The following is a 62,642-nucleotide window of genomic DNA, read 5'->3' as shown; positions in this document are numbered from 1 at the left end:
CACGCCTAATTAATTTCTTTTTTTAAAAATTGCCAGTCTATTCAATTGATCGTTCTGTCGGATAAAGATAAATTTTATTGACGAAATTAAAGGATGGTGTATATATATATATATATATATATATATATATATATATATATATATATATATATATATATATATATATATATATATATATATTGATATTGATGATGCAGTTAAACACAAATAAAGTACTGGTTATTAACGGTGTCCTTACAATCAAGTGTGCGAGAAGCCTCGTTTATAGCTATGAAGCCACAATCAGGGATCATCTGTTTCCTGCGTTTGTACATTAAGGACAACACATGACATGATTGTTAATGACAACGTGGATTTTTAAAGGGCATTTATTACGTTTAACGGTCGCCGTAAGCTTGAATAATGCACGTCGTATATATATATATATATATATATATATTTATTTATTTATTTATTTATTTATTTGCTTATTTATTTATTTATTTATTTAGTGCACGCATTAAGCTGTAAATGGAGAACACTCGTGTTGATTTTATTAAGTTGACAGTGTATTTATTTCCCATTACGTGACGTGATATCCATTTCCATATACGTGGTATGCTACTAATTTCCTTGCACGCGAAATAGTATTAATTTCCCCCTACCTACTAAGCTAGCATCTCCTTCTCTTTACGTTACACGATGTCTTTTTCACATTACCTAAAAACGTATCTATTTCTTTTTGTTAGCTGTTCATTCTGACAAACTCTTGGGCAATCTCCACGCAGAGTTGTCGTTCCTTGCTCTCACATACAACTCTGCGTAAGGCTCAGCATGCCATTTTGTCTACCAAATAGGTAAAACCGAACAAACACATTCAATGTATATTTGAGCGGATATTTAAGATTGCATGCATTAAATTAAGAAATATGACTTTTAAATTTACGATAAATCGTGCAAAAACTTGTGAGTTTTAATGCAACTCTTTGGAACTATTTATTGCACATTTACACAGATGGAATCATTCCACGCACTTCACAAATGTAAACAAGCGTACATATTTTTTATTGAGTGACGTTAGGCATTGCTTCGACGTATTTATGTATGTTTGTTTCTTCACATAAAAAACATATCAATTTTATAATAATTAATTAAGACTGATATAAGATATCATGGTATGAGATGGTTTTCCTTTAAGCAGTGAATGCAATGTAACCTACGTGCAAGAGATTGTTTAGTATACTGTAACCTTAATGATGAACGCTTGAAATGATCATGACATGAATGAGACGCTTTCATAACAATAGTCCGTTCTGAGCCCAACACAGAGGTGAAAGTAATGTGACCGTCGTGCAAGAGATTGAGTCTTGGGATGTTGATTCAGTTGTTTGCACACTTCACTGCCGAACTAAATTCAATTCTTTATTATGCAAGGTTGGAGTGATATGTGAGATGCTGTGTTTTCATACAATATTTTATTGATTTCTTTTCGCTAACGACATTGAACACTTTTTAAGTACCGGTAATAACAATAAAAACATGATAACGTTAGACCAGCTATCTATTTATTTATTATTGTTTGCAGATGACGCTGTATTTTTTTTTTTCGAAACGCAGAAAGGACTGCAAAAATCTTTAAATAATCTATATGAATATTGTGATATATGGAAGCTGAAAGTCAATGAAGAAAAAAAGTATTCATCTGTAAAAGGGGGTGGAAATAATTCACAGAACGAGCTCATATTTAATAGTAACAAGCAAATAAAAATGGTTCAATCATTTATCTATTTCGGCATTGTACTATCAAGTGTGGGTCATTTATACAAACTACATGTACACAAAACTTATCCAATAAAGACTTAAAGGCTATGGGCTCGCTTTTTTAAATCATCAAAGATATGCATGTTCCTGTACAAATAATGTTGAATTTGCTTGATTCGTTTGCTACTTCAATACTGTGTAATGCGTGTGAAGTTTGAGGATTTTCAAATGCTGAGGATATTGCTAGTTAAGAGAATATTTTTTAAACGAATACTTGGTGTCAAAATAATTACTCCTTATTCAGTAGTTTACTGGGAACTAAGGCGATACCAGTGATATATAAATCGCTACGTACGAATAATACAATCTTGTATGAAATTGTACACTGTTGTGAGAAACGATGCAAAACATATTATACAATGCAACATTTGGATAACCAAAGTGCGGGACCTGCTTTAAAATACTGGTTTTGTAGATATATGTATGTATCCAGAGTCAGTAATTCAAATGTATTTATTCCTATACATAAAAGAAGACTTATCGATATCTACATAGCTGTGTGGAGAACTGATTTGAATGTAAAAAATCATTAACTTTATACATAAAATTGAAACGTCGATTTGAATTGAATGATTACATTATCATAATCCAAAACTTTAATTTAAAAATAGATATATCAGACTTTTGTCCCATATGTTAAAAAATGAATCTGGGAGACAAATAAATGTTCCTATAAACGAAAGTAAATGTGGTATATGTAACTTAAAGGATATCTAAGACGAGTATCATTTTGTAATTGTATTCACTCTTTCTACCGATATTATAACAAATGTTTATCGACAAATTCTATTATAACCGAACTAGAATGCATAAATTTATACTTTTGTTAACAAATACTTACACTTATGTCCAAACTCAACTCGCGATATATTGTAAAAATGCTTTTAAATGAAAACTGAGGCATTGAATGCAAATTAATGAAATTACTTTAGTGCATTTTTAACACCTTGCTATGTACCACGTTAGTCACTTTCGCATTAACATGCACGTGTTTATTTCCCATATATTGACGTTTTCGTATTTATAACGATGAACTGGGGTTGTTCAAGTTATAGTAATAAACGTTCTGTTCTGTTCTGGTCTGCACGCATTGATACTCGCCGGTATTTTTGGAAGCCTGCAGTAAGTTTTCTTCAGCAGCACGTACTTTGTGACGCCCAGCGCTTGGTATAACAGCTCCTCAGACAAAAACCAAAAGAAAAATAATAAAAAAGACTGATTTATTAGCCAATGTTCAATGTTTATGTAAGCACAAAACGATTTTCAATAGTTTCAAACTGTTGGGTCGAAAATTATGGAAGACGAGTTGCAAGATGGTTTTTAATCACATCGCATAGTACCAAAATAGAGCGATTATTTTGAATGATGATGCAAACTGGGTGATATAAAAATATAATACCCAAACTGTAAATAAAAAGTATAACGTTTATCTTTAATCAGTCAGAATTTAATGTAACTTAAAATCGGCAAAGAAATTGTTAGTGACAAAACAGTTTCTCTTTGTTAAAGCAATTTTAAGAAATAGGATATTTACTTAATAATCGATTGTTATTCCCTTACTATATTTCATTTCAACTGTTGTAAAAGAGAACACATTAACAATTTCTCTTTTCACCTCCTTAAATTTAAAGCAAATATGGTCGCCAAATAGTTGTTAAATATTTCGAGTTGCCTAAGAATGTTTGTAGGAATGGAAACAACTGACGCGTATAAGAGGCCAGCGCCAGCCGCCACATGGTGGGCTTTTAACCGTATTATAAAAATATGTTGCTTCCGGATCTATATATATATATATATATATATATATATATATATATATATATATATATATATCAGTACAATATTTTAGAAAAGTTGAATATTTAATCTTTGTTAATTATTATTAGAACACTTAAAGAGAAACTTGGATTCTGCCGTATCTCAAAAGAAGTTGCTATGATGATGAAACTCATAGAAACTCTCCTCTTACTCCTACAACATGAACGTGGTAAATACTGTTATTTTTAGGTGACAAAGCTATTTGTATATGTAGGATGGTTATTTGTAACCATCTGGTTCGCATATTATACAAATGATTGCTTCAATATATATATTTTAAATACATTTAACAGTATTATCTGGACTGCGAAAGCTCTTCATGTATAACTTGATATTGAAATATATATTTTATAGTGATTATCATTAGCCCAGTCAAAGCAAAGTATAAAATTCAGACACTAATGTAATAACAAACGAAGTGCTCGAGATTATGCAAATACAAGAAAAGATTGGGACATTGGAAGAATTATGGAATCAAACAGACTTAAAAGGCCTTTGAAAAAGGTGTGAAGACGATGATCCGAAACACCAACTTATTGAGAGAGGGTAGTTAGTTTTATGTATACCTAAAACTACACTTCAAAGTTTAAATAGTTTTGAAGAAACTCCAAATTATCTTCATTTTAAATCACCAATCTGGAAATTATATTTTGGTCGGGGATACCAGGCTGCAGGATCACGTGACTTTGTTAAAAGATGTTAACACAGGTTTTTTGGTGAAAAGGCCCCTTTAAGGAGTACAAGCTGTCTTCGAATATTCATATTCAGCCAAAATTATTAACAACAATAATTGATAAATACCTAAGTTTACTTGTATAGATCTGTTAACAATTTCGCGGTTATGTTGTGCATATACTATTATCTCCCCATGCAATCTTAAACTGTTTATATATATAAAAAGATGTCTGCATGTTGAATCATTGTTGAATATGTGACGCTATAACTCATTAACGATCAAATCCAAATAATACAATTACTCTTTGTTAATATTTCAGAATTAATTTACATTGTTTAGTGAGATGCAATAGTTGTTGATATTGCTTTCAGTGCGTTTATGCAAGGCAGTACCTAAGATACCAAAATACACCGATAATAGATTTAATCTACGTCATGGCAGCACATATTAACAGCGCTAGCATCTGCTAGTTAGTTATAACTTACGCAAGCTTATTCTTTAGTTTTCAAGACTAAATTTCTCTATTCGAGATTCTTGTTACGGTATCATTGATTGAATTATATATTTGTTTCTGCATTGCGTATAATTTTAATATCTATATCATTTGAATCAGTCAACTAAGTACGAAATCATCGTGTTTTTTTCCAGCTCATAATAGCAAAAAATGTTATATCCGGGATGGGTACCTAACTTAACAACATAAGTATGTATTATGTATTATTTGACAAAACCAATAACACAATTTACAAGCCAATTTGTCAGTCGACTGGATAAATCGCAAAACTTTGAACCATCCAACCCAACGTCTCGCTGAGTAGACTTAATCTCCCTAAATGCAGTATGAATAAAGCTGCAATACAGCATATTGCACAAATAATGCAGCTGAGTGTTGAATGAATCATTCTTTCAAGGTTGTCCTTCGTAAATTTTGACAACCAAAAATTTTCATTCGCTACACTGTAAAACAATGTCTGGTAATTGATTCGTTTGCGTTACTAAATTAAGAGTTGGTACACAAATATGATTGCAAATTTGACAAAACAAAACGTCTTATTAGGATGTACAGTACAATAGCAGCTTATTTATGGTTTATAGCGATTGTAAATTTTTATCAATTAATTTAAGAATGTGAAAAGTGAGAAGTATACCGGACAACATTGCTCTTACAAATATTTCGTCTTGTTATTGAGAATAAACAATCCACTTATAATTGTGGTTTTTGAGGCGCTGTCCCTAAATAGCACTTGCCAATTTACTGCAGTGTAACCTACAGTGTAACTCAAGCCCAAAAATGCCAGCGGAAAATACGACACTTATGGGTAATTATTTCATAAAGTGGATTAAAACAAACAATCGAATTGAAAGCTGATGTAGAGTGATGGAAATGGTTTCCGACTCGCCGACCGGACATAGAGACTAGCTGAACCCTACTGAGAACTGGTTGTTTCCGGCAGACGGTGGGGGTGGGGCGGAAATGAAACCAACTTATTAAGATTCCGCCTTTATAGTATCGATAATTATGTTTAAAACTAAATAAGGAAGGTGACATTCATGAAGTCGCTGCATGATGTAATGTTTAATTAAAAGTTAAGTTGTAGACAACGCTAAAACTAGTAAATCAGTAAATAATCTGTTTCCGTGTTCAAATATACCAGTTGTTCGAATTTAAATGGGAACACAGTTAATATATCGGTATGTTTTAAATGAACTTTTATTTAAATATTCAAATAATTATTTACACAGCGACACAATACTTTAAATATAGTTCCCAATGTACATTAAAACATATCATACTGTCCACGCAACTGACTTTGCAAACTTAGCCCTGGCGTAAAGTGATTACCTATTAATTGGCTGTTTTATATTACATCTTGATAGTATAGTGCCGTAAATGAACAATACATCTTAAGATGTAGTTTGAGATCGTTTACAGCCGCTTGTCCATGGTTGTCAACGTCTCATTAAACCTTCGCGGATTCAAACGGTTCGTACAATTCATTTTCAACGCATATGTCGTCATCAGAATCCGACTCTGAGGTCACCAAAGTTCTCTGTTGACCTTGAGAGCAAAGAAACGGATGTGTTTTTTTCACATCGTTGTCGGCGTACGGGATTTTTTCGCTCACGGGCTTTTCACCGACGTTCGATTTCTTAGATTGGTTTACTTTGTCTTTTGAGTATTTTGTGTGCGGAACAGCTTTGGAATGAGCATCTTTTGAGTGGGAGTGTGGAACATAATCTGGCTCGACGAATCGTTTGTGAGACATATCTATATACGTTTTCTCAATTTTCTCCGCCTTCTTTTGAACCTCTCCCTCGAGCTTTTCCGCCCTTTTCCGAACCTCTCCCGCGGGCTTTTCCGCCTTTGTCCGAACCTCGCCCTCGGGCTTTTCCGCCTTTTTAGGCACATCCTCACACTCGGCGTAAATGTTGCTCGCATTGGAAAGTTTCTTCTTGAACATGTAATCCACAGACGGCCCCGCCATTTACCTGATTCCGCGCGTTCTTACTCGCCACGGAACTCTTTTCCGTTTTAGCGTCCTTTACGTCAGAGTCTTCCACCTCAACGTGTATGGACTTGTAGACGTTCGGTTTGGCAGGCAGCTCTCGCTTCGAGTTGTCAACGGAGCGCTTGTTGGCGAGTGGCGGCTTCGACTTATCCTTGTTATCGCCGCTGAACTCCTCTATTTCTGCGTACGTCGAGTAGACCGGGTTTCCGCCGCCGGCGCTGCACTCGGGCGACACCTCGTCGGCTACCACGCTGTAGGACGATTGCACCGTCAGCCCGACAACCGCGTCAGCTTCTGTTGAAGATACGATTGACACTCGTTTAAGAACAAAGTTGAGCATCGCATTGGAAAAACAGGGCTTAAAGCATGTGCGTAAAGTGTCGGAAGATCAACCTGCGCCGTCCGTACAGGTAACTCAGGGGCGATACTTTCCGCCTAGACTGGATTTTCGTTTAGAAGACACTTCCTTAAAACGAAAAATCGATTAAAGCGGACATTGGCGTCCCTTATTAGCCTGTGCGGTCTGCACAGACTGACCTGGGATGACACTTTACGCACAAGCATTAAACCACGTTTTCCCAGAGCGAAGGAAATATGGGAGTCTTTTTAAATACTAGTAATTGACAATAATTCGTATTTAAGAGCGATTACCATGTAACACATCGTTTCATATATATTTATAGTTCAATAACGATCTTTATCTAAATAATACGTTAATATCAACCGACCCTCTAACTAGCATGTTAGCTGAAATCGGACGGTACAATTACAAAAAATGTTCAACTTGATTGTATATACATGCACAAGCGAAATGAAATGTAAGACGCAGTAAAAAACGTGATGCCGTCTCCATGTTTTGTGCAGATAATCATACGTGCGTAAATATACATAAGTGTTTTTAGCACCGCGCTTAATACCCATCACCGTACCGGAAGTGCTCTGTCTCTCTGGCAGCGGCCGCTTCTGGATGTCGCTGCAGTTGTTCTGAGAGGTGGAGGTGGGCAGGCCGCTCATCACGGAGTCCTTTGCGCTCACCGCCGCCGACATCCGGTATCTGAAACAAACAAGACAAATGAGCGTTATTGCACAATTTTGTATTTTCGCGTACACGCGCCGCTCTGATTAGATATTCCGCCCTCGTTATTTTTCAAGAAGGCGTCTTTATTGAACATTGTGCTTCACGTAAAACGCTTTGATAAAATAATCCGCCGCCATTGCTTTTTAAGAAGGTGTCATTAATATTTTGTTTAAGCGTTTATACGGAAAAGTAAATTTTTACAAACCTGGCGTAAATGACCGCTACGACTATCACCACCAGCAACACCAAGACCGCCACAGCCAGGCCGATGTAGGTTACTATGGAAACAGAAAGTAATAATTGTGAATTAATTATAATAATTATGTTTTTTATTACTTTTTATAATAATCATCATTATTACGTTCAAAGATCTAGTAATGATCTTTCAAACATTGATAATGTAATACTTGTTCCTTAATCAATCAATTTTGCGGTAATATGTATTAAATAAATGCAGTTTTCATTTCCACTTTTAATAAAATCTTAATGGATCTTGGTCCTGTGACATGTGTCGTTGAATTACACATAGACCACTATTTGTTTTTTAACCCTTTGCATGCTGGGAAATTTGTCGTCTGCTAAAATGTCGTCTGCTGAATTTCTAAAATAAGCATTTTCTTTGATTTTTTTCAAAGAATACTATCAGAATAGCAAACAGTTTAGATCCTGATGAGACGCCACGTTCTGTGGCTTCTCATCTGGATCCAAACTGTTTGCAAAGGCCATCAAAATTCGGTTCCAGCACTGAAAGAGTTAAACAAAAATCGGTATACGTTTACCATAGTCCGCTTGCTCGTCCTTTGCTCCGGCTGGTGACGTCACTATGACGTCATCGTATGGTGCGTCTGTTGTCGCGTCTAGATTTAAGTACAAACACTATGTTTTAAAAGAGTGTCTTGGCATATGATTGCAATTGCTGCTTATAATATGAACCCATATAACATTCTTAATATGTATATACTATATCGACAGATCTACGTTCAGTATTGTGTTTGGTATAAACAATAAAAATCCAACAATATGCACCCACATTTTCTTTACTTCTATCCTTTTAACTTAATTTGAACCTCCATATTTAAATCACCCAAACAAACATGTGTATGTATAGAATGCTAAACACAAGAATTACTGGTAAGATCGATTAATTTGATTTCTTTTGAAGTTTCCAATTATGCACGACAGTCAATCAATCCGAAATATATTGTGAATTTGTTGATGTGTTTTATCGAAAGCCTTCGGAATTGGCCCATATAGAATTTGTGGCTGCATGGTTGGTCAAAATTATGTCATAGGGCTCTAAGAGGGGTTTTATGTGACCCACGTTTTGAGAAAACTGTGCTTAAAGCATGTGCGTATAGTGTCGTCTCAGATTAGCCTTTGCAGCTCACACAGGCTAATCAGGGACGCCACTTTCCACTAAACTTGATTTTCGGTTCAAGGGGCTTCCTCAAAACGAATAATTTCGGAAAGTGTCGTCCCTGATTAGCCTGTGCGACCATGCAGAAAGCCAGATTTCCCCAAAACGAGGTTCATTTTAATTGCATACCTGTCGCATTACGTACTTCCGGCGGCCTGTACTCAAATTGGTCCAGCAGTTGCAAATTACAGATGTGGTCCCTTTTGAACATGGATACCAGCGATAGGTCTTCAACTCTTACAACTGAAAAGGGAAAAATCAACGCTAAATGTAAACCTATTAATTTTATTAAGATTGCATCGACAACGTAAGGCTTAATGAAACTCTATCGAGTTTATATTTAAAATTCTGTTCACTTTAATATTGATATAAGGAATAACAAATACTTTTATAATAAGTCTTTTTAGTAAAACTGGTTGAAATAAATACGTAATTTTATTATCCGTGAGACCGTCCGTCTCAAGTACATGAACATGTATTTAAGCTAGTAAATTGTTATAATAATACAAATGTAGTGAATAAAACAATACACAGCATACGCCGTTTTAAACAGTGCGTACCGAATACACATCTAGTACAAATATATCATTTTAATACATGTAGAACGTTTTCACTGTATCAGATGTAGAAAATACATCTTTTCAATCTGCCACACAGAACAGATCGAGAACACATGCCCCGTCAAACACAGCGTTTGTCTTAAAAACGAGACAAAGCGTTCTTTACAAGTTTTCCATCCGGCCCACGTAACGACGGTAACGTAAATAATTACGCTTCACACCGCCCTACGTATATTGACAGACACGGAGGGATTCGGCCGGTTTCAAGTACAGTAAAAACTAGACTACCAAACACGTTCATATACAGGTTCTAGGAGACCCACAATTCGGCGAACAAATACACGAACTGCAGAGACTTGCAAACAAAAATGGATGAATTAAAAAAGTTACATACCGGTGCCCACAAGATGCTGGATTAGATAATTAAAAAAGCGTAAAAGTGAATATTACAGGTAATCTATTTATGAATGCATTTTTAACATAGCCAAACTACTCAGAAGTTACATTAAACCGTTCGCCTAAAATAGTTAATGGCTGTGCCGAACAAAGCACTACAATGAAACTTTTCTATATAATCGGAAATGAATTGAAAATCGTGTGCACGAGCACTGTGTACATTTCCACGAAATGCTGCAACTTTTTTCTTTCTGTTTCTTCATTCTGGTTTTCTTAAACAGTAGTACCGGTAAACCACTATATCGTTCATTCTGCAAAAGCCATTAAGACATATATTTCCACGCCTACCTGTGAAACCCACGAAGCGAACATTTGGCGGAGCTCGGTGTTTATTTCCCGGTAACTGCATAGGAAAAGCATGCGATCATTTCGCAAACCTAGCAGTACGTTTTGAATACAGTATAAACAGATTTTGAGCGTGCGCATGGAAGCGAAGACAAAGTTTGATGTGAAGTTTGGCACTTTTTTCGAACATGAATGGCAACGTAATGCAGGAGTTCATCTATAAAGAGCAACTACGGGGTTATGTTATAAATCAATTCCACCAAGATAAATCCATACAAATGTTTTTAAATTTATTTCAAGAAGGAAACCTGAAAGTTAATATTTAAATATATAAACCGATAAGACTTTGAACTTGGTACAATGCATGAAATACCTTATTATCAAGTTGTTGAGACTAATATTTGAGTTATCATCCCACTACGAAAGATAGCATATGACATGCGTGATAAAGACGCATGTGTACATCTATAAATATAGCATAATACACAGGACGATATTTGATAAAAACAAATAAGTAATTATGACAGAAAAAAACACACACACAAAGGTGGAATCGAACTCACGACTTAGGCGTCATACGAGGAAATCAAAGTATACAGCAATTAAAATGCTTGGTAAGAACTACACCGTTAACCCTTTGCATGCTGGGAAATTTGTCTTCTGCTAAAATGTCGTCTGCTGAATGTCTAAAATTAACATTTTCTTCGAATTATTTTTAAAGAATATTATCACAATAGCAAACAGTTTGGATCCTGATGAGACGCCACGTTCTGTGGCGTCTCATCTGGATCCAAACTGTTTACAAAGGCCTTTAAAATTCGGCACCAGCGCTTAAAGGGTTAACTATGGTGAAGTCCATAAAGAGTGTTTCCTCTAAAAATCTAGAAACAAGACCGCAGGTCGGACCACCCTTTTACCTTTTTTTGTAAAACAAAATTTCCTCGATATATTTCCCATTTTAATAATGATGTTTAGAAACTGAACTCTTCCGTATTAAACATTTCTGTCTGTTGTATGTCAATCTTAATTTAAGGAATATGATCGAATGTATACGGAATACCGTTAGTGCCAACGTGGTAACACATTAAAATCCAGAGGGCTACAATGTGATAGTGCGACAGTACGATGGCGACAATGCGATAGTACATTAGCGAAAATGCGATAGTACGATGGCGACAATGCGATAGTACGATGGCGACAATGCGACAACGCGATAGCACGATGGCGACAGTGCGACAATACGATGGCGACAGTGCGATAGTACAATGGCGACAATGCGATAGTCATATCGTACTGTCGCTATCGTATCATCGCATTGTCGCCATCTTTCTGTCGCGTTATCGTACTGTCGTCATCGTATTATCGCATTGTCCCCATCGTACTATCGCACTGTCGCCATCATATTGTCGCACTGTGGTCATCGTATTATCGCATAGTCGCCATCGTACTCTCGCATTATCGCCATCGTACTATTGCACTGTCGCCATCGTATTGTCGCACTGTCGTTATCGTATTATCGCACTTTTGCACTGTCGCCATCGTACTATCGCACAGTCGCCATCGTACTATCGCACTGTCGCCATTGTATTGTCGCACTGTCGCCATCGTACTATCGCGTTATCGTACTGTCGTCATCGTATTATCGCATTGTCGCCATCGTACTATCACTCTTTCGCAATCGTATTGTCGCACTGTCGTCATCATACTATAGCATTGTCGACATCGTACTATCGCACTATTGCATTGTTGCCCTCTGGATTTTAATGTGTAACCAAGATGGCCCTAACGGTATTCCGTAGCATTAATTATCGAAAACACAGCCTCGATCACCAAAATTGTTAAGGCTTGGTAAGGAAAAATAAGGCTCAGTCGGGTTCTAGTAAAGACAAACTTTACATGGCCTTGAAGCCATTTTCATTCATTTTTCAATTTCATTCATTCACGATAAAATGGTTAACACTATTGTGTCCAAATAATCTAATTAACCTAGGTTAATGCTGTGAAACATAACCTCTAGATGTGCGCTAAAACGCACTTCAGACGCTTTTGGACTGAAATAAATTCTGTGTGATCATTATACCTCCCCCACCCATCACATCAAAAAAGAATTAACAAATAAACAATAATTCGGCCTACAAAATTATTTAAACCAGGCTGCGAAAAATTATCAGTCTATGGCCAAAATATATTGAGAAACGCATGTCAATTGAACAATTAATGCCGAATTGTTGTGTTTTGTGCTTTGGTTTTTGATGTACTCAGCTATATGAATCGAGTTAATATAAAACTTTATTGTAAACATTAACGATAATACAGAATACACGTTTCAGGTTTCGTATTTGATAAACCATATATGCTAAATAACATGTTTGTGTAAAAAATCATATTTAATATCGTATATTAACATGTTTCGTTATATAATCATATCATATTATCTCATTGAATTTGAGCATCCTATCCTTTCCTCGGCGAGCAAATGTTTTATACGGATTTAAAAATGTAAGTTCGAACTTAATTTACCAGCCTTGTGTGCATTATAATTTTCGTCATATATCTTTTTTAGAGATTGTTATTGTTAACGAGAACTTGGGGGTTCTACCACTAGACAACAAATCAGCTCGTCTTGGTTAAAAGGTATAAGTAGCATTACTTACCATGATATGAAAGCCAGAATCGAATTCCGTCGTTGTTGGTGTCGAGAAGCAAAAATATGTCGACGTCACTGCACGCGCTTATGACGCCATCCCAGTCGCGCGTGTGACAAATCGGGAACGTGGGGAAGCGCAAGTTGCACGTGGATTTCGAGGAAAAGTGGAGCCCACCCTTACACGTGATCGGATTGTCGGACTTGGTGAGCACATCGTACAGGAATATGTGCACATAGTAACCCTCGGGCACGTGTATCTTCCACCGAAACGTGCTTAAGAAGAAATCGGGAGCTTTTTTGTAGTATAATTAAGGATCTTCTATTGTAGAGTACATAGGGATCGTGGAAAATGTTAGATCTGTTTTGTGTATTTACTTTCTTTAAGAGTTCTATCAACGTTGGTTACGATATCGGTGTTATTTAGGGGCCTTTTCATATATTTTGGCATGTATTGAAAGTTGTACTGAAATGGTTAATATTGATAAATGCCAACATTGGATCTAAAAAGCTACAGTAAAAACAAGAATAAAATTAAAGAAAGAAAAAAAGTTACCCTGAACTGGGACCACTGACCCCTGGAGTTAAAGTCTATCGTTTAGACTACTCAGCCATACGTGCTCATTCAATGAGCGATGTATTTTATACTTTATAAAAGCAATCCTCGTAGTATCCCAAAAATATAAGGACAACAACAGAACTCTCCAAATTATTTAATGTTTTCGCGTTGCAACGCTTTATAATTTTCAGGTTTTTAAATCGTCAAAAGATGCATATAATGGCTATATTGGACTATGGTAAATGTTCAGTATTACTGTTTCCTCACAAATATCATAACTACAACGAAAATGCGCGATTCTGAAACATTTTTTTTTATTTTGTCAATTTACCAAAGCGTGAAAAGGCCTCTTGAAATGTCCGAGTATATGCAAAATGTATACAGAAATAAAACTATAGACATTGCTTAATTATTTACTGCCATTATAGATAACTTTATTACAATGTATGATTATTATTTCAAAAGAGCTCAAATACATTAATGTGACTATGTATTTTGTGCTTACCTGTAGCGGGTCTCCGTCGGGTAGTTGAGGCTTATTATAAATCCAGAGGGTGCCCGAAAGGTTTGAAACTCATTCTCATAGGTCTTGTTTATCATTGACTCTGGAAAGAATAATAAATTTTGTCATTCAATCAGATTGTTATTAACAATTCATAGTATAATGCAATTGAAAGCAGTATCTGGTGATAATAATAAATAATATCTAGAGCTTTGTCACAGACGTGACGAATACCCCCACATGCCGCATTGACACAGAATGTTTTGCATGTTGTATTCACAAAAATACATCAGACACCATGCTCAATATTTAAAGCGCACTAAGCGACCTAGTTTTTGACCCGGCATGGCCCAATTTTGAACTTGGCCTACACATCATCTAGATACAACTTCTGACCAAGTTTGGTGAAGATCAGATGTAAACTACTTGAATTAGAAAGCGGACACCATGCTGAATGTGTAAAATGTACTACGTGACCCCATGACCTAGTTTTTGATCTTGCATGGCCCACGTTCGAACTTGGCCTTAAGATCATCTATGTTAAACTTCTGACCAAGTTTGGTGAAGATCAGATTAAAACTACTTGAAATAGAGAGCGGACACCATGCCGAATGTTAAAAAACGCAATAAGTGACCCTGTGACCTAGTTTTTGACCCGACATGACCCATATTCGAACTTGGCCTTAAGATCATCTAGATACAATATCTGATCAAGTTTGGTGAAGATCGGATGAAAACAACTTGAATGAGGGAGCGGACACTTAATACAGACCAACAGACCGACAGACCGACAGACCGACAGACCGACCGACAAGCTCACTCCTATATACCCCTCTAAACTTCGTTTGTGGGGGTAATACAAATTTTGTCATTCAATCAGATTGTTATTAACAATACCTAGTATAATGCAATTGAAAGCAGTATCTTGAACAGGTGTCACGTAATTGTCATGTTGGTATGTCATGTTCCATTTATTTGTATACTCTCTTTGGTAACATTCGGCGCTGAAAGGCTGCCGAGAGAAAAACTAATAAACTGACGTTCCATTCACTAGCACAGTCATTCACATGTTAACAAGCATATTGATTCAACCATTCACTCGAACATCCACTCAACCATTCACGCCCACATCGCCTGACCCATTCACTTGCATATCCACTCAATCATTTACTTGCACATCCACTCAACCATTTACGTACCAATCGTCTGACCCATTCACTTGCACACCCACTCAACCATTTACTTGCACATCCACTCAACCATTTACTTGCACATCCACTCAACCATTTACTTGCACATCCCCTCAACCATTCACTTGCCCATCCATTCACATATTCACTCAAACATTCCTTATTCATCCACTCACACATTCCCTCACACATCCAATCATTAAGTCACCCTCACATCTACTCACCTATTCACTTGCAAATCCACTCACCCATTTAATCGCATGCACAGACACGCATTCACTCGCACATTCACTAATACATTCACAAGCACATCAACTCACCCATTCACTCGCACATCCACATTCCCTTAGCACAGCGTTTTTTGTCGTATTAATTCAATTCATTTTGTAATTTATAACTTTTTTATTTTCGTGCACGAACCGCATGTAATTTTATTCCAATAAGCATTCGACAAGTGTCTTCGAATACTACATTCAAAATAAAATTTAAGAATACCTACAAACAAATCGTTGATATACATGTATGCTCACATGATTTGTTTTCTATGTTAATACTTTGTTGTGATGTGTCTGATGTGATTTATTTTGAAAGATTGATTTTTGTATCATATTTTGCATATTTTGTATTATCATAATCATCATCGTCATCATTATCATCATCGTCGTCGTCTTCGTCCACGTCGTCGGAATTGATAAGGAAGTTATATTGACATTTAACTGTATACCGGTAGTTCATTTTTTCCCTTGTATGTTCGTATGCATGTTTCAAAATAAATACTTGTGTTATGTTACTGAAGACCACATTGTAAAAAAGAAAACATTTCTTAATGTGAATTCTTCATGAAATAAATTTATTATTATTATTATTATTATTATTATTATTCAGAGGAGATCTCATAATCGCTCCCACCGTGGGGATCGAACCCGTGACCTCCCGGTCGCTAGGCGGACACCATATCCTCAAGCCACGGCGACCTGTTTCATATTGGTATTCTTCACTGGCAGTGACAACTTTAGTTCGTAAAAGCAAAAAAAAAACCCACAACACATCAGACCAAAAACATGTCACAAAGAATCAATTTCGAATTGCCTTATGTATCCTTCTTTCCTATTGTTTCAGCCATTCCTATAGATTCATCCACCCCCTTTTTTTTGGTAATTATGACATATTTCTGATAAAACTTAAGTTAGTTGTGCTTATTTAAAAAATGCTATAACATAGATGTTGTATTTTGGTTAAAAACATGTGAATTTTGAAAAAAAATGGGAAAAATTAAATTTAGGTAAAAATTATGTAAAATCGGCTACTCATGCTCTGTAAATACCAATACTTCTGAAAATATTCACGTTTTAACAGTATTTTGTGTTTATTAGTCTATAAGAATATTTATTTAGTGATTTATATCCAAATTACTTAAAAGGTTTAATGTTTTCCTATAAAAATGATGACTGAACAGATTGATAGGAAAGATACCAACAAATCAGGGTTGCTAGGGTGCCCATGTAGAATTGGCCTGTTTTTAAGGAAATACCTGTGTTGTAAATTATTATGCCATACTTTTGTGGGGAAGATATAAAATGTTTAATTAAATGTCTCACTTGTGCTGAAAATCTTTTAATTCATTAGAAAAAGTCAATTTCACTCTTAAGCGGCCGAATATTCAGGAAAAGAGGCTACAAGCCACACCGCATACCTGGCACGCAGACGTAACTAACGTTGAACTGTACGCTCTGTCCCAAACTCGGTGACTTGTCGTGGTTCTTACAGAACACCTGCGGGTCGCTGGTCCTGCAACTGGACAGCCCCAGGCAGGAGCGTCGCAAGTTATCGAAGCTCAGGAGGTCGAAGCCGGCGTTTACGCCGGAAGTGACGTTGGTGATGAGTACCCGCGAGAACTTGTCGCACTCGATGTTGAGACGCGGCTGGCGGCAGATCCACGTATCGCAGTTGACCCATAGCACTGTGGTTAAAGAGAGAATGTAAGATACCGGTAATATTTTATAACGCTTAACGGTTATTTACAGTTTGCCGTCGCTGATAAGTTTCTCAGATATCCAGGAAATATGACCGCAATTTGTAAGTTTGCATGTACATCATGTATGATAATTTAGAAAGGTTATGCCAATTAAAAAAAGATTATTTTGTGGGCCCCGGATCAATGTTTTAAGTTTATTTTTAATATGCATACATGTAGTTAACCATAAATAAAGTACAACGATTGTTGTTAAATACAGATTTGAAGCACAATCTTAAGAGTTTGAGTTGTACATACCGACTTAGACTGCCAACTCAACTGGGAATACCATTTACTTAATTTAACCATTTTAATATACGCACAATAAATCAGTACTTATTAACCCTTATTTGCTAGCTTTGAAGATAAATCTCTACGTATAATTATGTCAAATATCTTGGTGTCTTGAGCTAGATCAAACAACGTAAATCGAGCTTCAGTATAAATACAATATAAATACAATGAATATATTATCTTAATTATTCAGCTACTATTGTTGCGAATAATGTACGTTAGAAGTTTAACACATTTATGCCTAGCGTCTAGAAAAAAAAGGCATTGGCCAACAGCGTAGACTCAGATGAGACGCCGCATGATGCGGCGTCTTATCTGGGTCTGCGCTGTTTGCTTAAAGGAATTTCTGTAAGAAATATTCCAAATATAGAAATAAATATACTAGACATCCCTAATTTTCGAAATAAATTCATCCAATTTAGAAGGATGGGAGAGTCCACTAGGCATAAATGGGTTAAAACAAACTCGTTTACGGGGTACGTAGTTGTAATTGGTATAAAACTAACCCCAAGTGAAGTAAGTGTGGCGTTCCTTGGTCATTTGAGTCGTGTTCTGAGAAAACTGGGCATAATGCATGTGCGTAAAGTGTCGTCCTAGATTAGCTTGCGCAGTCAACACAGGCTAATCAGGGACGACACTTTCCGGTTTTATGACATTTTTCGTTAAAATGAAGTATTTTCTTAGCAAAAATCCAATTTTGGCGGAAAGTGTCGTCCCTGATATACCTGTGCCGACTGCACAGGCTAATCTGGGACGACACTTTACGCACATGCAGTATGCCCAGTTTTGTCAAAACGCGACTTATTTATAGACCAATATACGGAGTCACGGCTTACACAGTACTAATTAACAATCCGAACAATATTTCTGGAACTGTACATTTTAGGTCGCTGTGTTATTACATAAAATGTTGTCTGGCCAAGTTTCGAATTTTGTTTGTTGAACACCATCCGAACAACGATTTATCTTAATTTATCAGTCAAAACTCAACGCCTAACAGAAACTGTAATTTCATTTTATAAAACTTGTGTCTTCGCTGTATGTTCGCTGTACTTGTTTATATTGCGAGACCTTTAATAAAACGTTTTTTATTACACTCGACCGAATTTTTTACCAGCAGATTTCTCAACAGGTGATTTAGATAATTCAACGACACATTAATGAATTACTTATCATGCTACCTGCACACATGCTAACCTTTACACTTAAATCTTTCAGTGCTGGAACCGAATTTTGAAGGCCTTTGCAAACAGTTTGGATCCAGATGAGACGCCACAGAACGTGTCGTCTAATCAGGATCCAAACTGTTTGCTATTCTTATTGTATTTTTTTTAAAAATCGAAGAAAATGCTAATTTAAGAAATTCAGCAGACGACATTTTAGCAGACGACACATTTCCCAGCATGCAAAGAGTTAAATCAAATTCATCACGCTTGAGGGTGTCGGTTTTGCCATGTGGTAAACAGAGAGCGAAAGTTATAAAAATTGAAGGTTGTATCGATTTCTCGTTTTAAGCTGTGCATATGCTGTTGTTATAGTTGATTTGTTATTGGTAGTGAATAACTGATTGCAAGGATTTTAGTGGTGGTTGTTTATGTGTTGGCGGTGTTGTTGGTATTGTTGTTGGTATTTCTGCTGTTGTTGTTGTGGTGGTGGTGGTGGTAGTGGTGGTGGTGGTGTAGGTGGTGGTGGTGGAGGTGGTGGTGGTGGTGGTGTAGGTGGTGGTGGTGGTGGTGGTGGTGGTGGTGGTGGTGGTGGTGGTGGTGGTTGTGGTGGTGGTGGTGGTGGTGGTGGTGGTGGTGGTGGTGGTGGTGGTGGTGGTGGTGGTGGTGGTGGTGGTGGTGCATGTGTTACGAAACTTTGTTTAGGGATGCTAGTGGTGGCTATGTTTGTGTTGAAGCGTTTTCGGCGTTGCGGTGGAGTTGTCGATGGAGGAGGCGGCGGTGTTGGTGATGGTGCACATATTACGAAAGTGAATGCGATTGAAGTGGTCTCTTTGTATATGTTGGTGTTAATCGTATGTAATTGTGGGCGTAATTGTGATGTATGGAGCTGGTATTGGTGTATGTATTGGTGGTTTTGGTGTTGGTGGTGGTTGAGGGGTTGGTGGTGGTTGTGATAGTGGTGGTGCAATTTCTGAAAAATAATGGTTGTGCCCTCAGTAGGGCATGATGCAAGTGGGTACATATGTATGGGTTTATTATGCGTGCAATAAGATAATTATTATTGTTTCGGGAGTTTTGCTGACAGCGATTGAGTTTGTGTTGTTGGTGGTAGTATTGTATCCCCTGGTGATTTTTATGCTCCCCCAAAAAATCTTTGGGGAGAGCATATAGTCGCCGCTTTGTCTGTCCGTGCGTGTGTCCGTCCGTGCACAATTTTTGTCCGGGCTATTTCTCAGCAATTAATGACCGGAATTCAATTAAACTTTATGGGAAGCGTCACTACCAAGAGGACATGTGCATATAATCAGCCGGTTCTGGTCGGATGATTTTTCACAGAGTTATGGCCCTTTGAAATTTTCCATTAACTGTACATATAGTGCAATTCTTGTCCCCCCCCCAACTACTCACCTGTCTCCGACGATTTCTTGTTATGATATAATTCATATGCGTTTTAGTACACATATAACGATGCTCGGTATTTCATTGATATCAGATCTTAAAATCTATAATGCAAGAAATAAATGCTCGAACAATCAGGTAGCTGTTAACCGTATGCCCACATTATGAACTACTCGGAAATTTCCACAGGTGAGTTGTATTTCGCAACGCTGCTCACTTCATATCAGACTTAAAATTTATCTATTCGACATCAGGGTATCGCTTCTGTAAGATGATAAGGCAGTTATTGTTGTGTTTTCCTGATAGCACCTGATTTGGCCGACGCTTATTATGTCGTTTTAGCGCAGAAATAGGGGGATTTTTCTTAAACGAGCTTAACATTCATAAAAATGTTTGTTTTATATGTAACGAAAGTGTTAAACTTGAACGCAACATAAATAACTTCATATTTGCAACGCCATAAATGTTGTTTTTTTCTCTCTCAAATAATCAAAAGGCTGAGAGCTTGGAGAGACTGTTGACGAAAAAAGAAGCCTTACGAAAACATGTATTAGAGTCATAATAATATATTAGAGTCATAATAATATTATGTAATACATTTTACATAAAAAAAGCTATGCCTCTTGCCATGCAACTATACAGATTTATTCACTTGAACACACGCCTTCTGATTCCTTAATCATGTGCGGTCAAGTCCCATAACTATTACCAGTGAGTATGCTGATTCAACCCACTTTGCAATTCAGGTTGAAATTTGCATACACTGAGCTCGAATGTCTTTATCTACGAAATATATTATTATGAAATATTACGCGGAACGGTTAATAGGTTTACTGACAAATTATAACGGTGAGAGTATTTTATTCGAAGAATCATCCGCACAACAAAGTTGTTTTAAAAGGTAAGGTGTTTCTTTCTATTTATTACACGATCTGTACGTCAGATAATAAGGTCTCTCGATTTGTAAATTTTAAACCTTGAAATAGTGTCAAAAATAATTGAATTATATCGATAACATGTATAAAATTATGTTTTCATAGACAGTATATTTTATGATAATATTATAAACGCTTTTGCAGAATCATGCAATATCTTCAATAAAATGTGAACGTCGCTAAACCGTTCCGTAAAACATTATCCATGTACATAGACGCTGTGTTTATAGAATACACCATATCCTAGATTGGATTAAAACATTTCGCGGACTTGACCATTTGATCCAGAAGCTTTACAAGAACGTGGCGCAATTTTGCGATGATAGATAGTTCCATATGTAGCGCATAGGAGCGATCCTGTTCACCGAAAGAGATGCATTCTTTGATCTATATCACGTACAATTACGTGTTCATAAAACTACAGATCAATGTGATAGTTCTCAGTCACATTATATAATTGTGTATTTAAACGTGTATATTTAAAAATATGTAATCACGAGTACATGAAATCCGTAGGATGCGAGTTGTTATTCATTCGAGTAAAAAAATCCAAATAATTCTAACGAAAATACTGGCAATTCTTAAAAGCGTTTTAAATTTTTAATTGAAAAAGGGTTTCGTTACTTCTATCTTTTGAATCATCCATTTGTGTATTAAAACGTTACCGCAGTAGTCGTTGAATTTTTTACAACAAAATAACCAATGGCCAAGTTCACTTACCTTATGCCCGATTGAAATGAACATCACTGGACACCTTTTGTGATATTGTGAATTAAATTTGATTTTTTACCTTATGTTTTATTTGGAACTATTTTGAACCCAGTTAAGATATCATTAAACAAATGCCATGATAAGTGTCAAGCTGACTGGAAACATACATTACATCTATAGTGATTACAATCTTGTTCTCCGATTCGGTTTCATTATAGCCATGTAAAGCATGCTGCCCCGCCACTGGCGCTCTTTCAACAGTCCAGAACCATTTGAGAACTAAGCAAAAATATAAAAAATACCAAAATTCTTAGCAATTAACACGAAAAATCGACAAAAAGTGACTTCTAGAGTGTTCGCAAGGTTTTACACAATAGCCATATAAGAAAAACTGCCCGCTCCCTGGCGGCGATGTTTTTCCACGGACTGGAACCATTTTCGAACCTGTCCGAGATATATTTAAAAACAATGTTATGAGCAAGTTTCGTAAAGATTGGACAAAAATGTGACTACTAGAGTGTTCACACGGTTTCACAATACCAATAAAAGGAAAACTGCTTTCCCGCCTGGCGGTCATGTTTTTCAATGACCGGAACCATTTTTGAACTCGGCTGAAATATCATTAGAATTTATGTTCTGAGCAAATTTTATGATGATTGGGAAAACGTAACTTCTAGAGTGTTTAAAAGATGTTTCTTTAATTTAACCTAGAAACCTATTTCTTCATTCAATTTGTTTCGAATTCATCCGAGATATCACTGAGGCAAATGAGCTGTCAAATATGGTCCTGGCCTGTATAGTGTTTACAAGATAAAAGTTGACGACGAACGACGAACGACGGACAAAGATAATCACAAAATTTCACAATAAGCACATTTTGCTCAGGTGAACTCTAAAGGCATTGCACACTTTTCGATCAGTTTAATGAAAAACATACATTGTTGATAACGTTAACGCTTAACACTTACCGTTTGATTAGTATTACGAAACGTATACACTTTTTATCAGTGTCATTAAGCATATAAACTGCTGATAAGTGTAACAAATTGCATTTAAGTTTGATCAACGTTTGATACGAGACGCATAAAATATTGATCAGTGTTACGGAACGCATAAATTGTTGATCAGTGAATTGAAAAATATAATGTGTTGATATGACTTACGCAACGCACACACGTTTTATACGAATAACATGTTGATCAGTGTAACGAAAAGCATGCGCTGTAGACCAGCGTGTTGAAACTCATGAAATGTTCAAGCGTTAAAGTACGCATCAACACACCGTGCAATCGACTAACGTAACGCATCGTCTGTTAGAGTACGCATCAACACACCGTGCAATCGACTAACGTAACGCATCGTCTGTGGTTCATCCATCGGCGGCGGTACTGTATACATGTCGGGTAAAAGCGGAGTGTAAGTATTTCCCTATTCTTTATATTTTACGTATTGAATTGAGCAGATTTGCGTGTGTTCTTTGAGAGCCTAAGTAAGAATGACTATGTGAACGTAATCCTTACCATGCTAGCTGCTTACTTTTAAAGAAATCCGTTAGAATGTGGTAAAAATCAAACAAAATTCACCACTCTCTCTGCCAAACTCTTATTACACAGGATTTAGACATAAGATATATATGAACAACATTTTATTGAAATATTTAATCATTTCTCTTCGGTTACTCCAAATTACAGCATCCCACTGAAACACACAACATTTTTATCAACATTTAAGTTCGAGTGGGGTTGGAAAAAAGGCTCAGGACAACGGCCGCGGCTACTTATTAGATGGTCATGACATCGGCTGCGAAAATAAAATTATGCTCAAGCCATCGGCTGAGGCAATGAAAATTGGCATGATGAGATGTGGACGTTACTCATTGACCATATTCGATAGAATTATCAGATATTTTGATCACAAAAACAGTTTAAAGATAAATCCTGTGTAATTAGAGTTTGACAGAGAGAGTGGTGAATTTTGTTTGATTTTGACCACATTCTAACTGATTTCTTTAAAAGTAAGCAGCTAGGATGGTAAGGGATTACGTTCACAAAGTCATTCTTACTTAGGCTCTCAAGGAACACACGCAAATCTGCTCAATTCAATACGTAAACTATAAAGAATAGGGAAATACTTACACTCCGCTTTTTGCCGACATGTATACAGTACCGCAGCTGATGGATGAACCACAGACGATGCGTTAGTCGATTGCACGGTGTGATTATATGTTTTTCAAAACGTAAGAACTGCTTATCAGTATTACGAAATCATAAACTGTTGATCAGTTAATATAAGCGAAGTATTTAACGGTATAACGAACTGCATTTGCATACGTTTATGAGTGTAACAAAACCCTTTGCTGTTGAGTAATCTTACAAAAGTATTCAAGATTAACGATGAACGGCTATCTTTTCATAAATACAACGACACTGTTATTTATTAGTGCAGATACAAGTTCATTGCACGTGTTATTAGATTATTAAAATGTAGTGTACTTGTTAAATACTTCAGACTTTTAGAATTAAAACATTTCAATCAAGATTTTTCCTATACATCTGGTAGTTATAAAACCAGGTGAGGTCGAGCAGCTCTAAACGATATAAATGAATCAACTATCATTTGGCCGTGCACTGTGAAAATGGGTTTAATGCACAGGCTAATCAGGGACGACACTTTCCGCTTTAATGATATTTTCTGTTTACAGAAAGTTTCCTATTAGCAAAAAATCCATTTTAGGCGGAAAGTGTCGTTCCTGATTAGCCTGTGCGAACTGCACAGGCTAATCTGGGACGACACTTTACGCACATTAATTGAACTCCCTTTACACAGAGCAAGGCTCAATCATTTTCCAAGATGAAGCCTACTACGATGTTGTATTTCTTATTATTCTCTTCAACTCAAGTGATATCTCACGCAATACCATACACGCCAATAAAATACGTTACGTATGCTATCATGGTTTCATTGCGCTAAGAAATTTTATCCACGGCATTTGATGAGCGATTTACCCATGAGTGCGAGAATACATGGAGACTGAAAATAGTGTAATTCTACAGTTTCCAACTTACATACAACATTTAGAGCTGTTCACAGAGAAATAACTTCAGTTAGAACATGTTTATGACTCAAACACCGCACACACTTTTTTTTAAATATTTTTGATAAAAAAAATTATGTCATTGTTTCAGTGTCTTTACATATGTTTTTTTTTTCGGACAAGGCGATTAACAGAATAATAGCTGAACAATCCGTGGGAAGGTGGGCTAATGGTGATGGACGTCAGATTGACGTCATGTGCTATTTTGCATTCGATCGATTACGATACGGCATGCAACTGATTAAGAAAGCAAAATATAACTAGTCAAGAAAGCCGAGAAGATTCAAACATACAAGCACAGTTACGGTAAAGCTTGCCTGGCTATAATTTGACGTTTTGTTAATGCGACACAACTACTCGTCGATGTTCTTCGAAAACCGCGTAAGTCAAATTTGACGCAAATTGTAATTTGTTTTTATAAGAACGGCGGGTTCACGGGTCATTTTCTGCGAAAATACTGGATTTCATATCCAATTGGAAGGCATAGTTATGAGCACGTGAGAAAATCTTGAACACTCATTGGTGCACTAATTGTTTCTGCAAAAACTGCGTAAGTCAATTTTTCCAACTTTTCAAAAATCTTTTTAAAAATATTTTTTGAAGTTTTAAGATATATTAATTTAGATAGTCTTAGTCAAAATGGGCATACTTTTTATTTATGAAAATATAAAAGCCTGTAGTTGTCATTTTTATTCTAAAAATGGACTTACGCAGTTTTCTCTTTAATATTTGGTTCCTTTTTTAGACTATCTAAATTATTATATTTTTAAAATGTTTTTTTTTTGCCTATTGAAAAGTTGTAAAAATTTACTTACGCGTTTTTTGAAGAACAGCGACGAATTATGGTGTTTTTACGGTTTTTGCATTGTTATAAAGGCATTTCTTAGTCTTCATAACCGACAGTTTTTGTATTGGTATAAAGGCATTTCTTAGTCGTAAGGCATTTCTTAAGTCTTCATATACGACGGTTTTTGCATTGGTATAAAGGCATTTCTTAGTCTTACGACATTTCTCAGTCTTCATAACCGACAGTTTTTGCATTGGTATAAAGGCATTTTTTAGTCTTCATAACCGACGGTTTGCATTATTATAAAGGCATTTCTTAGTCTTCATAACCGCGTTAGCCAGCCCGTTCACCTTTGCCATCCCACAACACTGAAAGTTGGCAAAGATTCCACCAAGGAATGCGCTAACTACCAATACATGAAGAGATGCATAATACTTTAAACCAATATAAACACTATTTATTGTAACCACATGCTGGAAATATCTATAAATCAGCCACCATAATGTGTTCAAAGGCTTTTTCGAAGAATCAAAGGGGCGTTCTCACCAGTAAAGTAATAATTTGAAATTCCTATTGCGCATGCGCTCTGAAACTATTTTTTTTCTAAGCATGCGCGATTCTCTTAAACCAGTAAGGTAATAAATTGTAGACTGAGCAATGGTCATAAGTATCCAAACGCGCACAAATTAAAATAAGAGGGCCAAGATGGCCCTAGTTCGCTCATCTGAGAGGAGTCAGTTACTTCAATCTTTACCAAACATCAAACTTGACCTAGATATTGTCCAGACAAACATCCTGGTCAAGTTTCATCATTATTGAACCAAAACTCTGGCATATGGAGTGATTTTGTTTTTGTAAGATTGACCTGGTGGCCTATATTTTGAGTTGACCCCCCTTACCAAACATCAAACATTGCTTACAAAAATAAATATTATGACCAAGATTCATAAAATCTGAAACGAAATTGTGACCTCTAGAGTGTTTACAAGGATTTTGTATAATATAATGAACATTTGGACAATCTAAGGGCAATAATTATGGCATTAATTATGTGATATATATAAAACCAATCTTTTCACCAAGTTTCATGATAATTGGGCCAAAAATGTGACTTCTAGAGTGTTCACATGTTTTCACTATATACATATAGAGAAAAATGCCCCGCCCACTGGCGGCCGTGTTTTTTCACCGAGCTGGACCATTTTCGAACTCGTCCGAGATATCAATAGAACCAATGTTTTGACCAACTTTTATGATAATTGGGCAAAATTGTGACTTCTATAGTGTTTACAAGGTTTCTCTATAGCCCAATAAGGAAAACTGCCCCCCCAGGCAGCCATGTTATTGAACTAACCAGAACCATTTTCGAACTCAACTCTCTTATCAAGGAAACAAATGTTCTGCCAAATTTCATGAAAATTGGGCAAAAAATGTGACTTCTAGAGTGTTCACATGTTTTCACTTTATACATATACACTTTTGAACTCAATCAAGATATCATTCAGACAAACATTTTGACAAAGTTACATGAAGATTGAACATAAAATGTGACTTCTACAGTGTTTACAAGGTTTTTCTTTTTTTTTTGACCAAGTGACCTAGTTTTTGACCCGGCACAACCCAGTTTCGAACTCGGCCGAGATTTTCTTGGGGCAAAGCTTCGGACCAAGTTTCATTAAGATGGGACAACAAATGTGGCCTCTAGAGTGTTTACGAGCAAATGTTAACGGACGGACGGACGTACGACGGACAAAGACCGGTCAGAAAAGCTCACCTGAGCAATCACGTGAGCTAAAAATTAAGCAGTTACAGCGTCATTTTGTTGCGAGGAATGTGCAAAAAAGCGCTTATCTCATGACTTAAAATGCGACAAATATAACAAGTTTTTCCATTTTAATCGCTGTAATAATAAATTTAATACATATCTATTTTTTTTGTACCAGCTAACTATACTGGGAAAATTACATATCCCCATTTAGGATGATAGGGTTGCAAATGCGTGTTTGGCATCTACTCATAAACACAAACAAAACCATTCTTTATAAAAACGTGGCTTTTTAACAGACACAAAATCGCGGCTCTTTCAGCGAAAGTGTCAGATGATCCGTTAGTCAGCTGGAGCCGTAACAAGAACGCGTTCCGTTTTCATGCGGTTGGAAGAACGTAAGCACGTTCTTTCAAAACATTGAAACCGGTTGAAATTGTTTGAACGGCGCTGGTTGGCAAAGTTTCAAGTAAAAAACTGCCACGGGCGAAATTCATAGAGCGGTCTACGCGATTTAACCAATGGGAACGAAAATGTACCTTGTTACACGAATGAACATATCATGCAGGTGTTAAGATCTGAGGAAAAAAACTTTATCCTTTGTCTTAATTTCCTTAGATATTTATATTAGCGATTGATAAATTTTATTGCAGCGCAAATATTATAATACCTATTTACCGAATTTCTAATAGTATATTATTTAATGTACTTTAATATTAATTAGATCAAGATTTGTTTATAACTAAACAATACAAGTTTTTTTATATGTATTTCATTAAAAAAAACGTTGAGATTAAAACAATGCATATGAAATTCATTTAAATCTGCGCGTGTTTATATATTGAACACCAAAGTGCGTAACTCTATGAGCTTTGGTCTCAATCAAACTTTGGTATCAAAGAGCAACAAAATCATAACAATTATCTTCATTAATAACATAACAATTTATAATTATCATTAATCACTATCGTCATCATCGTTTCTTGTGTGTGATTACTATTTTAAAGATATGATTATCAGAGATATGAATATAATGATGCTAATGATCATATGATGACGGCGATCCGATGATTGAATAACAATGATGTTGATGGTGTTGGTACTGGTGGTGCTGATGATGGTGATGGTGGTCGTGTTGATGATGATAATGGTGGTGATGAAGATAATGATGAGGAGGAGGGGGAGGAGTAGGAGGAGGGTTTTGGTCGTGTTGATGACGATAATGTTGGTGATGAAGATGAGGAGGAGGAGGAAGAGGGGGAGTAAGAGGAGGGTAGTGGTCGTGTCGATGATGATAATGGTGGTGATGAAGATGATGTTGATGAGGAAGATGGGGAGTAGGAGGAGGGTAGTGGTCGTGCTGGTGATGATAATGGTGGTGATGAAGATGATGATGATGAGGAAGAGGGGGAGTAGGAGGAGGGTAGTGGTCGTGTTGATGATGATAATGGTGGTGATGAAGAAGATGATGATGAGGAAGAGGGGGAGTAGGAGGAGGGTAGTGGTCGTGTTGATGATGATAATGGTGGTGATGAAGATGATGATGAGGAGGAGGGGGAGTAGGCGGAGGGTAGTGGTCGTGTTGATGATTATAATGGTGGCAATGAAGATGATGAGGAGGAGGAGGGGGAGTAGGAGGAGGGTAGTGGTCGTGTTGATGATGATAATGGTGGTGATGAAGATGATGATGAGGAGGAGGAGGGAGTAGAAGGAGGGTTTTGGTCGTGTTGATGATGATAATGGTGGTGATGAAGATGATGAGGAGGAGGAGGGGGGAGTAGAAGGAGGGTTTTGATCGTGTTGATGATAATGGTGGTGATGAAGATGATGAGGAGGAGGAGAAGGGGGAGTAGGAGGATGATGGTGGTTTTGTGTTGTTGATGATGATAATGATGGGGATGAAGATGATGATGAGGAGGAGGGGGGTAGGAGGAGGTTGGTGGTTTTGGTGTTGATGGTAGTGATAATTGGTGCTGATAATAATGGTCATTATGTGGAAATTTATATCATGTCAAGATGAATAAACCAAAAAAATTGACAAATCATAAATTATGTACAAAGTGCGGAATTTCAACATTCTTATTCAGTCGAAACTATTAATTGATCCACACTCGAACTTCATCGAAACCCTCACTTACACAAACTATAAATCTGTGGAACTGTATCTATTTTCAGAAGTTGTATGTATATACAAAGCTGTATCTATCCTGAACAGATCGCGTTTTAAATCAATTTCCTAAGTAAATGATTCGTTGTTTCTTCCTCAGAAGTTCGACCCTTGTGTGTAAACACCCCATGCTGCCAATTAAAGAGAAGGCGAATAAACCATGTCAGAACCCCTTCAGAGTGAGACCATGTGGTCGAATATAAAAATAACGTAAAACAAGGTAAAACCAGTTCAAAGTTCTATTAATAGAGTGAAGTCGAAAGTGAATATTCCATACAAACATTACAAAACCCAATCAAAGTAATACAGAACGTGTGATCGTAAATTAATATATAACACGTTAACTCATTTACACATAGAAAGACAGTGTGGTTGTCATCGAATATAACGTAAAACAATGTCAAACCTACTTCATAGTAAGACACTGTGGTCGAAAGCAAATAAGCCACCCACATCCCCACCCATACCAAAATTACAAAACATAAGTAATAAATTGATAAATAAAATAGTAAGGCAGTGTTGTAAGTCGCAAGTGAAAACTGGAAAAAAACAGGTCAAAACCTCATTCATAGTAAGACAGAATTCGCATGTGAACATTTGAAAAACCGCCTCCTAGGAGGACCGTGTGGTGGCCAGGGAATATAACTGGTAATGCGACGTTAAAACCCAAAAATTACAAGAAAGTGTGGTCACAAGGGAATACAAGTGGTAAAATCATGTATGTCAAAGTGTGGTCACAAGGGAATACAAGTGGTAAGATCATGTATGTCAAAGGATCTTCATACTCAAGCAGTATGATCGCAAGCGACTCTTTAATGACCAGCGTAGCAATTGCGAAGGCTGGTCGCATATGTCATTAGAATAAATGCCGTATGAAGCGGTTCATATTATATTTAACGTTATAACAAAAACTGTGTAAAAACACTTTAATATAATATACTTTGTGGTCACACGTGAATATATAACTAAAATAATTTATTAATTATTAGTAGTAGTATACTAATGTTTTATACTAATTTATAACTAAATATAAATTTGCATGTTCTATAAATAAAGAATGTAAAAAAAACATTCAAAAATTGTGTCATTTCGTTGATCTGCAGTCATATGTATGAGCCGCGCTCTGTGAAAAGTGTGGTCCCTGATTATCCTGTTCTTACTGCACAGGCTCATCTGGGACGACACTTTACTCACATGCATTAAACCCCCTTTTCACAGAGCATGGCCCATACCCAAAACAAAATTGACTCAACTAATTATTTGTAGAAGATGAACTCCGCACTTGTTACAGCATTTTATCGTATTTGTTACGCCTGAGACAATATTCTCCATGTTAATTTTTTTTAGATGTATCTTAGTCACTATACTCGCTGTTCTCGTACGTCTTACTTGTTCTTGGGAAAGTGTATAATTACCACAGACACTACTTGCACGTATTTTTTTTATAATCAAAGGAGGGCCGTCGCAAAGGATCGTTGATTTTTTTGGGTGCAACATATAAATCGATTTGGCCATGTAAACGCATAAATAATTGCACTTTATGGGAATTCAAATAAAATTAGCGGAGTCTCTACTTCAATAAGTATTTTTAGAAAATCAGTAACGTCAATCGGGCGCAAGCAAAATATTTGTATCTCATAATACATATGTTTGTATTTCCAAATACATAAATAACGTCATGCCGGCCAAAAATCAACTCTGTATCAACATCCGGCGCTGAGTTACCATGAAAACCGTACACATCGTCATAAGGTGTCAGGTAAAAATAATGGCCGATGACGTGGAATTGTGGTCAATTTTTTTTTTTGTTCCGATCTTTATAAAACGCCAACTCAGACATTCAAGCTTTTTAAAAATATTTAAAGCATTCATTCAGATCCTTAGTGTTTCAAAGCCACGGTCTATTAAGAGACAGTCGAGAAAATAGATTGTGTGATGCGTGGTCAACGACACCTACCAGTTACAAAAAGAATAAATTAAGATTAGAGACTCAGTGCTTAGCATGTTAAAAGAAGATATTTTTAAGCGAGTTGTTGGGAAATTCTGACAGAGTGTGATATTATTTTCTTGATAGGGTTGTCACGCAAGATGAGACGTGGCTTATGATTATCGGGCAATAAGAGACGTGGTTTATAATTATCGCGCACTATGAGACGTGGTTTATGATTATCGCGTATTATAAGACGTGGTTAAGGATTATCCCGCAAGATGAGACGTTGGTTTGGCACCACGACCCACAAAGCAAGCAACACTATTCCGTATGGAAAACTTCAGTCACATATTCGCAACATAAATGACGATTTGTAGTATACATCAAAATAACGGGCTTCAATTAATGCGCGTATGGTTCGCCATTCGGACTCAATACAAATCAATTTGTTCAAAATCCGAAGGTAAGAACATACACTGCACTTAAGGAGGGCGCTTGAATTCAATATTTATGGGCGAATCGCACATTGCTTCTGGCAGAGGTATTCGTTTATAAACATTACACGAATTAATCCCATGCTCTTTAGACGGTTTGATTGCTTTCATATTTTTGCTACAGTTACTGAAGAAATTTTAGGGCAATTAAAGTGGAACATCGCGGATACAATAAACCATATTATGCATTTACATTCAAGTAGTGTAATGTTTCTATCAAGGCAAAGTTACTTCGATAGAAGATATGCCTGATATGTTAACATATGATGTTGAAATATGTTCTGAATCATGTAACTTGTAAAATGGATTCTTTCTCAAAATTGTTATGATTTTTGTAACGATAACACAGAATTGTCTGCACACACAAGTATATATTAGTACCATCGTGAAGCATAGCATCGCACACACAAGTATATAGCTAAGCCTGGTGTAGCGTTCTATAGCAATGCATTCCATAAGTATATAGCTAAGCCTTGTGTAGCGTAGTATTGTATTGCATACAAAAGTATATAGCTAAGCCTTGTGTAGCGTACTTTAGCACTGCATACAAAAGTATATAGCTAAGCCTTGTGTAGCGTACTTTAGCATTGCATACAAAAGTATATAGCTAAGCCTTGTGTAGCGTACTATAGCATTGCATACAAAAGTATATAGCTAAGCCTTGTGTAGCGTACTATATCATTTCATACAAAAGTATATAGCTAAGCCTTGTGTAGCGTACTATAGCATTGCATACAAAAGTATAAAGCTAAGCCTTGTGTAGCGTACTATATAATTGCATACAAAAGTATATAGCTAAGCCTTGTGTAGCGTACTATAGCATTGCATACAAAAGTATATAGCTAAGCCTTGTGTAGCGTACTATAGCATTGCATACAAAAGTATATAGCTAAGCCTTGTGTAGCGTACTTTAGCATTGCATACAAAAGTATATAGCTAAGCCTTGTGTAGCGTACTATAGCATTGCATACAAAAGTATATAGCTAAGCCTTGTGTAGCGTACTATAGCATTGCATTACATAAGTATAAAGCTTAGCATTATGTACCACACTTATACAGTGTACAGTATATCACATGCGTATAGCTAAGCCTGCTGACGCGCACTATAATATGGCACATCATAGTATATAACTTAGCCTTGTGGAGCACACGATTGCATTGCGTACCATTAGTATATAGCTTAGCAGTGTGTACCACACAAATATATATTGCATACCACATGTGTATAACTAGGCCTGGTGACGCGCACTATAGTCTTGCACATCTTAATATAAAGATTAGCCTTGCGGATCAAACGATTGCATTGCGTACCATATTATATAGCTAAGCTTTATGAAAAACAGCATAGCATCGCATACCCATAGCATATACCTAAGCATTGTTGGTTGTTGAGCACACCATAACGTTGTATATCATACTATATAGCTAAATCTTGTGGCGCACGCAATAGCATTGCATATCATAGTATATAGCTAAGCTTTTTGGGGCACACAATAGTATTGCATATCATAGTATATAGCTAAGCCTTTAGGCGCATACAAAAGCATTGCATATCATAGTATATAGCTACGTCTTAGGGCCTACACAATACCATTCCATACCAAAAGTATATAGCTTAGTCCTGTGGCGCACACAATAGCATGGCATTTCATAGTATATAGCTAAGTCTAAAGGCGCACACAATAGCCTTTCACACCAAAAGTATATAAATAAGTCTTGTGTCGCACACAATAGCATTGCATACCAAAAGTAAATAGCTTAGTCTTGTGGCGCACACAATAACATTGCATACCATAGTATATAGCTAAGTATTGTGTCTCACACACTAGCATTGCATACAATAGTATACAATTTATATAAGCCTTGTGGCGCACACAAGAGCATTCCATTACAAAAGTATATAGCTAAGTCTTGTGGCGCACACAATAGCATAGCATACCAAAAGTATATAGCTAAGTTTTTCGGCGCACTCAATAGCATTCTATACCAAAATTATATGACTAAGCCATGTGGCGCACACAATACGATTGCACACCCAAAGTATATAGCTAAGTCTTGTGGCGAACTCAATATCATAGCATACCCAAATTATATAGCTAAGTCTTGTGGCGAACCATAAAGCATTCCATACCAAAATTATATGGCTACGTTTTGCGGCGAACACACAAGAATTGCATACTATAGTATTCAATTTATAGATTAGCCTTGTGGAGCACGCCGTTACATTGCATACCAGTGTGTATAGCTACGCTTTTAGTAGCGCTCTACAAAATCGCATACCATAAGTATATAGCTACGCCTTAGCATTGCATTGCATAAGTATACAGCTAAGCCTTATGTAACGCACCATATGACAGCATATAATTGAATAGCAAAGCATACAGGAATGCCTGGTGTAACGTATCATAGCGTAACATAGCATTTCATACCAAAGCATAGATCTGAACCTGGCATAGTGCGCCATAGTGCAGCTTACAATTGCATATAATAGCATATAGATTATCCTGGTGCATCTATCTTTAGCGCTGCAAAACATTTACAAATGACCGCATGGGAAACATAGAATTACAAATGGACAAGCAAATACACAACTTACTTCGTCTTGGTGTTCTCTATAGACCCTTCAGAAAGCTTCTGTTCGACCGACTTTATAATGTGCACGTGCTTAATTGACGCGGGGTAAATACTTCCGGACTATAGGATTTGTTTCAAGTGACATTTTTGAAACATTTCCTATTTAAGTGCAATTTTCTAAATGCCATCCACAAAGACCATCGTGTATATTTGACAACTACACTTACGATAAGGCGTTTACAAAAACAAGTGAGGAGCGTCAATTTAATATGATGAATGACTAATGATGTTATGTTATCCACTTGCCAGTGGAAATGTCGGAGCTGTTACACAGGCACGTTCTACAGCTGATTTCTAAATTGGACAAACAACGCCCATTTTCATGCAACGACATTAATATCGCCCATTTTTAGTTCAGTAATAGGCAATTTTATGTCATGCTTAATGCCCATTTTAATTAATGTTCTATCTATTCCATTTTTATTGCAGAATAACCTATATCAATATAAGTATCATTTGTAAAATAAAAAAGAGCGCGGTATAGTGGAACATATATACAGTAAGTAAATAATAATTCAATAATTATATAAAACATTACAAACATTGCTAGCAATCAACAATTAATTAATGCTGGAAAGACCTCTGAACTGTTAAATATAAGATCCCAATGTAAAAATAAATATACGTATTGTGGGTCGTTTAGGCAGCTCATAATTATAATTAAAATGCGAAAATTGCTTGGATGTTCGGCTTAGTACGTGTCAGATTGCACTCTCATTTTTTTTCTTGTTTCCGTCGTTGAATAGTTTAGATAATATAAATTAAATGGGCACAATAACTTGCGATATTTCTTGTGTGGACAAATGGATGAGTTAAATAGCGTGACGCGGCTCCTTTCTGTTTTTTGAATCCATTCTGCTGGTTACAAATAAGTATCTGTGTGGACAACAACTATTTTATTCTTACGTGAAATACATAATAACGCGTTATTTATACGTCTAATAATTGTTAAAGAATTGTTCCAAGACCCCACCCCAGTTTCCTTCGTGAAGCACCATTTTCAGTTTCCAGTATACCCATGCATGAAGGTTTTGCAGTCTTGGACGCATGGCCTCTGTTACCGTCACACCTGTGCCGTTATAAATAGGCGTCTGTTTTGTATAAGTAATTAAAGGCACACACCGCACATACATTTACTTGCTTATCAGTCTGCTGTATCGTTCGCGAGCAATATGTATAAACACATATACGTGGGAGACCTTCAGTGTATGTCAGAAGATAGAATTTAACTTATTTTTACAGTTTTGCGCTCGGTCGAACTTATTTATTTATAAGTACACACACTATTTGATGGTCTTCGTAAATTTGCTTGGAGCGCAAAACAATTTTCAACACATGTTTATGATATGCACGAGATTTACATCGAAATCATAATGAAGCATGTTATCAAACAAAAATCTTTTTTTTATGAATCTGTACGTAAGATACTTTTTGAGACTTCACAGTTGAACAGCCCCTATTTAAGCAATGTCTGGTACCCCGCTTGCATGCACCAGATACCTAAAGTCTCTTACCAAACGGACACGTTGAAATATTTGAAATAAACTTACCGTCCGTTGATAGAGCGAAGACTGTATTGCAAATTCCAAGACGAAAAAGAAACAAAAAAATCACAGTTTCTATACACATTCCGGATAAAAATAATTAGAAGCGCCCTGCCCCCGAGCCCAAGTGAGCAACTAGCGGCGTTGTAACTGAATAAACGCTGCTGCGGTTTCGCTTAACAGCAAAGAGTTTAATATAAACCACTTCACAACCTGTCGAATTCCAGATCACGAAGAGAAACATAATTCCTGAGCACTCAAATAGTTCCGTATACTTCGGCATCTTACGGCAATTTCCGTCAGATGCCTTGTGCTCATTCATTTTTGATTTTGCGCTTAGGCTATTAAGCACTGTACAATGTTGGCTGTAGAGTTTTTTTGGCGAACAATCAGTGTTGTTGTACTATATTGCACGATGGCATTTCCGTTGCGCGATACATTGTAGTTTTATCGAGTGAGTAAGAAAGTGTACATTCAAGTAAGAATGTGTGATGAAATTATAAAATAAAGCGTGATTGCATATTTATGTGACTCTTCTCTGTATTACAATAATATACGGTATACTATGCTGTGCGCTTTAATATTTATTCGTAAGAATTCGTTATCCAAAAGCGGACTTTCAGATCATCTTTACAGTTTATACAGGCCTTAGGTTTCCGCTTTTCTACCTGTTAAACTTATATGATCCCGCGAACGTAACGTACATATTCGATTCAAAATTGGTTGAATCCGATGAAATTTGACATTGAAATACTCACATTTTGTATGTATATTCCCTGCCTTGCATACAGGTGTGCAAAGCGCCTTCCTTTCCCCATTATCCATCGTGAATTTTCCCCTGAATTATTTGCCATTGAAAGTATCTGCAAAAGCGGTGCGGAGAATAAGTCACGTACGTGTGTGACAAAGGTCTGTAGCCATTGTATAAATCTGGATAACTCTTAGTCTTGAACTCGGGTTTAAGGAATTAATGTGCAAACGGCACTTTGAACCCGGGTTCAAGTCTCTTAACTATATACTGTGAAATCATTAATAATCGTCAGGCATTAGTTTTCATAAATTTCGTCAGTCGACCGCTCGGCGAATTTAAAATCCTAACGAACAATCATGCTCTATGTTTGAACAAAAACAAACACTAAGTTGAACAGTATTTTAAAACTTTACCGCAGACATGAGGCATTAAATTCCAACATAATCCATGCACACATTCACTGCTGTTTCGTAATCAAGATTAATCCGGTTTTGACACAAAGGGATGTTGATTACACAAGGTACTTAACTGACACGTTACACTTCTTTAAAACGCGTGTGCAGTACAGCTGTATCGAATGCGTTGACTTCGTTTATGTAGAATGGTAATGAATTAGCGCTAATTGTTTTTAACTTTATTACCAATTAGGTGCATTGTGTTTTTAAATGGTGTTTCATATTAGCCATCACGCAGCGAATGCCGATGAAAGACAATAAACCAAATGAAAAGATTACGATGTGTGATCAACATGCGTATTTATCACAAATTAATAAAGAATATTTTAATTGCTGTTTGTTGTTTGATTGTTTGCGTTTAACACACTTATTACTATTTTATATGTATCAATTTATTTATTTTTAAATTATTGACATTATTGATTTATATACCGGTAGTTTACTTTTTAAGAACAAACACACACATAGAGTTTATAATTTTAATGTTGATATCAGAATAAAAAAGCATTTTATTCAATTATAATAACAGAATAAGACTATTTGGCAATTGGCTTCGTTGTTACAAACACTCGTTAACGGTTATTCGATCCCACTTGTCCGCTAATCATAACAATGAACGTGTGAATGGCATACATTAAGAGGGTCCATTACTGTCCCTTGATAACAAAAGACTAGTTAATTGGCATGTGACAAACAGGCCCCACCTCCTGCAGTGATTCTCAAGTGTGTTCCCGCATATGTATTACACAAATCGGATATTGACTGACACATTTTTTTAAAATTCAAAATCAGAAATCGGCGAATTTAAGTGCTGACGAAATCGTCATTTTTATAAAAATGACGAAATTTTGTGCTGTCGAAAATAAATGGTTTCACAGTAGTTAACGATAGGGTTAAGAGACTTTGAACTGCGGTTCAAAGTCTTAAACTGCGGTTATAAGTCTTAAACTGCGGTTTAAAGTCTTAAACTGGGGTTAGGAAGCGCGGAATGCACGTTAATTATTTAACAGTAAACTATAGGGTTAAGAGACTTTGAACCCGAGTTCAAAGTGCCGTTTGCACATTTATTCCTTAAACCCGAGTTCAAGAGTTTGAACCGCGTTTCAAAGTGTGTCTAAAAATAGATATCCACATAATTCAGAGACAACCAATCAGCGGAGCTTAAACCACAATTAGAAGGCAAATGTCACGATTTCATTGGTCGTTTCTTAACTATAGAGTTAAAGTCTTGAACCCGGGTTTAAGGAATTAATGTGCAAACGGAACTTTGAACCCGGGTTCAATGTCTCTTGACTATACAGTTAACTGTTAAACCGTGGTTTAAGGAATTAATATGCATTTTGCTTGCCATAGATATCTGTTTAGTTTAAACCTATTTATTTTAGCTCGATTGCATCGAAAGCCTTAGGCTTATATTATACGGTCTTGAATTCGTTTCCTCGGCCTAGAACCAGTACTTGGTGTACTTTTGGGGTGATCTGAAGAACGCTTAAATTGAGGTAAGCGTGTCGTTTATTCTGAATTAAGTTGTTTTTAATTCTTGTTAAAGCTGAAATAGTGTCAATGCTGTTCAATAAAACGCTTCAACACAGTGCTCATTTAGTGGTGTGTAACCCCGAACGGTCCATATATAAAAATAGTGACCGGTCCATATACTCTTAAGTTTGTCTATCGCATTTTACCGACTGAAACCGGTCATATAGATTTATAATAGATATAGAAGGACCAATATCTCTGAGGTGTAATATAAGTAGTTGTAGAAGTGGTAGAAGTAGTTGTTGTAGTAGTAGTAGTAGAAGTAGTAGTAGTAGTAGTAGTAGTAGTAGTAGTAGTAGTAGTAGTAGTAGTAGTAGTAGTAGTAGTAGTAGTAGTAGTAGTAGTAGTAGTAGTAGCAGTAGAAGTAGTAGTAGTAGTAGTAGTAGTAGTTGTAGTAGTATTGGTAGTAGTAGTAGTAGTAGTAATAGTAGTAGTAGTAGTAGTAGTAGTAGCAGTAGTAGTAGTAGTGGCAGCAGCAGTTGTAGTAGAAGTAGTAGTAGTAGTAGTAGAAGTAGTAGTAGTAGTAGTAGTAGTAGTAGCAGTAGTAGTAGTAGCAGTAGTAGTAGTAGTAGCAGTAGTAGTACTAGTAGTAGTAGTAGTAGTAGTAGCAGTAGTAGTACTAGTAGTAGTAGTAGTAGTAGTAGTAGTAGTAGTAGTAGTAGTAGTAGTAGTAGTAGTAGTAGTAGTAGTATTAGTAGTAGTAGTAGTAGTAGTAGTAGAAGTAGTAGTAGTAGTAGTAGTAGTAGTAGTAGTAGCAGTAGTAGCAGTAGTAGTAGTAGTAGCAGCAGCAGTAGTAGTAGTAGTAGTAGTAGTAGTAGTAGTAGTAGTAGTAGTAGTAGTAGTAGTAGTAGTAGTAGTAGTAGTAGTAGTAGTAGTAGTAGTAGTAGCAGTAGTAGTAGTAGTAGTAGTAGTTGTAGAAGTAGTAGTAGTAGTAGTAGTAACAGAAGCAAAAACAACAACAGCAGCAGCAGTAGTAGTAGTAGTAATATTAGTTGTAATAGTAGTATGTTATGTTATATCATAGCCTTGCCTGCTTTGACCAGCTATATATATGCGTACAGAATATCTACGCATGTTACGCAAAATTTATTTGGCTGACTAACTCGGGATCTCGAGATAGCGAAAATTCTCTCCTCTTTTGTTCAATGCACTCTGCCTTTATGTACTGCACCGATCTTTTTTTAATTGCACTCCGCTTTTATTTAGTTGTGCACTCCTCTTTTTTCTATCTCGTGGTTACGACATAGCTAACTCGTAGCCACGAGATAGAAAAAAGAGAAGACCAATTTAAAAAAAGAGAAGTGAACGTCACCTCTATGCCACCGTAGTCTAACGTTTATGTACATTGTATCTTCTATTAAATGTAGCTTGGACTAATTCAACTTTTTCAGGCCAAATTTTTTAAATACAAATTAGGTTCGGTGTTCTTTTCAAATGGTCTTTTCAGGCCAAATTTAAATACAAATTAGGTTCGGTGTTCTTTTCAAATGGTCTTTTCAGGCCAAATTTAAATACAAATTAGTTTCGGTTTTCTTTTCAACTGGTCTTTTCAGGCCAAATTTAAATACAAATTAGGTTCGGTATGCTTTTCAAAAGGTCTTTTCAGGCAACATTTAAATACAAATTAGGTTCGGTGTTCTATTCAAATGGTCTTTTCAGGCAAAATTTGAATACAAATTAGGTTCGGTGTTCTTTTCAAATGGTATTCATGGTGTTCGAATATAGTTGAAAGCCCAGGTGTCGGTTTAATACACGGATAACTACTTTGTCATTTTTCTTTCGCAATGCATATATTTAAGAAACAACATAATTAAACATGTACACAATTAAAATGTGTGTATTATGGACGTGTGTACAATGTACAATGTAAGATACAACGAACACTGTACAACGTGTATGCATTTTAACTGTAAATGTTATGTGTTATATGAGTATACTGTTTTTACGAGTCGGTACTTGAAGAGTCGCCGCTCATCTATGGAAATTTGGATCCGTAATGTATAACAACCCGCTGCGAACACTACGAAACTGCAAAACACGGCGTCGATATGCGACAATGCCAAATGTGTATTGTAATCATGTGAAGATTTCGCGAACTCTCAACTACAATATAAATAAGTCTCGCTCTGGGATAACGGGATCTACTGAACATGCGTATGGTGCCGTCCCAGATTAACTTGTATAGTCCGCTGATGCTAATGAAGGACGATTCTCTTCGCCTAAACTGGATTTTCGCTAAGGAGAGACTTCCTGCAACTGAAAAATACCGTACAAGCGGAAGTGTAATTCCCGATTAGCAAGTGAGGACTGTACAGGCTATTCTGGGACGACACTTTATGCAAATGTATTAAGCCAGATTTTCTTAGAACGAGGCTTAAATTAATTATTGTCACAAAAACTTTGTCACAAACATTTAATGTGTTCATCTACCATTGTCGCACAAACGACGCCAGGACCAAACTTAGCTTCGACTGTGCTTTGTTCAGTATCAATCAGATTGGGCGATCTTGTGTGATCGCAGGCGATATTGAACGACATGTATATATTTTGTATATAATACAATATCGATCAACATAACTCTTTAAGAACAAAACTATTGACCATATTGACGGAGTTAGTAATTTGACCTGAATAATTGACACAATAGTGTGTTGGTTCTCTAACCAATACACAGTTACTGGTGCAGTGCCTAAGTCCGCTGCATTTGCCTTGGTGGGTATTTCAACCAGGGTGCAGAGTCAGGGGGTTTACACACTGCTGGACAGAATGTAATCACCCCGTTTAGAACTTTATTTTTCAAATATCTCAAGGCATTGAAATACATTTTCAAAAAAACTTAAATGTTTGTGTAGTTCAAAAAGTTAAATATTATATATTAGTATACTAAATATTATACGCAATGGTGAATTATAAATAACAGAAATTCAATTGGCAAAAATTCCTACTATAAGCAATATCTTACAAACAAAGCGCCCAGCTAATTAATGAATTAAAGGATACGGTTTAAGTTAAAAAGGGACCCCACAAAGTCACGTGCTCCTGCACCCTGTTGACGTTATTTATAAAGCGAAGCGACGCTCGACATAAATATTCATATAAATCATGTTAGGTCCAATATACATTTTCTGGCATATTTTAGGAACAGTTTTAATATTTGCTATGATAAAAATAAAACGAAGTATTAAATGCCTGATGTGTGTAAACATGACTGAGAGAGAAGCTAAATCCGCCACCATTCTTAAAAAAATAAGATTGCCTGGGAATAATGTTTGTCATATTATCTGTTTTCAAAAAGCACCTTGCATTTAGTTCAAAACGAAAAACGACAATTTCGGTTTATACGTAGTTTGTTTCCTAAACGTTTACAGAGAAGTGGTTGTGTCATCATCATCTGCAGCAACAACAGCAGCAGCAGTGATATTGGGTTATTACTAAACCAATCAGACATAGACTTGTATGCTGATGACTCGACATTATATGCTACAGGGGCCAATCCTTCAGGAATTCAAACTAACTTACAAAATGATATTTATTCCATTCACAAATGGTGCACCCTCAATAACACAATGATAACCCTAATAAATCAAAATTAAGAACATCAACCTTGATCTGAAAATAGATAATAATACTATTGAAAAGGTCACTAGCCATAACATTTTAGGACTTTATATTGACAAACATCTGCAATGGTAAGTACACATTGATAAAACATGCTCTAAAATAACTCTACTAAAAAAAGATATCAAATTATATCACTTTTGATATAAAGAAATTATTTCATAATTCATATATTCTTACCTGTTTCGATTACTGTTGTACGATCTGGGGCAACGCTAATAAAACCAATTTCAGGGGCGTAGCTAGCATTTTTTGAGCTGTAGGCCCGGGTATGATACATAAAAACGGGGGGTCCGGGAGTCCTCGCCCTGAATTTTTTTAAATCCTATAACGCCTGTGGTGAGATTTAAAGCAAATCTAGACAACTAATAAGATAAGAAAATATAAGACTTTGGTCTGTTTTTCTTTGATATTTATTGTTTTATATCAATGTAAGAGAACTAAATTTTGTTTTTGTTTGGCATCAAGGGACCGACCTGACCCGGATTCAGTCAATGGATCGGGATACGGGGGCTAGTGCTCCATCTTAAAAATCCAACGATAATCGATTACAACTTACTGCAGTGTTGAAAGGGAGACAAGTAAATCTACATGTAGATCTATGTAAACTTGTCACGTGAAAAGAAGCGAGCTAGAATCTATGCACATAGAAAGAAGTAGAGTTGATAATTGGAAGATAAGTCCTTTGAACACGACCAGAATCCATTGTCTGAGGACTATGTCAATATGAAATGCAGGTTTCTAACACCTCGCACCTTCAGGGTCAACATGTCAATGCGTTTTTCGAAGTTGAAGCATTTTTATTTGTTTCATGTTTTTAAAAAATGTAGGCCCGGGCCAGCTGTGCCTAATAGCAGCTACGCCCCTGAATTTAACAAAAGTGAATATTTTACAAAAACGCGCAGCAAAAGTCATTCTACAAAAGCCAAATAGAACACCATCCAAAGTATATATATAAAATCTTGATATATAAATGTGTCAACAATCAGATTCCAGAATATAACTTTTTTCTCAAAATCACAAATATAACTTAGATCTGCCACCCATAACGATATTGTTAATACCAAAGCGAATACATGTTATAAGAAACGAGCTTTTTCATACCATAGCGTGGATATTTGGAACAATATGCCCATCGGAATAAGAATGGCGCTCTCTATCTCTGCTTTTAAAAGGCAATATAAAGCACATTTATTTTCTAATCAATAAAATGTCTTTTTTTCTAATCAATGATATTTCATGTGTGTCTGTCTAAAAGGCAAAATGTGTGTTATGTATTGGTGTAAGAAAATATTGTTTGAATGTTTTACTTGTTATAGACCGATTTGTGTATGTTATTTTAAGGCCACATTGTAAAAAAGTATTCATTCATCTGCATAATATGTATAATGTCTCATTGTCTTTATGTGTTACATCATCATCATCATCATCATCATCATCATCATCATCAACATCATCATCATCATCACCATCATCATCATCATCATCATCATCATCATCATCATCATCATCATCATCATCATCATCATCATCATCATCATCATCATCATCATCATCATCATCATCATCATCATCATCATCATCATCATCACCATCATCATCATCATCATCATCATCATCATCATCATCATCATCATCATCATCATCATCATCATCATCATCATTATCATCACCATAACCACCATAACCACCGTCACCACCATCATCATCATCATCATCATCATCATCATCATCATCATCATCATCATCATCATCATCATCATCATCATCACCATCATCATCATCATCATCATCGTCATCATCATCATCATCATCATCATCATCATCATCATCATCATCATCATCATCATCATCATCATCATCAATCCCTTGACCGGTTCGGCCGCCAGAGAGAAATGAGGGGCGACGATGCAGAAATCCCCCTCCAGTCAGGTATGTTGTGTGCTGTTGAGAGTAATTTATCTATAAGAAGGGATGTCCAGATTAACATTGTCCATCCAGCTTTTCTTATGACCTCCTCGACGTCCACCTCCCTATAGCGTGCCCAGGAGAAGTGTCTTTCATCGCATGTGTTTGGGTAAAATCGTATATATTGAACCGTGATAGGCTTATTCTACTTAATATTGACTACTATTTTAATTCAGCCTTAAAAAAGCAGTGTTAAATGTTATGAGGGTGTTGCAGTATATTTAAATACTTCTGAATGTGTGTGCGATAGTTCATGTGTAGAGCTCTGAAAATGATGCCGTTTGTGAGCGAAAACGAAGTTAATGCGACTTTTGGACGCCGTGATATTAATTAATTGGTGTTTACAAACGAAGGTGCCCTTAATGGGCAGTTTATCTTATGTAAATAAAAAAGGGGCCGCGCTCTGTGAAAAATTGGTTAAATACATGTGCGTTAAGTGTCGTCCCAGATTAGCCGCTGTTATGCTATTTTTCATTTAAAGAAAGTCTCTTCTTTGCAAAAATCCAGTTAAGGCGGAAAGTGTTGTCCCTGATTAGCCTGTGCGTACTAAATAGGCTTATCTGGGACGATACTTTACGCACATGCATTTAATACCCTTTTCACAGAAGGCGACTAAATTAGAAATTTACTTACTTCAAAAATGGCGTATGAACATAACACGGTGACGATATTATAGCATCGGCACAGTGAGGATGCCACAAAATAGCGCATGCGCAGTATGCTACAGAGAATCCCCGTAACATGTATTGCATTTAGCTGGTCGTATATTTATACGAAAAAAGGTTTCGGTATTGAAATAATCGCAGGTTCAATACTAAACATTGTCAGTGTTGCTAATGATACGTCTCTATAGAACCAGACCAACAAAATATCCCGTTGTGTTTTTTGCTGATCTTGATGGTGTGGCGGACTTAGGATGGTATTGGAAATTGGAATCAGCACTAAGTTAACCCATTTAAGTCTAGTGGACTCTCCCATCCTTCTAAATGGATCAATTTATTTCCAAAATTAGGAATGTCTAGTATATTTATTTCTATATTTAGAAATCATGCGGCGTCTCATCTGGGTCTACGCTGTTTGCCAATGCCTTTTTTCTAGACGCTAGTCATAAATAAGTTAAAGGTCAATTTTAATGAAAATCCAAAGTCAATATATTAAACGCTATTTACATTGAAATATGATAAAATTATCGGGAAAATAACGTTTGCGTGTTGTGTTTAGCCTGAATAAGATGATTTTGTTGACTTTTATGATCGTATCTCGCAAAGCGTTGATTCGCTTATCTCCCCTGTTTTCCCCTGTTGTGTGACGTCAGAGCTGAACAAGCATTTTCGCGTCCGCTTAGAAGATAAGCGATAGATCAGAATTCGGGTTTTATTTTTTCTGTTTGTATTGATATTTTCGTGAAATTGTTTTCACAGTAATAGCGAAAATGGTTATCTGTGCGGCCTTTCGCTGTAAATCACGTTCTGGAAAAGATAATGTGATTCTTTTCCAGTTTCCGAACGACAAAAAACTGAAAAAGATTTGGTGCACCAAAATCGTGCAAGCCATGTTTCTAAACACAAACTGTTTTCTCCAAATAAAAACAGCCGCGTCTGTTTCTGCCTCGGCATCGATCCACAGAATCACGCCGCGTCTTTACACGCGGCGATTACCCGAGTAAAAATAATTACAAATATTTATTGTATACTATAACAAATGTTAAATGATTTTAAAATTAACGAAAATTAGAAACAGATACAGATAATACGCAGATATATTTACTTCTGTGCGATTGTGTTAACATTTCGTCAGCTTCTCTTCATACTTCATACAATTACTATCGGATGTCAACTGTCAAAACAATGATAATTCCGTATATGGCCGATTTCCGTTTTTCACATTAAATTCTGGTAAAAATTGAAAAAACAGTGCTCAAATTCCTAAACACAAACTTTCTTTATTTTTTCCAAAGTATCACACGAATTTCGACATATGTTTCTTTTTAAAGATTTGATTAAATTTCGATTAAAAGTTTCGTAGTGAATATCAACTAAAGTACCGGAGTATCTCGCGAATTATTTGCCATTGACAATTCCTTTGAATAAAATAAAAATCAAACACGCTGTATCGTTATCGTTACACTCTTTAGTTCGTTCATTATTGAAAAAAATGCATTCAATTGCATACATTTGTATTGTACTGTATACTGATCGCACAAAAAATCATCGTATACAATTCAATGCTTGTATTCAAATTGTCAAAATTATTTATACTTTGTTTGGTCTGTGTATGATGTATGTTGGATGGTTCTCATTTGTTTTTAGAAATTATTTTGACAATAAATATCGTTATTTTAAACGTTTTAAGCAAGTCTCGTTTCCGAGATCATATACGGGAATTCACTGTGTGAGTTACTTCGATATTTTTACTTATCTATAAAAATCATTGTTTTGACAGACGGCACGTGCTTATCTAAAGTTTGTGTGTCGTAATACACAGGATATTGGATGTTCAGGGCGTGATTGGGCAATAAAACAAAAACGCGGTCTGCGGTTTTCGGTAGAACGTTTGTACTGACCAACATAATATTTGATATTGCACGTGCTTATCTTACATTTAAGGATCAAAAACACTGGTCGAAGCCATTGTGTGCTTCTTTGTGCCATAAAACACAATCCCGCTGGCTATTTTAAGTAGCACGCGTGGTCAGAAACTAACAAGTTAAAGTAATAAATCACAGAGATTATGATCTGAGAACTGCATGGAGTCTAAAATGAAACAGAATGCCGACAAATCAAAATGGTCGCAGCCTATTTTTTTTAATATAAAATTCGACATGAATACATATATGGTGAAATTATTAAAAATCAATTATGGGTTCGTCGTTGCTACAAACCACGGACTCTAGATGAGAATAGACACTCCGTGTACAAACTGCGAAAAGCATAAACAACACGAAGTTATCACTAATCCAGGTGCGGGAGCCTACAGCTAGGTGCGAGCAAGGTTTCCTTTAAGCATCGGGGACTAAAAGGCTAACAACATTGAAATTTGGAAAATAAGACATATTCTGTTTTTATCTGTTAACAATCCCGAATGTTTATTTGACGCTTGAATTTTTAAACGGCGCGCTAAGAGAAGACAATCAGAAGTGTGTTTCGGATTATAAATGTGTATTCTTATTGGGATATTCAACAAAACATTTATATTTGTAATATATATATGTAATGAATTAAAAATAAATTTGTTTAAAAGCTTTCCGTGTTGAAAAACTATGTTGATAATATAATGCGTGAAAAGCACGATTTCCAGGAGGATTACACCCGGTTGCTATCATCAGTAGATCGAACTAACTACGATTTAATTGTGGAGGAGTACACATAAGGATTTTCGCAAAAAATAGGATATTATGTTTTTCATTTTCGCCAATTAATAAGACCCTTCGAAAAAAAGTCGCGTCTTAACCCCCGAAAAATACGGTAGTGTGTTTTCTGTCCTCTGAAATTTTATTGAACTTAACATTTGCACTATGCATTTAAGTGGAAAAGATTACGAACTAGACCAAACATGCGCAATGAACAGTTAGAGCATCGATGTAATTACATCGATGGGTGCAAATGATCAGAATTATTGTTATAAGTTAAATTATGTGTTACAATAATACGATTTCGTTCACTTGCATTTATTTACAAAAAATACAATAATTTAGATATATGATGAACAATCAAATAACGAACATTTTAGGGCTTTTTCCAGCCATTTTGGGAAAAGGAGTCTTTTCTAATTGAGATTTTTTAAATTGATAAAATGGCGTGTACTGTACATATACGGTCTAATTTCATGCAGTTCATATTCATTATGATCATATTCGTCAGAAAAGTCCATAATTTAACATAAAAGTATTGATGTAATAGCAATGCAGTTGATCGTCTCGGCATAAATAACGCTGTTAAAAATAGCGGATGTACAGTTCTGACGTCACAGCAAGGGAGGTAAGTCAGTCCAACTTTTAGAAAAGGGCTCATTATTGAAAGATTTACCTGGTGATTTATGGCATAAGGCGTAACGCTCAATTGTTGCAAATAGTTTTATTCCACATCTCAAACAATTATCTTTCATATTATAAAGTTTCCAAAAGTGTTAAAATTGACCTTTAATATAGGGGCTTATCTGGGACGACACTTTACGCACATGCGCCAAGCAGAGTTTTGCCTTCAAAGGTCCTAATAGATAATCAGCGGATTTAAACTTTTCGAAAATTTTACAAAAAGAACATTTGTTGGATTTGGTGGAATATCGATTTTAATTCACCAGTGATCCTAGAGAATAATATATCCACGAGTGGTGCCATCACGAGTGAAAAAAATCGGTTAAATTAGAATCGATATTCCACCGAATCCAATATTTTCATTTTATGCTTAAAAATGATTATTTTTGTATTTAAACTGGAGCGTTATGCTAAAATAATGACGTAATAACATAAAAAAATACGTCATTTCACAGTTTAACAGTTAAAATTATCAATAATGTTTACTGTTAATTTTCACTGTTTGAAACAGTGAATTATCAGTTTGAATTCACTGATATTTCTCTATTAACCACCGAAAAGAATTAAATAAAATAGTATTACAAATTGTTGGATAATAATATATTGTGACTGCTCAAAGTTTGAAAGTCAAAGAAATGAAATTGGCACAACTTCAATATAACAAGAATGGATCCCAAATATGAATCGCTCTTGAAAAACGGGGCTTAATGCATGTGCTTAATTTGTCGTCCCAGATTAGCCTGTGAAATTTTTCGTTTAAAGAAAGTCTCTAATAACAAAAATCAAGTTAATGCCAAAATGTTTCGTCAATTATTAGCCTGTGTGCCCTTCACAGGCTAATCTGTGTGAATACTTTGCGTACGTGAAATAAGCCCCGTTATTAAAGGGCGGAGCTCGAGCTCTTATAAATCTCCAGAAGACTTAATTTCACGTTTTTTTCCAAAGATCTAAAAATAAGCATGTTTATTTATAGATCTTTGTCTTGAGTGTTGCAGAGTCATATATTACCCAACTGACCCGGCCTTACATACGTTAATGGATGTAAACACACCGGTTAGTGCTGCTTTTGTTCAAAATAACTTTAAAAAAAATTTCTTAAGAATTTCAACTAGTGCATAAAAGACAGATTTTTATGCTGCTTATGGCAATGTAAAATACATCAGAATTACTTTATTTACTAAGAATGTATTCTTGTTAAAAAATTATATGTGTACTGCATTCATTTATAAGGTTATGCCTTACGCAACGTGAATTTTTTTCAACGATTTCATGCGTTTTCAAGGATGTATTCTTATACCTAAGGTATCTGCACAAACTGCAGGAAAAACTGTCTTTTATGCACTAAAGCTTTTTGCAAATGTATCTCAATAACTTGGGATGTTTGCAAAAATAAAGTTTTTAACGGTGTGTTTACATTCTGTCCAGCCCGAGTGTAAAACCCGGGAAACCCAGTTGATTCAGCACCCTGTATACTTAAACACCGTGTCACCTTATTTTCAGAATCACACATTTATTAAAGGTGAAGAATCATTCTAATATGTATTACCAATACCCAAAATCAATCCAGCATATGTGTGTAATATTATGAATTAAGCAATTATGTCAAATAGTGTTAAAGATAACGGTTTTCGTCAGCAATTTTGATGCTGGTGGCATAAAGATTTCGTCTGCATCGGCCCCTAGCTCCCAAACAGGCTGGTGCCATGTTTTGCCTTACAGCAAAGAAGGCTCCTCAGTTCTTCGCGGAACCTCGCGCCGCTGAACACGTAGATGGCAAGTTGAAGGTGGCGTTGAAGTAGCTGACCAGAATGGCAACGTCTTGCAGGAACAGAATGTACTGGGCGTCGTACTAGACCGTGTAAGGATCAACTGACGCGAGCGCCAGGAGCTTTTCCCTCTGGTACGGGAGATACACCATACCGACAGACAGTGGTGTAATCGTGCGGAGGAACAGCACGCACAGTGCAATCATGAGCATCGACACTGGACGCGTGTTGCGCGCCTGACCGGAAATATTCATCCGCTGACGTCTTGAACGGGAGCGCGCGAGCTGCACTACGATGATGACGTTGCCAATGAGAAGAAGCGGGAACGGCAAGCCGAAAGTTAACGTGAAGTCGATCCATTGGTAAACGAGGTCATTTGGACGGAGCGCACGTCACGCCCTTGTATCCATTCAGATCAAATATCACGGGTATTATTATATTAATTCCAAACACGGCTAGCACAATGGTGACGATGATCAACCCAGCGTTCCATGGGGAACAGCCCAGTCTCACTTTATGCGGGAAGAGCACGCAAGCTGTTCTCTCGAGCGTTACAGCCACTATCAGCCACGAGGAGAGGTGGGTGCTACTGTAGGCAAGATAGACTCTCGCTTTTCACCCGGGGTTACTCAGCAACTGGATGTCAACGCCCAAGGTAACACTCACCCATCCTGGCAGGGATCCGCTGTACAAGATGAGCGTATCTGAAAGCGCCAGAGCAAACAGGAACACCGCCGTTGGCGTCATCTTCATCTGACGAAGCAGCACAAAAAAAGTCATGGCGTTTTCGATCGGTCCAATGGAAATAAGAATCGGCGGGATCACCCTCCAGAGCAGCGCACTCGTGTCTCCATAGTAACCGACCGGCGGAAACCTCCATCCGGAAACGTTTGATGAAGTCGCGTTGAACGTCTCCTGTTCTGTTAATGTGACATTACTAGCAAACTTTGTAGTTGCATCCATAGTTTCATAAGTTTCGATTTTTTTGTTCAAAACCTTTACTTGAATAAATATTATAAATAAATTTTTATCGCGCCACTTTTTATTTTGCGGTCAGGCACCTACGTTATTCGATCTCTGATCTGAGCGGACTTCTCTAAGCAAGTACTGGTGATTTGTCATAAATTATCAGCAAATAGCGGATCTGTTTCTGCTAGATAATTATTTTAGGTGTAATTTGCCTGATTGCTGCGTCATCTATGTTAACTTGTTAATCTAGTTGGGGAAGGATTAATCATCTCATACTTTTATGTTTTTGTTCAAAATGTTAAAACATTACATTAGAAATATTAACGGGAACAAGTGATAAACAATGCATAAATGATAATTGGATTCGAATCAGAAGCAAATCAGAAGGGAATGTAGTTAACAAATTAACAATTATCACTAATTTTTGAGCGGCCCATATACTATGGTGATTATGGAAGCTATCAGTACAATAACTAGGCTGGTTGTGACCGCCATCATGGAAATCGCATAATTATGAGAACTACGTCGTGCTTCCGAAGTTGCCCAAGCCAATCTCGCGTTCGCTCGTAAATATTCGGATATCGTAGCCGGAAATGCACATGGACTATATTGTGACACAAAAAAATAATAGAAACGAGCATTTTGTATCGCGTTAAATCTATGTTAGAAAATAAAAATATAATCCTACCAAATCTGGCAGGATTTTCTTGTGTCACATTATGGTTAGAAATTGTAGGTAGAATATGTGGGTTTACCTCATGTAAGAAATATTGAAAATTTTATCAAAAGGGCCAGTAAACATGACGGTCACAAAGTGCACATATGTTCAAATAAGCTTATCGATGAGGGAGAGATTAAAGAATAGTATAGTTGACACAAGGCCGGGTATGTTTGTATTGGTCAGGCAAAAGTGTTTATTCAGTTAAATCTCTCATCAAAAGGTTGGATAAAGCTTGTAAATATTTTAGTGGTTTTTTTATCCCGTTCCCAGGGCTCCATTGATTCAGTATCTTAAGTAATGTATCCAATCAGAAACAACCACGCATAGAAAACTGACCAATGGGATTCATAACTGAGTTTCACGGGGCAAATGTTAGAGGGGGATAAGGAGTTAGCGTTTAGGCTTGGAGACGTACGGATCGAGAAAGATACGATCATGTAGCTATCAGACTGTATTTGTATAACCGAAAATATTAAGTATGTTAGACATTAAATTGGACTAGAAACTGATACATGGTGTTGTTGAATATTTTATCCTATATTATGCAGAGAAACCGATATAATAGAGAGGGACCGACTTGTCCCATGCGTGACACGAGAAAATGGTAGTTAATGCAAATCTCGTCATCTTGGCAATTCGCGCATGACGAGATATCGAATGATAGGCTACACACCGGTAATTTAAGAGTAATAAACATTGCCAGTAACTATGTGTCGTCTATGAACTATGAACGATTACGGGACACTTGTGATGGCAGAGATTGTATGAGCGAGCATGGAACGACAACTCTGCGTGGATATTGAAAGGTCATTGCGCAGAGTTTCATACCTGATAATTTATGAGAACTATTAACAGTATTTGGTATATTATTGTCACGAAACAGCAGTGGCTTGTCTACGTAAATGTATCCCAAACTCATGTTGAACAATCCAATATTCTGTGCTCATTTTACTAATAACTGACAATAACAGAGTCAAAGAAGACTACATAATATTATAAAATCTCAAAAGAAAAAAAATGTCGCTAATTGAAATCAAGATCTGGTCTAAACGAATGTCTCCGTGGAACATAGCGTTACTTATATGATATATATTGAAACCCTTTAGGTAAATCTGCACTACTTAACTAAAGGCCGAATATACAAACGAAGTTTAAGTCTTACGGCCGGATCCACAAACCAGAGCATATCATTGAAATTCTTATGACATTTCACTAATCTACATCCTATGCATACGACGTTTCTATAAATTGAAGCTACCTCAATACAATTTTACGACGATCGAAACATATTATTATATGGATTAAAATAAATGTACATGACCAATTAACATCACATACCACATCAAGTATTGAACCAATCTAGATATGTGATTCGGCCTGTACGACGCCTCTACATATAAAAGTTTACCCGAAACAATCCACTATCATTATACTAATCTAGATCCGGTCTGCACGGTTGCCGCCACTGTTTGCTGCATCGGAATATCCGTTGGGAGGGGCTCAGCAACCGTCGAGACAGGACCACCCGGTACAGCGGAAGCTTTGTGTGGCGTTTGCGTGCTCGGTAAACCTGTTTTCGCTTGACCGACACACGCAGGTCTTCGGGCAGGGGTTTTCTTCAAAGCGGATGTCGATTGTAGGAATTCAACAGCTGTCGAGATAAAACCACGTCGTATAGAGACTGCTCCGTTTGGCGTCTGCGTGCGGGCGAACTCTGAAGCATATTACTGCGAGACCGACACTGGCAAGTGCTAAGGCGAGTATTTCTATCGAACCGGAGGTCGATTTCCCGCGCATCATCATCATCATCATCATCATCATCATCATCATCATCATCATCATCATCATCATCATCATCATCATCATCATCATCATCATCATAATCACCGTCGTGTGAAAAGCTGCTAGACGCTGAGCTACAGCCGCAACTTCGAGAATCCGAGTAGATAACCCGGAAGTAGTGTAGAATATGCGTGGCTGGCTCATCATGGCTTGCACTAATAGTCCATCCAGTTATATTTTTACCATCTATAGCTCTAGCTTTTAACGCCACTCTCCAAATTGTCACGGGTTCAGGACATTTAATTTGAAGCCAACCAATTTTTGAAAATGCATCCTTGCCCTTCTTGACTTGAAATGCTTTTCCAATAATAGAGTTCATTTGCACTCATCCACCGCAAGCCTCCGGTCGGAAGTGGCTTACTCATAGCCAACCCGTACAGATTGTTTGCGTCCAAATAAATGATGTACGAAGAAGGTTGACTCGGGTAAAACTTTTAAGGCATGTTCTTGTTGTTGGCATGAGCAAATCGGGTTGAAATTGTACTCACACCGCCTCGGATACCCTGATGCATCATTAGCAACATGTCATAGTCGCTTATAAGCTCGAGTTCAACTTTCGTCAACTTACGAGCAGCATCCATAGCCAAACTCGGTGCTGTAAAATTCCATGCTGGATCTAGTTTATAATTTTTAACGCTAGCATCTCTAAAGTTTTCAAACACATCAGCCAACAGCATGACATCATAGGTGATGTACACGTCTTGATAGTCTCCCAATGTCTGACAACCGAAAACATTCCAAACCTTCTGCGCACGTGCATAATCTTTATCAGAAATGTCCGCACCCGTTAGCTTTTAATAGAAGGCTCCCTTTGGCGATAGTTTTGTATCTGAGAGTTTCTCAACATAATCCACGTAATCATAACACATAACACCCTTTTGCCGCATAAGTTTTCTTCATATAATCGGCTGTGAATTCATTTCTTTATTTATTTTGTACAAACTAATGGAATACTGTTGCAGTCATATACCTTGTTTTATGGAGTTGAAAACCATCAGTGAACTATTACAATTTATTAAAATGGAATTTGTAGTTAATAAATAAAATAACATCGTTTGTGGAATTGCTAAGAATGCCAATGTGTTCTGTGTAAAATCTCGAAGTAATAAGATTGTTACATATTTGACCACTTTAAAAGATAAATATATTTACATATATATATCTATCATGACTCTCAATGTAATATCTGACGCTTACTATATATTTGTAAAATATGTATTGTTTCTCTCAAATCTGTACTTACACTGTCTGCGGACCATGTTTGTAAAGCATGTGTACAATCTTATGTAAACAACATAATAAAATCTTGTTGTTGCAACAATATTCATATATACAACGATATACAGCGACCATTGTTATTTTTTGCTTCTTATGACCATTATAACATACATCATTACAAATAATTTAAATGCTTAATGAATACAAATAATTAAAAACAATATATTGATGCGTGTTTAAATAAAAGCGCGGATTTTTATTTGTATTTTGCTATAATGTGTTTATTAATTTTAGCAGTATTGATAAATATTGTAAATCCCAACCGATATTAATATTTTATCACGAATGCGCGAAATAATGATCTGTTTTCTCATAATATAATCATCATATTTTTAAAATAGGGACTCTGGTCTGAGGTGGGTTTGGTTTCATTTAATTTAATGTATGAACTATCAATGGCATCCAGTAGTCAGGATTAAATGCTTTCGTCAAATAATTTGCTAGTTTTAATAATAATCCAGTTGTATAACACATGGACTTGAAAAAAAATGTCTTACATTGTGAATATTGTATCAATGACATTTAATAACACCAAAAATGCGTTATTTACAGAGAATTTGAAGTCAATTGCTGCTGCGACAGAGCTACAGATAAGGTGCGTATTTGCGTAAATACCCAATTTAAAATTGCCGATAACGCATTGTAAAAATAAAACTACCGAAACCCAATTGAAATTTCCAATTACGCATATCATATTTTTCCTCTGCGTAACGAGTAAATATGTCCCGGAAATACCCGGGTACGAAAAACCCGGATTTTTTCCGCTTCTTCAAAGCGCTTTCAGTATAACCTTAAGCACAATAATATGTACGGAAGAAAGCGTCTATGTTACTACGTGTTATTGTGGTCATAATATACTAAATATTTTCCATATATACTTTAATGTAAAAGCGACAACTTTAAGCGAAAATAAATGCAACATTATTTTTCACATAGAGACCCCCATAACCATATCTTTTCTTAAAGGCCATTCTAAGCGGAATCGATTTATGCAATAAATAAAGATATGTCATGTTCAAACCTAAAAAGAAATTGACGCTTATTAAAATCGACTGTTTTTGCAACTTTTTTCCGGCCGTTTCTTAGTGGAATGTTACCTTTTTCAGTGCAATGCTTTGGGGGCAGTCTACAGTTTTCCTTGAAAATCCCCAGGCCGACAATCACTGGTCTGCAAAACACCCTCAAAACAAGGCCTTCAGTCACAACCTGAAAATATATTAAGACAATATTCAGTGCAGCTCATCAACAGCTTGAAAATAAAGCACAAAACAATGCAGAAAATGCTATTTAAATTGATGTCTGGGGTAAAATAGACCTTTTCCGGGGTCTTGGAACTTGGCCGTAAAAACCCAATTTTTAGATAAACTCGGCAATCATATTTCTCTTTCCGGGGAAAAATACGGACACAATCGACAACATGCTTTGAACTATCAAAGCAAATGCTTTCAAACTGAGCCAAACAAAATCGGTCATTACCGTTTAACTTTTTTGCGCTGCTAACTTATTTAAACCCACCGTTGAAATCTGTCAAATGTCGACTGTTTCAAGCAGAAAGTACATGTGTTTACTTCTCACTCAGCATGTTGTTGTTGTTGACTAAAATTCAGGTAACTTAGTTTCGAATTACTGAAAACATGTGAAATTACTAGAATATTTACAATTTATACTTACATTTCAGCTCCTGGAGTCAAAAAACAATTTGTTTTAGGCCATACACCTTAAATTCAGGAAATTGACCGGGGCCAATAAGCAGATAAGGCTAAAAAACTATAGACTGCCTCCTTAAGATAGCAGTCAAAAGTTTTAAACCCATCTAAATTTGAATTATTTGTACACTTCAGTCAATTCTGGATGAAACTGGTTGGTTTTCTTCATGAAATAACTGCAATGTACAATTTTATACTATTTTTAGTGAGCATATCAGCGGCGGCATTTTCACGCAACTTTTTGGTCATTTTTTTCAGTTTTCTACCCAAGTCTAAAAATCACTCAATTTGCACAGATATGAAATTTAGGTATAATCGTATTGCCTCAAATGACTCCTAACAAGTGTTATCATTCATCCTGAGTCCAAAATTGTTCACAACACTGGTCATAGTTAAACAATAAAATGAATTTTGATGATTTTTTCCATAAAATCAGTGTGTTTTACTCACTTTTCATCAAAGTTGATGCACATTAAGGGGTTAAAATGGTTTTAAAGGCACTAAATGTTGTATAAATAGTTGATTTAAGTCAACTTGGTATTAATTTCATAAACATCTAAGCCTAAGCAGATGTGCGTACAATGCAAGAGAGGTAATTCCTATAGCCATATTTGACCATGAAGTTCCAAGTCTTAATACACTCACATGTTTTGGTCTAGATATTTGTCTTATGGTAATATGACGCCATTGAAGCAAGATTAGAGCCCCAAAACAATGACCTGGTGATATTTTGCAGATAAAACCTTTATTTGTGGGAGACTTTATAGGCCAGGGTATCATTTTTGTGAAAGTTGCTATTCAGTGAACATCTATTTTTCTACTTTGGACCTACATTTTTACTAAGTGTAAAAATGCCTTCTAATTACAGAAAAAGTGCGGGGAAAATTAGCACACGTAGGAGCAGAGGCAAGAAAGCTACGCAGTTTAAGCCGGGAAAAAAGCCAAAATGGACCACATCAACTGAATTACACCAACCTGGAGTTTCCAGTGAAAGTTCCGAGGCTCCGAAAGCTTCTAAACGACTGGTACGGCTGACAGACAAGTAAGCCAGGGACAGTCAATGCGTCAGAACCACGGCAGGAGTAGCACAGGCAGACACCCTAGCATACACTCTCAGACCTAAAACTGAAAAGGAAAAAAAACAGATTGTGAATGTGACCCCAATGAAAATTTCATCGTGAATAATGAGAAAATGCTGGCAATTATTAAAGATGTACATGCAAGTGGATGTAAGAAGCCAAACATGAAAATGAAAGTAAAACGTGCTGGTCTGTGCGTCTACATCTGTGTAAAATGTAGCTACTGTGGATTTAAATCCCAAACATTGCCAATGTCAGACACAATCCAGACAGCAAGAGGCCCCCCCTGCAGGATTTTTTTAACTATTTAGTAGCAATGCCAGTGCTAAAATCTAAAATAGAAATGAATGATGTAGCTACTGTATTAACATGGCTTAATATTAAGGCACCATGCAAACAAACATTTCAAAAAAAATTTAATGACTTGGGACAAGCACAAACAGAACCGAGCGACAAACAATTGGAACTAAATCATGAATATGTCGCAAATGTCATGAAAAAAGCTGGCTTCGAACCTGCAGTCGACATCCAATTGATGTCGCCTAAACATGTAGACACCAGGGGGTTGCGGAAAGTCTACACAAAGCTTTGGGGCCCTTGTAGAACACAATACAGGTAAAAAAAACTCCCACTTGCCATAGCCAAGGCCAACGAACATTGCAGGAGAAGGTACTGAAGGCATGATAACTGCTCAAAAACCTTTGCAGCTGAGGCCTCCATTGCAAGCAGTAAGCGAGTATTACTGCATAGGTCATTGGATAAAGTGAAAGATGGTCCTTTGGCAGTAAAGTCAATAACCACCGACTCTGGTACGCAATCGGCAAAGGCTATACGGGATTAGCAGTAAAGTCAACAACCACCGACTCTGGTACGCAATCGGCAAAGGCTATACGGGATTACTATGAGCTTAAAAAGAAAACAAATCACTTAAAAAAGCAGACGGCTACCCACTACACGTGCTTTGTTCACAAGCTGAGAGATCTCGAAAGACATGTGCGTGCCGCAAAGTCAGACATCAAATCCATTCCAAAAAAGTACAACAAAGACGAATACATGCGTTAGCTGGCCAGCTTCCTCCGCTGCCGAGTGCGCATTGAACTGGAAAGACTGCGAAAACAGAGCTGCAGTGATGAGCTTTTTCTTCAATCGGCCAAATTTGCTATAGAAAACATCATGCATTGCTTCTCCGGAGATCACAAGATGTGCAAGGAACGCTCACGAGTGTGCACCTATCGAGTGACCAGCCTGTACAAACATTTGCCCTATGGAGAGCCACTAGCACTCCAGGAGAGTGACAAGAAAATTGTTTTAGGAAACATCAAAAAACATTTGATGCCACGGGGTTGAAAGAAGTGGCAAAGCTCTTTAACACAAATGCTTGTGAGAGCTTAAATGCATCTGTGTTTCATTATGCGCCCAAAACTTCATTCTATGCTAGAAACTTTGCAGCTCTATGTCATTCTGCAGTTCATACAAGGTCTTTGGGGCCCAGCAAATTATCAATGAGGGTGGCAGAAAAGGTGACAGGGAAAAAAATCAGTTTACATAGCATGATATACAATCAACTGAAGGCCAAGGATCGCAGACGGGAATATGACAGCCGCAGGAAGGCCTCAGTGCGATACAAAATAGTCAGATTCTACCTTAGAAAGCGGCACGCAAACAGAGCCCTGTACCGGGACGGTCTATATGCATTTGAAAGTATGCCATCTACAAGTGCTGCTGACCATAGCTATGGACTTACAGTGTAAACAAAAAACTTGTGATGTACAGAACATGCAAACTGCGGACGGCAACAAAACAATAACCTAACTTGTATATTTACCGCAGACCACAGACAGCATTCCCTGAAGCCCCTGTGACCTGAGTATTGACCATTTGTAAGGCATACTTTGCGGGAATTATTAACAGTTACCGGCTCATACGATAAATGGTCTATATTAATGCAAAGCTTATTGTGGCAGAGATGTGAGATATGGAAATTGCGCTGCAGTGCACTGTGTACTGGAGTACACAGATAGTACTTGAGACGGTGGACTTTGAGCTTGATGCGCTTGCCAGATACAACAACACGATGCACACCATAGCCGTACCTATCTGTTTCACCAGTCCACAGGCAACACAGACCAACCAACTCACTCTTTTCACCCAGAACAGATTCCAGTTTCACTACAAGCTGATCCGGGGGAAAACTCGAAAAAAAAGCAGCGACCATGAGTCACAGGGTCTTAAGCACAGATGAATCTGAAGAAAAGTGAAGTAAATACTCTTGATTTTGTAGCATCACATTCTATTATGCCTATTTAGAAGGTTTCACTCTCTGAAAGGTAAATTTAAACCAACAATGATAAGTATAGTGGTTAAGCTGTCATTAAAAGTAGGGTTTTATTCAAAAATAAGGCTTACCTCCCCTAGTGTTTGTTAATATCTCTGCTCAAATTGGTCAGAATTGAATGGAAAAACTGTTTTCAGGTGTTGATGATTGTATTTTATCAAAAGATGTCACCTTAGACTATGGGGCGTTGGGTGTGAAATTTGGCATTTTTTACCTTAAGGGGGCAGTCTACAGTTTTCCTTGAAAATCCCCAGGCCGACAATCACTGGTCTGCAAAACACCCTCAAAACAAGGCCTTCAGTCACAACCTGAAAATAAATTAAGACAATATTCAGTGCAGCTCATCAACAGCTTGAAAATAAAGCACAAAACAATGCAGAAAATGCTATTTAAATTGATGTCTGGGGTAAAATAGACCTTTTCCGGGGTCTCGGAACTTGGCCGTAAAAACCCAATTTTTAGATAAACCCGGCAATCATATTTCTCTTTCCGGGGAAAATTACGTACACGATCGACAACATGCTTTGAACTATCAAAGCAAATGCTTTCAAACTGAGCCAAACAAAATGGGTCATTACCGTTTAGCTTTTTTGCACTGCTAACTTATTTAAACCCACCGTTGAAATCTGTCAAATGTCGACTTTTTCAAGCAGAAAGTACACTCAGCATGTTGTTGTTGTTGACTAAAATTCAGGTAACTTAGTTTAGAATTACTGAAAACATGTGAAATTACTAGAATATTTACAATTTATACTTACATTTCAGCTCCTGGAGTCAAAAAACAATTTGTTTTAGGCCATACACCTTAAATTCAGGAAATTGGCCGGGGCCAATGCGCAGATAAGGCTAAAAATCTGAAGACTGCCTCCTTAAAGGGGCCTTTTCACAGATTTTGGCATTTTTTAACTTATTCATTAAATGCTTTATATCGATAAATGTAAACATTGGATCGTAAAAGCTTCAGTAAAAAATCAAGAATAAAATTTTAAAAAGGAAAAGAATATTGCCCGGACCAGGTTTCGAACCAGTGACCCCTGGAGTCCTGCCAGAGTCCTGAAGTAAAAACGCTTTAGCCTACTGAGCTATTCCGCCGAGTACATACACATGAAGTATTTTATACCTTATATAAGCAATCTTTGTAGTTTCACAAAATTTAACGACAAAAACAGAACTCTCCAAATTATTCAATCGTTTCGCGTTGCAACGCTTTATAATTTTTAGGTTTTAAAATCGTCAAAAGATGCATATAATGGCTATATAAGACCATGGTAAATGTTCAGTATTACTGTTTCCTCACAAATATCATAACTAAAACGAAAATTTGCGAATCTGAAACAACTTTTTTCAATTTTGTCAATTTACCAAAGCGTGAAAAGATCCCTTTAAGATAGCAGTCAAAAGTTTTAAACCCATCTAAATTTGAATTATTTGTACACTTCAGTCAATTCTGGATGAAACTGGTTGGTTTTCTTCATGAAATAACTGCAATGTACAATTTTATACTATTTTCAGTGAGCATATCAGCGGCGGCATTTTCACGCAACTTTTTGGTCATTTTTTCAGTTTTCTACCCAAGTCTAAAAATCACTCAATTTGCACAGATATGAAATTTAGGTATAATCGTATTGCCCCAAATGACTCCTAACAAGTGTTATCATTCATCCTGAGTCCAAAATTGTTCACAACACTGGTCATAGTTAAACAATAAAATGAATTTTGATGATTTTTTCCATAAAATCAGTGTGTTTTACTCACTTTTCATCAAAGTTGATGCACATTAAGGGGTTAAAATGGTTTTAAAGGCACTAAATGTTGTATAAACAGTTGATTTAAGTCAACTTGGTATTACTTTCATTAACATCTAAGCCTATGGCACAAAGAAACAGAGATTGCAGCTCTAAAGCAGATGTGCGTACAATGCAAGAGAGGTAATTCCTATAGCCATATTTGACTATGAAGTTCCAAGTCTTAATACACTCACATGTTTTGGTCTAGATATTTGTCGTATGGTAATATGATGCCATTGAAGCAAGATTAGAGCCCCAAAACAATGACCTGGTGATATTTTGCAGATAAAACCTTTATTTGTGGGAGACTTTATAGGCCAGGGTATCATTTTTGTGAAAGTTGCTATTCAGTGAACATCTATTTTTCTAC

The 62,642-nt window shown here is 36.6% G+C and overlaps 1 protein-coding gene across 3 annotated transcripts; it reads right to left on the bottom strand.

The window, feature by feature from the left end:
• Positions 1-5,987: 5,987 nt before the first annotated feature.
• Positions 5,988-37,287, bottom strand: LOC127856290 (uncharacterized). 3 transcript variants are annotated; one of them, XM_052392391.1, is made up of 9 exons: positions 37,187-37,287; positions 17,189-17,455; positions 14,309-14,408; positions 13,255-13,520; positions 9,429-9,542; positions 8,662-8,739; positions 8,088-8,160; positions 7,734-7,858; positions 5,988-7,098 (listed from the first exon to the last, which is right to left on the bottom strand). In XM_052392391.1, exons 1-9 carry the CDS (start codon positions 37,251-37,253, stop codon positions 6,707-6,709), a joined length of 1,482 nt encoding a protein of 493 aa, XP_052248351.1. In that variant the 5' UTR covers positions 37,254-37,287; the 3' UTR covers positions 5,988-6,706. The 3 variants fall into 3 exon arrangements, with proteins under 3 accessions (XP_052248351.1, XP_052248350.1, XP_052248352.1); XM_052392390.1 differs by lacking the exon at positions 37,187-37,287 and adding an exon at positions 36,435-36,732; XM_052392392.1 differs by lacking the exon at positions 37,187-37,287 and adding an exon at positions 34,847-34,986.
• Between the last annotated feature and the right edge of the window lie 25,355 nt (positions 37,288-62,642).

This window comes from Dreissena polymorpha, chromosome 13 (assembly GCF_020536995.1).
Source record: "Dreissena polymorpha isolate Duluth1 chromosome 13, UMN_Dpol_1.0, whole genome shotgun sequence".
Lineage (NCBI taxonomy): Eukaryota > Metazoa > Mollusca > Bivalvia > Myida > Dreissenidae > Dreissena > Dreissena polymorpha.
Note: the sequence above shows the minus strand (reverse complement) of the source record. Positions and strands in the feature narration are given on the sequence as shown.

Excerpts from the sequence above, each read along its gene's own strand:
- LOC127856290 (XM_052392390.1), bottom strand. The coding sequence starts at position 36,513 with ATGTGTATAGAAACTGTGATTTTTTTGTTTCTTTTTCGTCTTGGAATT. Across the intron at positions 9,543-13,254 it reads ATTCTGGCTTTCATATCATG|TTGTAAGAGTTGAAGACCTA; the intron begins GTAAGTAATGCT and ends TTCCCTTTTCAG. Across the intron at positions 7,859-8,087 it reads GTAGCGGTCATTTACGCCAG|ATACCGGATGTCGGCGGCGG; the intron begins GTTTGTAAAAAT and ends TGTTTGTTTCAG.